The 72,089-nt window shown below is 44.3% G+C and overlaps 1 protein-coding gene across 1 annotated transcript; it reads right to left on the bottom strand.

Moving 5' to 3' along the window:
- Positions 1 to 18,429: 18,429 nt before the first annotated feature.
- Positions 18,430 to 71,598, bottom strand: NMT2 (N-myristoyltransferase 2). Its single transcript, XM_088478668.1, has 12 exons — positions 71,397 to 71,598; positions 50,297 to 50,432; positions 42,186 to 42,330; positions 34,143 to 34,261; positions 33,012 to 33,103; positions 29,634 to 29,750; positions 29,334 to 29,504; positions 27,411 to 27,519; positions 26,617 to 26,787; positions 23,643 to 23,810; positions 20,541 to 20,678; positions 18,430 to 18,927 (listed from the first exon to the last, which is right to left on the bottom strand). Exons 1-12 carry the CDS (start codon positions 71,504 to 71,506, stop codon positions 18,907 to 18,909), a joined length of 1,497 nt encoding a protein of 498 aa, XP_088334794.1. The 5' UTR covers positions 71,507 to 71,598; the 3' UTR covers positions 18,430 to 18,906.
- Between the last annotated feature and the right edge of the window lie 491 nt (positions 71,599 to 72,089).

Here is a 72,089-nt window from a genome sequence, read left to right as displayed (position 1 = left end):
ATACCACAGTGTTTCCTCTTTCGGGGCAATTAGTTGACCATCTAGAGGAAGCGTGGAAACAGCCAGGCAAACGATATCAGCCTCAAAGGCGTTTAGCAGTGGCGTATCCGTTTGTGGACAATTATTTTGCCAAGTGGGAGTCCCCTCCACAGCTGGATTCTCATGTGCCACGCCTCGTCCGTAGTGCCACATTACCCATGCCATCCATGTCCTCCCTTAAGGATCCTACGGACCGCAAGGTGGAGATCTGCCTGAAGTCCGTCTATTCCCTTGCAGGGAGGGGGGCAGCGCGGCCAGCTATGGCCATTTGCTGGGTTGCCAGAGCTATGGAGCGCTGGGCTGATACGTTGGAGGCGTCCTTCGATTCTGACTGTTCGGCTGAGCAGACGGAGTTGATCGGCAATCTCCGGGATTCGGCCACTTATATCAACGAAGCGGCCTTGGATATTAGTACCCTGGCGTCTCGAATTTCTTCGGCAGCTGTGGCTGCTCGTCGCACATTGTGGTTGCGATCTTGGAAGGCGGACGCGGATTACAAAAAGGGTTTGGAAGCGCTGCCTTTTAACGGAGAAGTTCTCTTTGGTCCGGACCTGGACAGAATTGTAGCCACGCTGGCGGCAGCCAAATCGGCATGTCTCCCGTCTGCTGCAGTTCCTTCCGGTTTAGGTAAGTCGTCCTTTCGGCCTTATAGGGCCCAGGGTAGGCCTAAAGCACAGTCCTTTCCCCGACAGGCTGGCCCCAAGAAATCAGCCAAGCCCCGGAAGCAGGCCTGGAGTACCAGACGTCCGGCCCCTAAGCCAGATGACAAGCCTGCGGCCTGACTGTCCGGGCCTCCCTTTGGGGGATCCCAAAGTGGGAGACCGCCTGCTGCAGTTCGCCCAGTGTTGGTCGGTCACCACGACGGACACTTGGGTTCTCGAGGTGGTCTCACACGGGTATGCCTTCTCCTTCCGGCACAGACCCCCGGCTCGATTCTTCACCACGGGTCTTCCATCAGACCGGAACAAAGCAATGGAGCTGCGGAAGGTCTTGCACACTATGCTCCAGGCTGGAGTTATAGTGCCTGTTCCATTCTCCCAGAGGGGCCAGGGTTTCTATTCCAATCTCTTTTTGGTGCAGAAACCCAATGGGTCGTTTCGTCCGATTCTCAACCTCAAGGCTCTCAACAAGTCTTTGCGGGTGCCGAAGTTTCCATTATTCTGGCACTGGAACCTGGGGACTACATGGTGTCATTGGACATACAGGACGCTTACCTGCATGTCCCTATTGTTTTGCGCCACCAGCAGTTCCTCAGGTTTGCAATCCGCAGCGACCACTTTCAGTTCCGGGCGTTACCTTTTGGTCTGGCGACAGCACCACGTGTTTTCACCAAGGTGATGGTGGTCATGGCGGCTTCCCTGCGGCTGCAGGGAGTCCGCATGTTGCCATACTTGGACGAGCTTCTCTTAGTGGCAGGATCTCCGGAGCTCCTTCTGCGCCACTTGGACCTGACCATTGCGCTACTGCAACGGCACGGCTGGTTGATAAACTGGCAGAAGTCCACCCTGATCCCGTCTCAGCGGATTCTGCATCTCGGAGCCTTATTGGCTCGGGACAGCAAAGGATCTCTGCCTTACAGTCGAGGGTGCGCAGTTGTCTGCAGAGCCGCCGGGTGTCTCTGCACTCGGCAATGAGGTTACTGGGCTTCATGGTGTCGGTATTCGACATGGTGGAATATGCCCAGTTTCACTCCAGACTTCTGCAGCACCTGATCCTGTCCAAATGGAATGGACTGCCTCAGAGTCTGAAGTCCCAGACGTTGGTGCTCACTCCGGAGGTTCGCCTGTCTCTAGCCTGGTGGTTGCAGATGACCCATCTCAACAGGGGTCGTCCGTTCTGGGTGGCGAATTGGGTCCTGTTAACAACGGACGCCAGTCTTCGGGGCTGGGGAGCGGTCTCGGGTCCACACTTGTTCCAGGGCAGGTGGACTCCGGCAGAAGCAGAGCTTCCAATAAACATCTTGGAACTCCGAGCGGTTTTCAATGCTCTCCAGCAGGCACATCGAGTTCTCCAAGGTCACCCAGTGCAGGTCCAGTCGGACAACGCTACCACCGTGGCCTACATAAACCGGCAAGGAGGAACCCGAAGTCGGGCGTCTCTCGTAGAGGTGTCTCGGATCCTGGTATGGGCAGAGCGCAATCTTCCGGCCATATCAGCTGTCTTCATCCCGGGAGTGCTAAACTGGGAGGCGGACTTTCTCAGTCGCCAGGACGTTCATCCAGGGGAATGGTCCCTGCACCTGGACGTTTTTCAACTGCTGGTGGACAGGTGGGGTCTTCCAGAGATCGACCTCATGGCGTCCCGGCACAACAACAAGTTGCCGGTGTACGGGTCTCGCACAAGAGACGAAGAGGCGTCTCTGGTGGATGCTCTGTCCGCCCGGTGGACGTTACGGTTTGCTTACCTCTTTCCTCCGGTTTCCCTTCTTCCACGAGTAATCTGGAAATTCAAACAGGAAGGAGGGACGCTCCTGTTGATAGCTCCCGCATGGCCCAGACGGCACTGGTTCTCAGACCTTCAGGGTCTGTCCGTGGACAGTCCTCTGCGCTTACCGCTCCGACCGGACCTTCTGTCACACGGTCCTTGTCTTCACCCGGACCTGACTCGGCTGTCCTTGACGGCGTGGCTGTTGAGACGGCCATGTTAAGGTCCAGGGGGTTTTCCAGCTCTGTGGTGCGAACCATGCTAAGAGCTCGGAAACCATCTTCCGCGAGAATATACTATCGCGTGTGGCATACGTTCTTCCAGTGGTGTCGACCGAGAGGTTATGCACTGCGGGAGTTTCGTCTCTCGTGTACTCGCCTTCCTACAAGCTGGACTAGACCACGGGCTTCGCCTTGCTTCTTTGAAGGTGCAGGTTTCTGCCCTGTCTGTCTGGTTTCACCGTAGGATTGCTACAATCCCTGATGTACGCACCTTTTATGCAGGGCGTTCTGTGAATTTAGCCGCCTTTTGTTCCACCCGTTGCGCCTTGGGACTTGGCTGTGGTCCTGAGAGCTCTCCAAGGACCGCCTTTTGAACCACTGGGCTCAGTGGATCTTAAATGGCTAACAGCTAAGACTGTTTTCGCTTCGGCCAGACGTGTTTCTGATTTAGGGGCTCTCTCTTGTAGACCCCCTTTCTTGATTTTTCATGGGAACAGGGCAGTGCTACGCACTCGTCCTGATTTTCTTCCCAAAGTTGTTTCCCAGTTTCATGTTAACGAGGAAATAGTTGTTCTAGCTTTTAACTTACCCGGCCTTTCAGTGGGTGTGGCCACTCTGGATGTTGTGCGGGCCTTAAGGACGTATGTTGACCGCACTTCTTCGTTTAGGAAGTCGGACGCCTTGTTTGTCCTCTATGGCTTCCGTAAAAAGGGTTGGCCTGCTTCAAAGCAAACTTTGGCAGCCTGGATCCGTATGGCAATTTCTGAAGCTTATCTTCATGAAGGCTTGCCGGTTCCTCCTTCTGTGAAGGCTCATTCCACTAGGTCTGTGGGTCCTTCGTGGGCAGCTCGACGTGGTGCTTCTGCAGTCCAGATCTGCACGGCTGCTACGTGGTCCTCTGTCCATACCTTTGTGAGGTATTATGCGTTTGACACCTTTTGCCTCTCAGGATGCTTCCTTCGGGCGGCGGATTCTCCTTTCAGCACAGGAGCGTCCCCACCCTTAAAGGATACTGCTTTGGGACATCCCCAAGGTATCCTGTGGATACCCTATGGACCCTGAAGTAGAAAATATGAGATATGGTAAGAACTTACCCTTGTTATCTCTATTTCTACGAAGTCCATAGGGTTCCACAGGACTCCCGCCCTGTCGCACCTGTGCTGCAGATGGGCTTTACTCTGGTCACCGGTTTTTCCATCTCCCTCTGGTGAGAATGTGATTCTTGTGTGTGTCCAGATCTTTCTTCTCTCTCTTCCTTCTCCTCCTCCGGCCTATGGCTTGGTACCTGAGATGCCTTGGTTCGGAGGCGGGGTATAGGAGGGGGACCCTAGTGCATCCTGGGAGGCTGAAACTTAACTCTATGGTGCCCGATGCCTGACGTCATCACCTATACCCAAGGTATCCTGTGGAACCCTATGGACTTCGTAGAAATAGAGATAACAAGGGTACGTTCTTACCATATCTCATATTATTGGGACACAATGGGTCTCATTTGGAATTTTAAGCTTGTCCAGCCAAATATTGCAGACTTTTACACCAAGACAAAGCGTGCTTTGATGTAAGGGGAGCGAAGCTGGTGGTCTATGCTGCATGCAGCACACAAGTACAGGACAGCTTTATATAGTGAGCACACACAGTCTCTGCGTATAAAGTAAATGTTAGCAATAATAATAACAACCGAGAGACTTTGCGACCACACATTTTTTTTTTTTTAAAGGAATTTTATTGTGGTTCTCCTGCAACTTTTCTCGCAGTCTTCCTCCGGTGCTCTTCATCATGTAGGTGGTTTGTGTTGCCCTCCAATACACCCTGACTGCACAGAGCAGTGTAACTGCTATAACAGTCCTGGACCTCGGCAAGTAGAGATGGAGCAGTTGGAGTGTGGAAAACCCCTTTTGTAAAATATATTTGTATCAACTGCAGTGATTCCCAACCTCAGTCCTCAAGGCACACTGACAGTCCTGGTTTTAGTGATATCCATGCTTGAGCATAGGTGGTTAAATCAAAATAACTGAGGCACTAATTAACCACTTAACTGACAGATTATTTTTCAAAAAAACGCTCCAAAATTGTCGGTTTCTTTTATGATTGAATTAGGTCAAGAACATAATTTAAACTTATCCATCACTATTTTATTTGAAAAAAAAAATATATTTTTTAAAACACAGTATACCATAAAAATAGCAATTTTTATGTTACACTGTAGTGATGGCCATTGACAGCTGTACCATCGATGGTTCAACCATTGTTAGAAGCCATCAATTGTTTAGCAATTGGTCGAGATCTGTGTAGACCACAACTGACGATGTTTCCTAAACATCGATTGAGGGTTGCCATCGATGGTGCAAAACTGATGGCCACCAGCAATGGCAAACCACTTGTTTTCAGTCAGACCATCGATGGTCAGTTGCCATCCATAATCAGAGGCTCTGCTATATCTATTGATATATACACAACTATATGTATATCGAACATTATAATATATATAAACTGCTCCTGCTTACACACACGTCGTGGCTGCTGCTTCCTGTCCATAACAGTGATCACTAGTGTGATCAGATCACTGTAGTACCGGAGCCGCAGCGGGAGGGTGTCCCGCTGGCGGCCCGCATACATAGCAGCAGCGGCGGCTACCAGAGCCACGGCTGCTGTTCCTTACTGAAGGGGGTTGCCAATTGTGCCCGATCACTGTAGCCAGCGGTGATCGGGACACGCTGAAGAGGCAGCCATGCTTGCAGAGGGACCAGAAGTTCCCTCTGATGTAGGCGGCTGCTGGAAGATGAGCTTCCCACAGCTGCCTAGTGGGCATTTCTGACTGGTCGTATCAGATACGACCATGTCAGGGAAAGCCCAGCCTGGTGTGGTCGTATCTGATACGCCCGTGCCAGGCAAGTGGTTAACTCACCTGTGCTGAAGTATGGCTATCCTTAAAACCTGGACTGTTAGTGTGCTTTGAGGACCGTGGTTGGGAACCCCCGATCTACTGTATAGAATACATTGCCGAGAACTGTGTGTTGCTTTATAGAAGACCAACATGGAATTCCTACGTGTTTCAATCTGGGTAGCGCAGGGCTCCTCTGGTGGAGATAACCTCACAGGTGTAGACCATTGTTGGAAATATTATATAGGAGTATCACAATTTATTATGCATGCAGTCTGGTACGACTGCCTAGTGCAGGGGTCTTCAACCTTGGCTCTCCAGCTGCTGTGGAACTACACATCCCAAGCATGCACTGCCATAGTTTTAGCATGCTGTTATATCAAAAAGGTGGCAGTGCATGCTGGGATGTGTAGTTCCACAGCAGCTGGAGGGCCAAGATTGAAGACCCCTGGCCTAGTAGTCCTTCCATCCTGAGCATTCCCAGGTGAAAGAACATCTGACAGAACCTCTGTTTGTCTTTCATGCACATTTTGTGGCCTTCTACTGTAAATAGACTTGTATGTGCCTTGTCAGATACGATTGTTTCAATCACATAAGCGCAGTTGGCTGTGGACTGCTGTTTTGGAACAGACCAGCAGATGGTGCAGGAGAGCTGTACTAATGTCAACTTTTAAATCCTCAGTCCTTAATGATACTTTCTATCTAATATGGTAATTAGAAAATTTTATCACAGTGTGATATTTTAAACGGTGACAGGCTGTTTAGCCCCATATGAGGAACCTGGTTATACACAAAGATCTGTTTATCTTGTAATTGGTATCATTTCCATATTTCCTGAGTGTTTGGCCAAATGTTCCATATAATGTTTTATAATGACTAAAATTGGAATAAAACCACCAGCACATGCTACATCTAAATTGAATATTTTAATGAAAATTACGTTTTAGTAAATGAGAAATTTGGAGGCGCATAAAATTTACAACTGTTCCCCATATTGTGAGGATGCAAATTGTAATGACAGGAACCATTAGGCAATTATATAAGGAGCAGACTGACTTGCAGAACAGAAATCAGTATAGCTTCCAAATCACTTGAGATTCAGAAATCACTGCAAAACAGGGGTGATTCAGCTGCAGACGTATAGGGGGCGGGGGACCAGCCCACAGTGGCACTGTGATCAATCTCCCCTGCTGTTTGTAATCTCCATATGCTGAGCTTTGCCAGGATCAAAGATTGTGGATTGATTATGCTGTCTGCCAGTCTGAATGTATCGTGTGCTAAGCTGCTCGTGAGCCTGCCATACACTGTGACAGTGTATGAAGCCAGCCCCAGAACCTGTGTAATTTAAGTCCCAGTTTTATGGGATTGTGTGACAGTGTGTGGCCCTGGCAAAGTTCAAACCTCGGCAAAAACCTAATCCTGGTTAAATTACACCTCCGTGCCAAATTTGGTGGAATTAGTGACAAAACTCTGGCCGTGCATAAAGGACATAGAGAAAGACACACTTTTTCACTTGTTATATATTATATGACAATCAGAGGCATAAGGGTCATCAACTTCAACAATTCTGGTTTTGTTTAAATGTGTGTGTGTGAGGGGAGGATGTTATATCTGTACTCGGCTGGTTGAGTCTAGACTGAATCGACTGATTGGTTTGCCAGCAGTTTTGATCAGGTGCTGGCTCTTGGGGCTGTGTGGGTTCTGTTCTGGCTGTGTCTCCCACAGGTTTCCATGTCTTGCCTGGTCCCTGTTTCTAGCTGTTTGCAAGCTGCCTAAAGCTAGGCATCCACTATACAATTTTCTGATATCTGTCCAATCTGGCTGGTTGGAATGAAAACCTGGTAATGTATGGGAGCAAATGACAGTCGATCATAAGGTTTTAAACAAAGATAAAAGGACAAAAAAATTGTTAAATTTGTGTGTTTTAACCAATTTGTCTGAACAACAATTTTTTGGCTATTTTCCAGTGTTTGTGAGCAAATGGACGATTGTCATTTGCTCCCATACATTACCAGGTTTTCATTACAACCAGCCAGATTGGAGAGATAGCTGACAGAAAATTGTATAGTGGATGGCCAGCTTAAAAAGGATTCCTGGTTTCTTCATCTGCTAAGTATCCTGGATACATTCTATTACATATTATTGCTAGCAGGTGTACACCTGGCTAATATACTACTCTGGGTAGTCCATGTGTTTAGAAATGTCTAATCCTGCAGTTTGCTGTAGATCTAAAGAAATGACTGAGTTTTGCAATTACTCTCATGTTTATTGAATTATCGTTCTGGAATTATTACTATTGCTTAAGAATGTATATATTGTAATGTACTTAAAATGTAACTGCATGCCCTTTTGTTAGCTGCTTAAATAGCTAAATTGAATCCTTGTTTGGTACTAGCTTGTAGTGACGTTAACTGCAGGAGAGGATTCTGGTAATCACTTTTTAGGAGTGCTATTTGTATTACTACATCAATTAGCTTTAGCCAGACTTCTTCTGTCTAGTGTGAGAAGCTAAGCAATCTCCCCTGCTAGTGCCTGGTACTTACCTGCGGGATCCTGGCTGTCGGCATTGTGAACGCCGGAAATCCTGCTGTCGGGATCTTGACCATATACCCATGACATAGTTCTTCTATGTGAAGTCCCCTTAGATAAGGTGTTGTTATTGGTGGTGGTGCTCCAGAATATTTTATAACCACAACTGTTCCAGCCTGATGTCTTTCCCTCAGACCAACGTGTTCTCGCTCTTAGGGGTATATTTACTAAAGTAAGAGTTTTTAGAAGTGGAGATGTTGCCCATAGCAACCAATCAGATTCTACTTAACATTTATGTAGCACCTTCTAAAGGATCATTGCTACAATCTGATTGCTATGGGCAACATCTCCACTTCTAAAAACTCACTACAGTTAGTAAATTACCCCTTAGTGTGTACCCAGCTTAACATCTCTTTACAATTTAACCCATTATTTCCTTGATTGCAGTTGCCTGCCGCTGAACCTCTCAATCTCTATATCCTTACAGTAAGGTGTCCAAAACTACACCCAACATTCAATATTATAGTATAACTAGCGATTTATACAATGATAACACCTTATACATTTCTTTTTTTGCATGTGTTCTAAGGCATTAGCTTTGAAGCAGGCACCTGACAGCTAATATTCCTAATTACTTTTACACGTTGTCTTCCTGTTCTGTATAAGTAGCATAGTTATAACCGAACTTATCTGCTTTAAACTTAAATTGGCTCTTTCAGTTCACTCGTCAAGTTTGAAAAAGACAGGACCCAATACTGATCCCTGTAGTACTCACTAATACGTGCCATTTACTACATCCCTTGGTCTTCTATCAACCAATTCTCTGATCATCTACTTTCCCCATGGACCTAGGGCACTGATATACCAGAGTGTCACGTAGGACTGTATCAAACGCTTTCCAAAATTAGGACATCATGGTATATCATGTCTATGGCGCTAACAAGATCCAATTTTAAATCTGACCATCTCATAAAAGCGCCAAATCAAATTATCTTGTACACCTTTTATTATTGTTGTTGTATACTGACATACTATGCCCCAATTACCTACACAGCAGAGGCAGCTCATTTGTGGGTTAGACCAAACACTGTTTTGCCTCAAAGCGAAGGATAGTTATGGTAAAACTACCCTTGTTTACTCTCTTTCTTCAAAGGCCACAGGGGAGACAATGGGGTGTAGGTGGTACTTGGAGGACCTGACATCAACAGCAAAGCTTTTTTTCTATCCCAGGATGCTCCGGTCCTTCCCACTATAGCCCGCCTGAAGGCAACTCAGTTTTGTTAACAAGCTCAAGGAAGTAGTAGGATAGGAGAGAAGGAAGAAGAATCACACTCACACAGAGAAGGAAACAAGTGACCAAGAAAAGAAACCCATAGAAGCCAGGTGCGTCAGGGGGGTGTCCTGTGGACCCTATGGACTTCGAAGAGAAAGTTAACAAGGGTAAGGTTTACCATAACACTCCTCTTCTTCTTCAGGGTCCATAGGGTTCCACAGCGAGACAATGGGGATGTCCCAAAGCAGTTGTTCAAGGGCGGGAATGCTCCTGAGCTGAGAGGAAAACCCGGCGCCCGAAGGAAGCATCTGGAGAGGCAAATGTATCAAAGGCATAAAACCTAAGAAAGGTGTGGACAGAAGACTATGTGGTCGCCTTGCATAGTTGTTCGGCAGACGCGTCACTGTGGGCTGTCCACGAGGGACCCACAGAGCAAGTAGAATGAGCAGATGCTGTAGCCGGCACAGGAAGGTCAGTCTGCTGCAAGCCTGTGAGGTAGTCATGCGAAGTCATCTGGTCAGAGTCTGTTTGTTAGCTGGCCAACCCTTCTTGTGGAATCCATATAGGATAAAGAGGGAATCCGATTTCCTGATGGCAATAGTATGGTCCACGTAGATCTTCAGAGCACGGACCACATCCAAAGAGGCCTCTCCTGCCCGAAAGGTCTGGTGATTGAAAGGCCGGAACCACGATTTCCTCATTAAGGTGGAAATGAGAGACCACCTTGGGAAGGAAGCCAGGGCGTGTTCGAAGAACAGCCCGGGCCAGCTGAAATATCAGAAATGGGGAGCAACAGGAGAGCGCCCCTAAATCAGATACCCTACGGGCAGATACTATAGCCAGAAGAAAGACTCTTCGCAGTGAGCCAATTGACGTCTACTGAATCCAGGGGTTCAAGTGGAGGTTCCTGAAGTGCGAGGAGAACCACTGACAAATCCGAAGGAGCCACAGGAGGGACAAAGGCAGTTTGTATATGGAGAACACCCTGCAGGAAGGTGTGAACATCCGGCAGAGGAGCAATTCTGCGCTGGAACCAGATGGACAGAGCAGAGAAGTGCACTTTCAGAGAGGCTAGGTGGAGTCCGAGGTCCAATCCAGCTTGAAGAAGGCAAGGATTAAAAAAACCCTAAAAACCTGAGTTTTAGGTTTTCAATTTCTAGTAGCACATCACTGAAAATGTGTATGCCACGCCCGGTAATAAATCTTGGCAGAGGCCGGTTAACGCGCTCTGAGCATGGTCTGGACCACAGAGATAGAAAACCCTTTAGACCTTAGGAAGGATGTCTCAAGAGCCAAGCCTTTAAAAGACAGACGGGCCAGGTCCGGATGTAGATAGAGACCCCGAGACAACCGGTCTGGTCGTAGAGGAAGTTGGAGAAGAGCGTCTATGGAGAGACTTTGAATGCCGGAGTACCAATGGCGTCTGGGCCAAGCCGGAGCTACCAACAGAGAGGAGAGAGGTACGCCAAATGGAAGGTCCACCTCACAGATAATGCATCCACTAAAAACTGCGTTGGGGTCCATTGTCCTGGCCCCGTACACTGGAAGCTTGTGCTTGTGTCGTGAGGCCATGAAGTCCACGTCCGGTAGACTGAAAGACTTCTGGATGTAGAGACCACTCCCCTGCATGCACATCATGACAGCTGAGGAAAATCGCTTCCCACTTGAGAATCCCTGGGATGAACTCTGCAGAGATAGCGTTTGGCCCATGTGAGAATGCGGGACACTTCTGCCATCGCTGACTGACTTCGAGTGCCTCCTTGGTGATTGAGGTAGGCCACTGCCGTGGCGTTGTCGGACTGTACTTGTCCTAGCCTGCCCTGAAGAATATCCTGAGAGAGAGGGCTTTGTAGATGGCTCAGATTTCCAGGAAGTTGATTGGTAAGATTGCCCACGGCTGGAGTCCAGCAGCCTTGGAAGGAGTCCTGGCTGGTTACTGTGCCCCACCCATGGAGGCTTGCGTCCGTGGTGAGGAGTGGCCAGTCCAGGATCCAAAAGGGGCGACCCTTGTTTAAGTGGGACGTCTGTAGCCACCAGGATATTGACAGGCGAACCTCCGGAGAGAGGCCCATCGGCTGGGATCTGAGCAGATGGGGTAGCCCATTTCACCTGGAGAGGATCAGGTGTTGTAGGGGCCTGGAGTGGAACTGAGCGAACTCCACCATGTCGATGGTGGACACCATGGATCCCAAGGTCTGCATTGCAGAATGAATTGACACTCGGTGCTGTAATGAAGAGATTTTGTCTGCTGTCAGGGAGATTCTCTGAGCCTGAGAGTCCAGGAATGTTGCCAGATGTATCATTCTTTGAGAAGGAGTCAGGGAAGACTCTTTCCAGTTGATCAGCCAACAGTGCATTTGTAGAAAGGCAATGGTTACTTGTAGATGGCAGTGAAGAAGCTCTGGGGAGCTTGCGAAGACCAAGAGATCGTCCAAGTACAGGAGCAGTCTGATTCCCTGACAATGAAGATAGGCCGCCATAATCTTGGTAAATACCTGAGGAGCTGTAGAAAGCCCAAAAGGCAGTGCTTGAAATAGGTAATTTTGCTGTAGGACAGCAAACCGGAGATACTGCTGATAAGAGGGCCCTTATAGGTACATGTAGGTAATAGTCCTGAATGTCCAGAGATTCCATAAAGACCCCAGGCTCTGTAGTCAGGACAATAGAGCGTAGGGTTTCCATACAAAACCTGGGAATCCTGATAAACTTGTTCAAAGACCTGAGGTTAAGGATAGGCCGATGAGACACATTGGGCTTCTGAACCAAGAAAAGGCTAGAATAATAAACAGTCCCTCGCTGTGATGAGGGGACCGGAATTATTAGCCCCGAAAGCAGCAAGGACTGAATGGCCTTCTGGAGGAGCAGGCTTTTGCTTGGGTCCAATGGAGGTCCTGTGCAAAAGAACATTTTCATCACTGCCAAAAGCTCCCCAATAAGCTCCCCTCCCGGCTACTATTAACCATATCCCACATTATATGGTAGGCTTACACAAACCCCTTAATTCCTCCCTCATACCACCCATGTTCCACAACAACTCGCACCTTTCACAGTCTAGTGGCAGGAGCATTGTCTGACTGCATGAAGACCCTACGTATCATTCCTGATTCGGTGACCACACTCCTTTACTGAAGGGTTAACTTTATTTCCAAACATGCACCACTGCTCCCCTATCTGCCTAATATAGCGGGGTTCAGAGTGCAGCTAAATGGTGCAAACTGGGGGGATCCAGGGCAACGACCATCACAGAAGAGGCTTAGGGGTGGTGAACTGTAATTTAATTTTAATGTTATGTTACCTCCACCTTACCCAAAAAAGTAGAAAATCCATTTAAATCTCAATCGCTAAAATCACCTACTTTCTACCCATCAATTATTTTAATATATTTTGATAGTTCTCGCTCAAAGCCTTTTTGTATACAGTAACTGTCATACTATGGGGAATATTTATCAATTAGTTTTATCATACGCAACGAGTGATAAAACTTGTTGCATATGATAAATGGTGCTCCAGCCGATCAGCTCCCAATTGTCATTTTTCAAACAGAGGATAGTTAGGTAATCACAAAATAACCTTGGCGCCTGATGGGGACCTGGGGTGAATAAACTCAGAAGGTACAGCTACCAATTTGCAGAATTGGAGATTGCCTGTCTCCAATACAAAAAGAGAGCTAAACAGGGGAATACTGCAAAGGCACTTATACCATCATAAAAAACACCAAATTAGTGCAAAATGTATAAAATTTAATGTAATATTAATACATATAAACAAAAACAAAACTAGTTGCTCCCGGGAGTAAATAAATAATAACACATAACAATCAATAATAAAAGCAATTGTATGAGAGCTTGATAATTGGTAGTAGCTAATAGCAAGAAAACTTGTATTGAAACCTCAGTAATGCTGATGGCAAAACTAGATGGTAAATGAGTCTCAAATAGAAACAAAGTCAACTTTACTCCCAAAAAGGATTACCATCTCAGTGCATTTGCACTCTATTTAAACAGCTGTGGAACTCATAGTATATCTCTTCTGTTACCATTAACACTGGAGACTTTGTTTCTGTTTGAGACTATCATTTACCATCTAGTTTTGCCATCAGCATTACTGAGGTTTCAATACAAGTTTTCTTGCTATTAGCTATTACTAATTATCAAGCTCTCATACAATTGCTTTTATTATTGATCGTTATGTGCTATTATTTATTTACTCCTGGGAGCAACTAGTTTTGTTTTTGTTTATATGTATTAATATTACATTCAATTTTATACATTTTGCACTAATTTGGTGTTTTTAATGATGGTATAAGCGCCTTTGCAGTATTCCTGTTTAGAGGATAGTGAGGAGCTGATTGGCTGGAGCACGATTTATCATACAGTGGGTATAATAAACTTGTAGATAAATGAGCCCCTATATATTCAATGGGTTATGTGAAATTAGATAAATCTCTGGGCCATGAAACCTCTACTTCCCATCTCATCTGACAACATATTATAGTTTGAGCAAGTCTCTCCCAACCCCACAAGGCTGTCATCATGTGAAACATATTAAACATTAAGAGGGGTATTCAATATGAAACGTTAACTTCACTGTCGAAGTTAATATTTCATATCGGAGTTTTTACCTGCGTTAAAGTATCGGGCGCGCGCCCGCTTATCCCATATTCAATATAAAATTAACGAATACAGGAGCCTCCGAAGTTGGATTTGCGTAAAGTTACGAATTTTTCCTTTAAAAAAATTGTAAGACCCCCCTAAAGTTGTAAAAACATGGGGGATCACTATGGGTACCCCCGTTTTAGCCTTTAAATGAAAATAGCCGCAGCAGGTGTTTTTTCCCCGACATTGAAGAAGTGATGCAGAAGAGCACTTAGGTGTTTTTTTTTCGTTTTTTTAAGTGGTCCCATCAAATTTGGGGTACATGAAAATGGGTACTAGCATATTTTGATGTCCCTAAAGTAAGTTTTTAAAAATTCTGCATTTGTGCACCTGCCGCTATAAATCTATTCTAGAAAACACCTGCCGCATACTTGCAGAATAGCCCTGAACCTATTTCCCTATTTTTATACAATTTTTTCCAAATTTTTTTTTTTTTCACTCAAATTTTTAAATACATTTTTTGGGGTGTCCCTAATTTTTTTTTAAAACTTTTTTTGACACTTCTTTTTTAAATGTCATTCCCAGGGGTGCAGGCTATTTTTTTTTAAGCCTGCACCCCTAAACCCCAATTCTGCACTTTTTTTTGACACCTATTCAATAGTGAAAAGTTATCCCCGTTTTTTATCATAGACTTTTCAAAACTGCGATAAGTCTTTGAAATTGAATACGGTGTAAAACTAAAACCTGCGATAATGACGTCATAAGTGCGATATTAACGCAAAAACGATGTTATCGCTCCCATATTGAATATCCCTGTAAAACTTGAATTAACTCTCAAAGTTAATTTCATAACCCCCCCCCCCCCCCAAAAAAAAAAAAAACTAAATAAAAATAATCATCATACTTTGATGGCTTTCCTCTAAATCACAAGGTTCTCAAACTCGGTCATCAGGACCCCAAACAGTGCATGTTTTCCAGGTCTCCTCACAGAATCACAAGTGAAATAATTAGCTCCACCTGTGGATCTTTTAAAATGTGTCAGTGAGTAATGACTACACCTGTGCACCTTCTGGGTGACCTGGAAAACATGACCTGTGTGGGGTCCTGAGGACCGAGTTTGAGTACCACTGCTCTAAATTGTACATGAATAAATATTTTAGACGATAAAGACTGAGAAAAAAAAAAAAAAAAAGACCTCATACAATGTGCAGTAACAGTTTTTCCTTTTATTAAATAGCCTGGAGCCTCATCATTGAGGACACAACAGTACGTTTCCCAGGGAAGATGCAATGACGTAAAGGGGTTTTCCATCATAAACGTTTTATTTTCTAACGTAATGTGTGTGCGGGAAGTTATATTCACATCCTGAAATATTCGGTGCTGCAGGGAACATTCCCATAATGTGATCGGTTACATTATTATTTTGTTATTCAATTGCTGCTCATTTAAAATCTAGAAACACATGGAGGAACAGGAGATTAAATTATAAAGCGGAATATGGAGCAGAGCAGCAATGATAAGTGGGGCCAAATTCTTATTTTTATTTTTTTATTAAACCCCTCTTCCCCCCCACTAAAAAAAAATTAATTAAACACTACAATAAGTGGAGCATTATAAAATAACACTTTTAGGCTGGAGAACCTCTGACACTTTCTTGGCCCATTAACACTGATACACTAGTTTGGTTTTTACTGTAAACAGCAGAGTCCCCATTTGGCAAATAATATTGGAGAGGTTCTCAAAAAATATGTATGATCATATAAGCTTCACAACATGACATACATGTTGCTAGGACTCATGAGAATGAAAGGAGGATACAAATGTATTTACATTCATTTTTCCATATAAAAATCTAAAGCTTTTTACAGCAATGCATGATCTAAATGATGGATAAAAGTTTAAGCAGTAATTCAGCACACTATGGGGAGATGTATCAAACCATGGAGAGAGAAAGTACCAATCAATCAGCTCCTGTCATTTTTCAAACAGCCTGTAAAATGATAGAAGCCAATTGGTTGGTACTTTCTCTCCATGGTTTGATAATTATCACCCCTATGTATCACAATATATTTGCTACAGTGGAATTAACTATACTGTGTAATAAATTTGGTATTAATACCATGAATACTTCAGATGGCGGCATAAAAAAAGCAAATGCACCAAATCTCTCTATGTAGACAGAGATAAAAAGGAAAACAAGTGTGTGGGGAAGGGGGTGGGGGGTGATCAAACTTTCAAGAGGGGACAAATGGAGGTGTTGCCCATACGAACTAGATTTTAATTATAATTTTAAAGAATGTACTAGATAATAGAGCTACAATCGGAATGGTTGATATGGCCAACACCTCAACTTCTTCTCTTTAGAATGTTTGATAAATAACCTCCACAATCTCAGCTTCCTGTGATCATGTGATTGTGCAATGATCATGTGACCATCAAAATGTCAGGAGTGTGCTATGGATTAATCTATGCTGGCCGATGCACACAGTTCTAGTATGCTGTTACTTTGATTGCATTGCTAATTGCCAGCAGCAATCCACAATACTGGGCTGTAAGATCACACGTTTGCCTGGTCAGTCTTACTGAGGAACCACTATAAATACATTTATAACTGGTGGGGTTCAGATAAAATATCATTCCATGCAGTAAATTGCTGGTACTCCCATCCCTGCTGCAACACTCCACTTTTACACTTTGGAATCAAAATCATTAAATGAAGCCAGCCATCAGTAACATTTCCTATTATTCCGATCCGCATTGTAGCTGTGCTGGTTTCAGACAACACCAACTGTTGACCAGCAAATACATGATTGATCACTGGATAGATTTAAAACAGCTGCTATCCCCCCTAAAAATCATGTGTCCCATAGTCCACTCTGGTTTACCTGTTAATCTGAGTTGTGATCCAAGATGACATTTATCGATTGCTCAACGTTGTGCGATTACCATGGAAACCAAAGTGACAACACTTGATGCAGTGAGCAGATATTTTCACACCACCCCTCTTCTGCAGCAGACAGGCCACAACCTTTCCCTCCCAGTCATGTGACCACAAAGCAGCTTGTGACTGACTGGCTCTTGCTCAGGTTACACTCTTCTGTTTCACAGCAGGAACAATGTCCCCAATAGATGAATTTTGCAAACACCGATTTCAAAACGAACCTACTGAACAAATAGTCCTTAGCTTAATGTTAAAAAGATATAAAATTTGCTACATTAAAAAAAAAAAAAAAAATCTATGTGGGATTGCGGCTTTAAAAAAATAAAATACTTGTCCTATAAAGACAGAGGAGGCAACCAGTCTCAACCAAATCAATATTTGTGGGACTGCAACCTATTAATTCAATAGACGTCACTGCCTCATGAGTGTTAGCCATGGTCAATAAATATCGGTCACACAGCACCTCAGTGATGTCATGGCAAATTGATAAGGTTGCAGTCTCATGCCTATTGCTGTTCTGGTCTGCTTCCACCATGTGTGGGGAAACTGGTGCTTATCATTATCGGGACAGGAGTTTCCCTGTGGACTAGTAAGGTATAAGGATGACTAGGCAGTTCTCACTTTTTGCCTCAATGAAGCCTTTGGTTCCTGTTCCTAGCAAACTGGCTTAATTCACAAAATGGCTGCCTCCATAGTATAAAAATGAAAGGTATCCTTTAACGTAATCATGTGAGAAATGATGGGCTTCTCAGTCCCTTAAACAACCGAGGCAGGTATTTATAGAGCGTAATAATCTCGCTTTTTAGAATTACTGATAGTTTATTAAAAGTTCTGAGCATCTTTTATCACCCCTGCCTGAGTAATGAGCCGCTAACAAGGTACCTGGCTGTGGCTCCCTACTAACTCCACTCACTGCCTCATGTATTTTCTAGGAGTTAAGCCGGCCACACACTAGACCAACTTACATCCAACCAGCCAACTTGTTGATTGGTTGGAATAAAAATCTGGTAAGGAATGGGAGTAAATGATCATCAGCAATTTGCTCCTAAATGCCAGAAAACAGATGATAATGGTCGTCAGACAAGTTTGTTAAATGTTTGATCTAAACTATTTGTTCAAACAACAGTTTTTGTCCATTTTCCAGCATTTAGGAGCAAATTGCTGATTGTCATTTGCTTCCATACCTTACCAGATTTTCATTCCAACCGATCAACTAGTTGGCTGGTTGGACAGATAATCTTTAGATGTGTGGCCAGCTTTAGAGTTCCTCCGAATTGCTCAGGCAAAACTGCAACTGCACCTCTCGGCATACCTGTATATTTTCTATAACCCTAGCACAGAATTCTCCCAGGCGTTCTCCATTTTCTGGTCACATATATCCAATTTTCAGGTTGCTGGCTATGAATAGACAGGTATCTATGAATAGACTATGACGATTCCTGATCTCATAGGACAAACAAGTGTTACAGCAAAAACAGGGAAGAGTCTAACGGTCCCTTACGGGAACCTGCGGAAATTGTCCAGAATTACGTTGCAAAGTAATTTATTTTTGGCCCTCCGAAAACCACGTAGTTGACACCTCTTTTCAATGGTACTTTATCAAATCTGAAAAGTTTATTTTACATGCATTCTGCAGTTCACGCTGTATAAAAAATGGTTGTGACGTAAAGACCAAATGATCGATTGTGTCCTTGAAAAGTTCAACGTTTCCAAATGAAAAGGAATGTGTGCTTTAGTTTTGGTCTTTTGTTCTGTATTTTTTATTTTGTTTTATTCTTGTTGGTTTGCTTGTTTTACTCCCATAAATAATGCACGTGCATCGTGGGGAAACGACGACAGCGCAGTGTGATAACGGTGTTGCGGTAAATCTCTCAGGCTGCTCACGTATCGCTGAGGTCACATCTCCAGGTCCCTCCTCGTCTTCTGTCAGTTTGTGCTTGTCTTTCCTGAAGAGCAGCTCACGTTGCGTGTGTCTAATGACTGGCAGTCTAATGCGGAGGAGTTTACTGTAACACAAGACCCACCTGGAAAGTAAAATAAGTTAATATAAAGTTTAATAACAAAACACAACACAACTGACAGCACGGGTATTGGGTCATAACCATAGTGGGATCTCTAACTGTTCAGAAATGCCAGTTTGAGTAGTCAAGTCGTTAATTAAAGACTTATTTAATGCATGCACTTTTCAATTGTTAATTGAGCCACATAAGGCTCCGCTATCACAGAAATAACCCTAGGCGCCTAATGAGAACCTGTGTGGAGTATATAATTTGATACTCCAGCTGCCACCTAGCAAAAAAATGGGGATTGCCGATCTCCAATACACCAGAAAGTTAAACCAAAAAGATATTTGCAGTGGTGCTTATAGCATCATAAATTGCACATAAACAGCATATATAACAAATACAAATGTATTAAAATAACAAACAGACTGACTCCCGGGAGTAAATATTGAATGAGCTTCACATAATCAATACAAATTCCTAAAACATGACAATTGTATTCTTGCCGATTGTCATGGTTTCAGAATACCGATGGCCTGACAATGTAAAGCTGGGTCACAGTTTGCACAGTCTGCGTGCTGCCGTTTGGGAATGGGCCAGGCATTCCATACGCAGAGCTTAATGTTAAACCAAAAATATATTTGTAGTGGTGCTTAGAGCATCGTAAATTGCACATAAACAGCATAAATAACAAATGACATGAGTGCGCCTCATGTACAAACACCATCAACCACTTAACCTTTTTGTAAACAAAATACAAATTTGTCAGTAAACATATCTTTTAATGTGTATTTAAATAGTTTAGTGAAAATAAAAAAATTACTATGGGGGACTCTTACGCCCCACCCCCTCCTGTAACATATCCCCATTGTAACATCAAACCCAGGGTCATTACCCCCCACCCCCAAATGGTAATAGATCCCCAGAAGCATAACCTACCAACCACTAGTGTCCACAGGCACTACCCCCTGTGTTTCGTATAGTATAGTACCACCCCCATCCACCCAGAGTCAATACACCTTCATGGGACATTACCCACCCCTCCACACCACCGAGTGCCAATAGATCCCCCAAATCAGCATTACCCCATTAAGCAAAGAGAATGACCATCAGTCCCCTTGCTGCAGCCGGTATCTGCACTTCAGAGATAATCAGAAAGCTGTGCGAGTGGCGAGTGCCACTCGCACAGCATTCTGGGGCGCAAAATCGGCAGTGACTTCCTCTTTAAATTCTGGGGGACAGAGGACAGCATGGCATGGTGGCATGAGATGCAACTGTGTCGGAGAAAGCCCAGCTGGCTACGGGCACCAGTTATATGGTTAAACAACATTACGTGTTGGAAGATTCAACTCCTGAAATGATCTGTGCTGCTGTGGACATTCTGATGATTTCATTGACTATAGCTTGTTCAAAACTAGGGACATCCTACCAGGTTTGGTAGCGAAACAGTGCTAAGTCCCTATTTCAACAAGAACATTAGGCTGGAATAATATAGAAGTAGTTTTGCCCCAATCTTCAGAGGGTACATTGTTTACTCTATTATATATTATGCCAGTTTAGAAAGAATTCTGAACCAGCAAATACCTGGGGAACCTAAGATAAAAAGGACACTGGGGTCAGTGAGGTCGGCTCACCTTTTCAGAATCCATGGCAGGGCATCTCCAGTTGAACAAGTAATATTGCAAGTTGCCATCTCCTATGCCAAACTTCAGTTTTTCCAAGAACGTTTTGTTCTCCATCAGATCGAGAGCATTGAACACGTCAAAGCCTTTCTACCGAGATACAGAAGTCAGACAGAATAATGTGAGCACACCGGGATCTCTTCACAAGAGCTTCAGCAGAGGCATAGCGCCAAGAATCCTGCACCTATCTACAATCAGACATGGCAGTCATCCGGAAACTAACATCGGTACTATAGGTGACCATAATTACATGTGTGTCATACATTTTAAACAGCAAAAAAATGTATTAAGTATTCTACAAGCTCAATAACATACCTACAATTACCTAAATCATATACTTAAAATTACACCTAGCTAAATGGGACAGGCATGCTCACTGCTATCCAGGCATCACATCGGGCCAGTAGCTCTTTTTAATGGAAACATTTTTGCCTCATGTTCACAAATATAGACTTGTATTTTCTAAATCATTTTCAAAGTGATCAGTTGAGGGTCAACTAAGTAATCTCACATTTTTTATTTTTGCAGTGAAGTTACCCCCTCTTATAATGGAGAATATGGGAGTAATACCCCTTTTACAACAAAGTCCTTGGTCTGACCCGGGATATGGAACACGTTTTCAACCCGGATCAGACCCTTTTTACACTGCGACGTCAACCTGGGGTATGCCCGGGTCAGCACCGTTCACACCAGAGCCGGGTCTGCAGTGACCCGGCTCTTCCAGGGTTTAAGTGGACGCTTGGAGATGATGTTGGCCAATCAGGTAGCATGCGGCACAACCCGGATCACGCCGTTTACACTGTAGGGTGACACGGGAATGACCCGTGGTCAACCCTGAATTTTCATGTCGGTGTAAAAGGAGTATTATTTTAGCATTCAAATTATTAACATTAAATTTACAACCCTGGATTGCTGCATTTATGACTTTGATGTTTATTACATTACATATGAAAACACCTCTGCACATCTCTGATTTCCAGACCAGATGCTGTATGGTCAGTCCATTACACCACCCTGCTGTCTGTATTCCTAATATCACAGATTCCAGTACATAAACTGTTTTAACATGGGCACACTGTATTGTATTTAACCACAAGACATCATGTAAAAAAAAAAAAGGTACAATATACAGTCAGGTGCATCAATATTGGGACATTGACAGAATTTTCATATTTTGGCCTCTATTCACCACCACAATGGCTTTGAAATGAAACAAACAAGATGTGCTTTAACTGCAGACTTTCAGATTTAATTTGAGGGTAATTACATCCAAATCAGGTGAACGGTGTAGTAATTACAACGGTTTCTATATGTGCCTCCCACTTTTTAAGGGGCCAAAAGTAATGGGACAAACTAAACAATCCTAAATCTAACTTTCACTTTTTAATACTTTGTTGCAAATCCTTTGCAGGCAATTACAGCCTGAAGCCTGGAACGCATAGACATCACCAGACGCTGGGTTTCATCCCTGGTGATGCTCTACCAGGCCTCTACTGCAAATGTCTTCAGTTCCTGCTTGTTCTTGGGGCATTTTCCCTTCAGTTTTGTCTTCATCAAGTGAAATGCATGCTCAATCGGATTCAGGTCAGGGGATTGACTTGGCCATTGCATAACATTCCACTTTTTAGCCTTAAAAAACTCTTTGGTTGCTTTTGCAGTATGCTTCGGGTCATTGTCCATCTGCACTGTGAAGCGCCGTCCAATGAGTTCTGAAGCATTTGACTGAATATGAGCATATAATATTGCCCGAAACACTTCAGAATTCATTCTGCTGCTTTTGTCAGCAGTCACATCATCAATAAATACAAGGGAACCAGTTCCATTGGCAGCCATACATGCCCACGCCATGACACTACCACCACCATGCTTCACTGATGAGGTGGTATGTTTTGGATCATGAGCAGTTCATTTCCTTCTCTTCTCATCACTCTGGTACAAGTTGATCTTTGTCTCATCTGTCAATAGGATGTTGTTCCAGAACTGTAATGGCTTTTTTAGATGTTGTTTGGCAAACTCTAATATGGTCTTCCTGTTTTTGTGGCTCACCAATGGTTTACATCTTGTGGTGAACCCTCTATATTCACTCTTATGAAGTCTTCTCTTGATTGTTGACTTTGACACATATACACCTACCTCCTGGAGAGTGTTCTTGATTTGGCCAACTGTTGTGAAGGGGTTTTTCTTCACCAGGGAAATAATTCTTCTGTCATCCACCACAGTTGTATTCGGTGGTCTTCTGGGTCTTTTGGTGTTGCTGAGCTCTCCGGTGCGTTCTTTCTTTTTAAGAATATTCCAAACAGTTGATTTGGCCACACCTAATGTTTTTGCTATCTCTCTGATTGGTTTATTTTGATTTTTCAGCCTAATGATGGCTTGCTTCACTGATAGTGACAGCTCTTTGGATCTCATATTGAGAGTTGACAGCAACTGATTCCAAATACAAATGTCACACCTAGAATCAACTCCAGACCTTTTACCTGCTTAATTGATAATGAAATAACAAGGGAATAGCCCACACTTGTCCATGAAATAGCATTTGAGTTGATAGTCCCATTACTTTTGGCCCCTTAAAAAGTGGGAGGCACATATAGAAACCATTGTAATTCCTACACCGTTCACCTGATTTGGATGTAATTACCCTCAAATTAAATCTGAAAGTCTGCAGTTAAAGCACATCTTGTGTGTTTCATTTCAAAGCCATTGTGGTGGTGAATAGAGGCCAAAATATGAAAATTCTGTCAATGTCCCAATATTGATGCACCTGACTGTATGTGCATAATGAACTATACAATGCACTGGTAATATTTATTTTTGTGTTTCGAAGTTAAATTTATATCCTATAGACTTGAAGCTTGCGAGTCGCGCCTTCTTACCTCTCTGTCTGTCACTACCCAGTCTCCTGTTATTACTGTTAGTTCCCAATTGTAAAGCGCAACGGAATATCCTGGCGCTATATGATTAAAACGTTAATATATTTCGCCTTACACTGAACTTTACAAACAAAATTGGTCATCGTTATTAGCAAGAAGGGACGAAGGAGAGAAAACCACCTACTAATTTGGCGATAATTAGTGCATCGTTCATTAGGTCCAGCAGCGGAGTCTCTGTGTGGATGTTGTAGAATGAATAAGCCGCTTTGAGAGTTTTATGCGCTGGATGGTGCATAACAGTGGAGGGTAATGTGTAAAAACTGAGGAAGTCTGTTAATACACCATTTGAACTCTAGGGAGAAAACAGACATACAGTCTTTATAGATATAGAACAGGACACGTGTTACAGATGCAGTCCAGACTTTCACATAAAATACCAACCAAAACCAAAATGAAAGAAGGGCACGAAAACTCATTAAACTGTTATAGTGTATACAGTGCATCCGGAAAGTATTCACAGCGCTTCACTTTTTCCACATTTTGTTATGTTACAGCCTTATTCCACAATGGAATACATTCATTTTTGTCCTAAAAATTCTACACACAATACCCCATAATGACAACGTGTAAAAAGTTTTTTTTGAGATTTTTGCAAATGTAATCACATGTACATTAGTATTCACAGTCTTTGCTCAATACTTTGTTGATGCACCATTGGCAGCAATTACGGCCTCAAGTCTTTATGAATATGATGCCACAAGTTTGGCACACCTATCTTTGGGCAGTTTCACCCATTCATCTTTGCAGCACCTCTCAAGCTCCATCAGGTTGACTGAGAAGCGTCGGTGAACAGCCATTTTCAGATCTCTCCAGGGATGTTCAATCGGATTCAAGTCTGGGCTCTGGCTGGGCCACTTAAGGACATTCACAGAGTTGTCCTGAAGCCACTCCTTTGATATCTTGGCTGTGTGCTTAAGGTCGTTGTCCTGCTGAAAGATGAACCGTCGCCCCAGTCTGAGGTCAAGGGCGCTCTGGAGCAGGTTTTCATCCAGGATATGTCTGTACATTGCTGCATTCATCTTTCCCTCTATCCTGACTAGTCTCCCAGTTCCTGCCGCTGAAAAACATCCCCACAGCATGATGCTGCCATCACCATGCTTCATTGTAGGGATGGTATTGTCCTGGTGATGAGCGGTGCCTGGTTTCCTCCAAACATAACGCCTGGCATTCACGCCAAAGAGTTCAATCTTTGTCTCATCAGATCAGAGAATTTTGTTTCTCATGGTCTGAGTCCCCTTCAGATGCATTTTGGCAAACTCCAGGTGGGCTGCCATGTGCTTTTTACTAAGGAGTGGCTTCCATATGGCCACTCTACCATACAGGCCTGATTGGTGGATTGTTGCAGAGATGGTTGTCCTTCTGGAAGGTTCTCCTCTCTCCGCAGAGGAATGCTGTAGCTCTGACAGAGTGACCATCGGGTTCTTGGTCACCTCCCTGACTAGGGCCCTTCTCCCCCGATCGCTCAGTTTAGACGGCCGGCCAACTCTAGGAAGAGTCCTGGTGGTTCCGAACTTCTTCCATTTACGGATGATGGAGGCCACTGTGCTCATTGGGACTTTCAAAGCAGTAGATATTTTTCTGTACCCTTCCCCCAGATTTGTGCCTCGAGACAATCCTGTCTCGAGGTCTACAGACAATTCCTTGGATTTCATGCTTGGTTTTTGCTCTGACATGCACTGTCAAGTGTGGGACCTTATATAGACAGGTGTATGCCTTTCAAAATCATGTCCAATCAATTGAATTTACCACAGGTGGACTCCAATTAAGCTCTAGGAACATCTCAAGGATGATCAGTGGAAACAGGATGCGCCTGAGCTCAATTTTGAGCTTCATGGCAAAGGCTGTGAGTACTTATGTACATGTGATTTCTTAGTTGTTTTTTTTTTAATTAAATTTGCAAAAATCTCAAAAAAAAAACTTTTTACACGTTGTCATTATGGGGTATTGCGTGTAGAATTTTGAGGACAAAAATGAATTTTTTCCACTTTGGAATAAGGCTGTAACCTAACATAATGTGGAAAAAGTGAAGCGCTGAGAATACTTTCCGTATGCACTGTATACCAGAAGTATGTACACATAATTATGCAGCCAGGGATCATTGTTTTTAAAATAGCAGCAATCTTTGAAGCATTGTGGGAAGATTACACCAATTCCGATCAGTTCACTGTTCATTGAGAGGAGATCTAAGCAGGAAAAAAACAGAGAAGATCAAAGAAGTAATGGTGCGATCTATATATATTTTCTCATCATCTCATTTGCCCGTGTGGACAACAAAGGCGGTTTTGGCCTAGAGGTCACATGCATCCCTGAGCCACACCATTCCTCCTGAGAGTTTCTCATGTTTTGTTGGGATGTCAGATTTAGGAACCACTGGTGGGAAAAGACCAGCTCACCTACAGTGAGATCACACCATGGGACTTCACTAAGCTTTAAAGCAGGAATCCCCATGCCATCTACCAATCAGCTTTGTGGCTGCAGGACAATAGCGGCCAGGCTCCAGTGGTGTGCCCATACTAAGCTTTGGTAGTGCCACAACAGCTGGAGAGCTGCCAAACCATTCTCTTATTTGTAACAACAACTGAAGTGGCGTCACTTAGCCAATCTAACAATAAGAAAGGGATTAGCACTCATATAGCCAACTCTAAAACTTTTCTTACTCAGTTTGCAGGGCATGTCATTATGCTGCACACAGTGGCTAGTTGTATCACCATTAAATAACCTACAACATAGGTAGCCTGAGCCACACTGATCAAATAGCACAAACGTGATCAGCAAGTGAGACCCGGCTGCTGTACAAAGCTTTGGTAGAGAGACAGGGTGTTCTGCACACACACAGTGATTGCAAATCAGTACCACAGACTAAAAAACATTACGCAGATTATTTATCATTACAGGAAGATATCATGTGCTTGTAAATATACAAAAATAGGTGGTTTTTTTTTTTTTATAATGTTATGATAGTATCAATATCTACACATCCTGACCAATGTACTGCCTGCATTTTGCTGCACAGACACAGCGGCCTTATCATTGCAGATACCCCTAGTCTACCGGGCCCCCTATCGCTGGGCAACATGCAGCAGAGAGCTCGGACTTACCTCTACAACAAACGTGTCAATAATACTATCCTGAGGGAAAAACCAATGTAGAACCTCCTCTTCATCCATGAACGGAGCGAGGGTAAACTGACTCAAATAGTCATTTAGTAAATGCTGGACCATTGGAACGTCTTTCCTCTCCATTGGTCTCAACCCGGCAGTCTTTGTGGCCTTATCAGAAGGGTGAAAGTAACACAACATAGTACAAGAACTCCATTAAGATCTCTAGACGGCAATATAATTGCAGCAGTGTGTAGTGAAGGATAGCCTGCGGCTCCGTTAGCAAATTGCCTTTGTTGGCCATCAGCAAGCTATTGCAATAAATCGTCATATTTACACAGTTCCTGTACATACTCCGCATCAAACCTTGTGCAGCACTGGGACCCGGCATTGCAGGCTACAACTTTATTATAAAAGGCTAAAGGGTAACTGTATTGTAAGACCTAGAGAAATATTACACCTTCGGACGACTTCAGTTAACAGGTTTCTGCATATCCTCCTGCAACTTTTACTAAACGCATGGTTTTTAACCCTCTAGCTCTTGTCTGTGTTCGTCAGCAATGCCTTTGAATCAGCAGTCCATCAAGTTACATAAGAACTAGGGACATCACTGTGGAATGAACATCAGAGGAGCCCATAAACATGTCTATCCCCAGTTTTCAGGAAAAACATTCTAGTAGACAGAAAACTTTATATTTTGAAAAAAAAAAAAAACAAACAAACGCGGCGCTGCCTACACTTTGCAGCGCCTTAAATAAAATCTGTTAATAATAATAACGTTGCAGGTTACTTACATCTGGCAGTCGGTATAGCTTCATTGTCCTCTGTAACGTCATATTTCTACTCAGGTGAGAAAACTTCACCTCTACCAGTTTTCTAGGATTCAAAGATCGATGCCAGTACCTGAGGAGAGAGAACAGGTTTAGCTGCTGCCGCCTAGCGCACAAATCTCCAGCAGCCATGAGGTTAAACTTTGGGGAAAAAGAGATCGGCACAGAAAGCAGACTCTGCGAGTTGTTGGCGGGGTCTCCGTCTGAATCGCAGGGAGGCTCGTGCATACAAAGTACCCTCCTTGTTTAAAAACTACTTTAAAAAAACACATTCACAGCCAAACCTGGACTCCCTTCTATAGCACAAGGCATCTTCGTACCCAGCCAAGGCCTGTTTATTTGTGAAGCAAACAAAGAGTTATACAGGAAGAAAAGGCTGGAGAACGGCACTTTATAAGGAATAGAAAGCCCAAAAGGCGGTAGCTGGATAGTGGGGTAAACATCTATTCTATGGTCCCAATTATTTCTTGGCAAGCCATATAATGCTAACTGACCAAAATGTGTCTGAGTGAGATTGTCTGAGGCTAAATATACTAAGACTGCACTTGTATATGATCTAGGAGCAATTTCGCAGACAGGAATTAGCTGGTATTTAAAAAAAAGTGCTAGATGTCTGCTGGAGGCCATTGTAGGCTGAACGGTGAGGTTACAGCCTAAATAATGATGGCCAGCTCAGAAGGCACAGGTACAGAGGAGGAATATTCTGCACACAGGTGGTGGTCTTACAGGTCCCCCCTCTCAGAATGGGAAAAGTAAATAATTCTTATGCTGGGTACACATGGTACAATATATCGTCCGTGCAGCCGATGAACCATATATATCGTCAAGTGCATTGGCTCGTGTGTGCACCCGATATATCTGAACAATGCAGTTCACAGATCAATCGTGATGGTCATGCAGCACCACAGATGCAATATATATCATGCACATCTGCTGGTGTGTAAGGTCGACCAACTGACCAGTCATGCTGGCCGCCGGGACCGCCATCAATGACCTCAAAACTGGGCTGGAAAGTTTAAATGCCCGTCCAGTGGTGCTGTCTGGCCAGACACATCAAGTGGCCGATTGGTAAGTGTATAGCTTTGTGTATAACTTACCAAATCGGTTGCTGGGCCGGTCAACTGGCCGGCCAGGTGCGTACCCCCACATTAACCAGTCAACTTAAAATCTCTATATTTTCCACATGTATTATAAATAGCACTTGCCCATCAAATCTATTAAAAAAAAAAAAAACACATTATAGGACCGTGCTGCCCAATGCACAGTAGGTGCAGTGGAGGAGAGCTGGCTGGCACTGGGCACACTCACCACGTATAATCAACCATAGACAACCCTATGTCTACTTCATACTCGTGGGTCAACATTAAAAACCTCAAGCCTGCCTTACATCCCTGGGCCCAACATAATAGCTTCATAAAGCGAATTACAGGGATGTACCCACATTAACACCAACATTCCCACTAGTTTCGTGCTCACTACCACAACGGTGTATAGTAAACTAATGCCCAGCAATCTCCATGCCAACACAAAAGCCCCTGTGCAGATTAAGAGCCCCACACCCAATTATTTATGTATTAACAGCAGTTATTTATATAGCGCACAAATATTCCTCAGCGCTTTACAGAGAATACATGCGTACAATAAAAATAACCATCGACCAACTGCATGTAACATCGATACTGCGCCCACCTCTGGACTAGGCCATACTGTATATCCGGATTTAAAGCCCCAAACCCCTCGAGTTCTATGCCCACCGTTCCTAGCCATGTATTTCCGCCTCATGTTCACCACTTAGAGCGCTGAAAGTGACAGACAGACCACACTTCATGCCAGGAGAGAGTCACTGAGAAGATACCAGCCAGCATGGGCATACTGTACATACTGTACCTGCAAGTAGACACAGGCTTTGGTAGAACAACACCTGCTGTGTAAACAGCCTGGAATATCCCCTCCAGGTTCACCCTCCGAGTGATCTCACGGATGAGGACTGGGGCCACGCGTTTCGATCGCAGCTTTTTGTGCACACACAGGAAATTGATTTCTACCATTTTCTTTACGCTGGAAGAAGCACAAAAATACCAGAAAGACTATTTAGAATTGTAGCCCTGTTTGTCTGTCCGCCAAGTGAACACTATTTTAGGATAATAGTTACTACAGAATATCAATGATGCCATATGTTTTACGTACTTGTCATAAATACGGATAGTTGCAGGAACAGCACTTATAAAGCCAACTAGCTTCTTGTTGGAAGACACCCGTACACCACAGTGCCACTGAGATAACCAGCCAGGAGGGCGCAGCGCCCTGTAATGGATAAATGTCAGCAGAAGATTGGTGGTTAAAGGGATTCATATAATAATGTTTTTTATTAGAGCCAAGATTATCTTGAGTCTTATCCGTCTAATGTTCTTTATTTTTAATCTTTTTAATTTATGACAACAACAAAATGTAACCTTTAAGCTGGGTACACACCGGTCCTAACAGTTATATCTGCAGATGATTGTTGTTCATACCCACTGAACAACCATCGTCTGTCATCTGGCCGCGGGTCCCGGTGGCAGGGGGGGTCGCGTCGAAAACCCCCACTACCCGCGGCCTCCACTGCAAGTGTACGGGCAGACGTCTGACTGCCCGTAGACACAGCATGATGCCCCAATATATCTGCAGATATTGGGCATCAGCTGTGCAGCACAGCAGACTCGATATGTCGCTAGTACACACTTGCCGACGGGCACAAGATATATTGGCCGATCAATTGATCGGCCAATATATCTGGCAGTATGTACCCAGCAATAGAAACTAAGTACATTCAGGCAAAACAAAACAAAACACATCAACAATACGAAACAGGATAAGCTACTCAGGGCTCACATGAACAGACAAAGCGAAAAACAGAAAAAGTAAAGAAGAGTCAAACCGGAGGTAACAGCCCACTAGCAGACCAGTCTATCATTATTTTATTATATAAAAATGTAATCATTGTCGGATAATTCCCCTACAGAATAAATACTGTATTTTTATTTATTGGTTCCTCACATAGCTTTAATGAAGTGGAAGTACACCTATCCTCAGACATATGTTCTCGGTTTTATTGAGAAGAGTCTTCTGTGTGATTACAAGGTGAGCTTATTATTTCTATGACTTTGAGAACTTCAGACAAAAGTTATGAACAATTTATAGAGTCTGCAAAATTTACAAAAACAGTGACAAAAATAAAAAAAAAATCGTATCTATAAGTGCGGAATACATTTCCCAGACATTATATATCCGGTTGTTAAAATCTGCTGCTTTTGCTGGACCATGAATTAATGCTTACATTGGCGCACGTGTGATATGGTTTCCTGAGGACACTGTTTTCTTATTACAACACAATGATCTGATAAATCTTGTAGTTAATAGGTTGTTTCAGTCAGAGAAATTCCTTGGATTAAAGCCTTCATCCTCAAATCTTGGGCAAAGTGAAATAAAATATACCAACGATAATTTTAGGCCTAAACCATACAGGCGATTATCAGTATCTGCGATTCAATGTCCTGAGTAGAATTACTTAGGAAACAAAGAGCTACTTTATCATATTTACTGCAATTAGCGGCCTGAGGATTAATCAGGTCTGAAATCTCATATAATAAAGTTACTTTTAAATAAATACATAAATATATATGCAGAAATGAGCAATTAATTTCATCTTCTAAAAGATTCATCTTTTAAAACTCACATGATTTAATTACGGCATTGTGCAATCAAAGATGAAGGTTGCCACATACAAATCACCTTTGTAGATCACCCCATAGTAAAGTGGGCGTCACTTGCGTAGTTCAGCCCTTACAGAGACACAAGTGTACGGGATCTTGCAGAAGAGAGGGTTTTAGACATTGCAATACAATATGACAAATGCATTAACTTGGCTGTGTATTCCTGTTTTTTTCTTTTTATACAGTTGGGGTGTTCTTTTTGCAGTTGGCAGTATTTGACCGTTTGTTAACGGACCTCACTGCCGCATATTTTTCATTGGCTTGTGGGTTTTATTGCGTTTGCATAAAGTGGAGAGAGATAAAGAACCAACCAATCAGCTTTTAACTGTCACTTTACAGACTGTGGGGCAGATGTATGAAGCTCTGGGAAGTGATAAAGTGGAGAGTGATAAACGACCAATCAATCAGCTCCCAACTGTCATTTTGCAAACACAGGGCCGTATTCAATTAGTTTCGCACCCGCGATACTTTTCCGCCTGCCGGACTTTTCACCTACATCACGTGTTTTGAATGCGAAAAAGTCAAAGACGAGCTCCCGCTATTCGCTGTATTCAATTAGAAAGGACGCGAAAACGGCACCCGGTGAAACTCAAACAGGCAAAAAGTCTGTCAAAAGTGGGGAACTGAGTCTGACACCCCCCCAAAAGGTGCACTAACATTGGGGATCACTATAGATGCCCCCCATTAGCCCCAATGAAGGTATTTGGTTGTGTCAATTGGTGCCGATTAGCGCATTTACACAAGTGGTGAAGGATAGCATTAAGCAGTATTTTTTTTGTGAAAATAACTACTCCCAGCAAATTTTGGGTACTTGAAAATGGGTGCTACCATATTTTATAGTTGCTAAAGTGCAGTTTTAAATTACGTAAAAAAATCCACCTGGCGCAAGCACCTGCAATAAAAAAAAAAAAAAAAAAAAAAAAAAAAACACCTGCCCCATACTTGGGGACCCCCCAGAAGTATATTTCGCTGGTTTAAAAAAAGTTTGTCCCCCAACTTTGCACTTTTTCGCCCCAAAATTAAAGTACTTTTTTTTGGGTGTTCTAAAGAGTTTTTTTTGACACAGTTTATATTTGGGGGACTGTCCCAAGGGTGCAGGGTGGTTTCCCAAATCCACAATTCTACACTTTTTTCCGCCTGCTATTCATAGGCAAAACTTTTCCGCGAAAAGTCTTTGGAATTGAATACGGCGGAAACTTTCCACCTGGCGAAATGACATCATCCGCAATACTTTTCTGAGAATTCGGACTTTTCGCCTCTAATTCAATACAGCCCACAGCCTGTAACATGACAGTTGGGAGCTGAGTGGCTGGTCGTTTATCTCTCTGCACTTTATCACTTTCCAAAGCGTCATACATCTGACCCTGTGTTTGAAAAATGACAGTTAGGAGCTGATTGGTTGGTACTTTATCTTTCTCCAAGCTTTGATAAATAATCCCCTATAAAACATATGGTATATTATTGTTGTACACATGTTTATAGGTTTTGGGGGTACTTTTCAACATTTTGTTTTCTCTACATCTTGACAATATTAGGCTTTGTTTATGTATAGAAATGTAAACCGCAAAATTAGAAACTAGAGGGAAAAAGAAAAACAAGGTGTGTAAGGAAATGACACCTCCTAAGAGGTTCCTCATGTTAGCTATATGTGTGTACAGTATGAATACATGAGCCAGAGGAAGTCTTGCCTTTGTATCTTTTGTTTTATTTTATGACTTTAGAAAGGGCAATACGGACTTACCGATTTTAAAATAATTCTGTGTATACTTGAAACTCACATACTGGACTGAGAGACAGGAGCTGCGATACTCACCACTGTAAGAACTCGGGGGAATAGTCAAATCGGAACATGTTGTCGTCATCTTCCACATAATTCTCATTCAGCAAAGTGTATAGTTCTTTTAGCTGGTTATAAAGAAATAGAAATGGAGAGAGATCAGATGACTGTAAGAACTCGTGCCACAGAACTTAGGGGTCTATTTACTAAGCCTTGGATGGAGATAAAGTACCAGCCAACCAGCTCCTGACATCTTTCAAACACAGCCTGTGACATGGCAGTTAGGAGCTGATTGGCTGGTACTTTATCGCCATGCAAGGCTTGGTAAATACACCCCTTAGTCATATGAGGAACCAGCTGTAAAAATGACAAGTTTCTGTTGCATACACACAGTGGAGGGGGGTGCCCCAATATCATGAGGCTGAAGCCTATCCGTTCAACATCAATGATATGAAACAGCAAGGTTCTGATATGTGCACTGGGAACTGCAGCCATTTCTTTTTTTTTTTTATATCTATACCATGCCTGGTTGCAATGAAATCCTGGACTGTTAGGGTGCTTTTAGGACCAACTGAGTTGAGAAAACTTTGCCTTAAAAGAGAACATGACTTGCAAATAATTGTTATACATTCATTTTCGCTCTGATGTGAGCATCATACAATTGTATCGGCTTCTCTGTAGCATTACGGGTTAATTAATTAAATTGAATAAAAAAATTTCAAGCAGCGCTGCCACCTGGGCAAAAAGTTGAGCATTATAGGAATCCCCCCTCCCAGAGTCACAGGGGCTGCTCCATGCAGTCAGTATCCCGGAGCTTTGTGGGCCATTTCACCCTCATTGGCCAAAAACCAGGACTGTGCTTTGGAGGGGAGCATGGGTGGGAGGACCAATGAGAAGCCACAATGGCAGTCACTGAATTTTCTTATTGGTCCTCCCGCACACACCCACTTTCTGTAGACTTTAAGGATGTATTAGTGGTCGGACACCAGCATGGTCAGCGCTGGTTTAGGAGGGAAAAGTAAAACTTAATGGACAGAAGTTAGATGGATCCTGCAGCAAGACAAGTAAATGTGATGGAAGCAGATAAGTCACAATGATGTATGTGCATTATTCCCCCAGGAATAACGGACAGCTATACAGTAAAATACAGAAGCCGGGCTGACTTACCACCTCCGCATCGCTCAGGTCTAGCGTGTCCCACATGAAACCCTGAGGCAGAGAGTATGGCTCTTGACGAATGTTGTCCTTGTCGGGTTCGATGGGACCGTGACAGGTTATAATTTCGTCTAAAATAAAAAGTGATGAGATAAATTGACATGTTTACAATGCACTGTGATATTAGGGAGACATTCTGATAATGAAGAAGCTTCTGCCCACTTATTTTCCAATGCCGTATCTTCCTCTCTCCATCCCAAGGGATATTTCTAAGTTCCTCTTTTGTGTCTCTCAGAGAATGAATAAAAGCCAGACAACGTATAATATAGAAGAGTGCTGATCTTGCATCAAGGGCCACACAATGTAGTAAAGCACACTATAAAACACACATACAAAGTACTATTCTAGCAGCATGGTCTAGATGGAGACTACCTGGAAGGGGAAAATGATGGAAAATTCAGAAGCCGGAGCTAGAATCCTAGGTGACGATCATTCTGCACCGGTCCGTTCCTCCGCATCGTAGAACATAAATGGAGCAGGTTTCTATGTTTGCTGGTGGCCCGGACAAGCAACAAGATTGTTGATCACGTGACAGAAATCAGAGTTATAAAGTCGTATTTATAAAGCAGAACGTTGGGTGGCTTGGTACGCTCTTATTGAAAACAACCAATGTATCTAAAATAAACTGGACCAAAATGAGATGATATCCTTAACAGTCAACAATGAAGATGTAAAAGTTACCATGACATGACTGGTATGGAGACACTAAAATGGAGATATCTGATGACTTATTGACCTCTCTTGTGCTTTATAGTTCAGTGATAATACAAGATCAGAGTGAATAACTAGCTGGCAGTTCAGCCCACAGAATGGCCATCACCACTGTGGGGTCAATCCTATTGGGTGCGAATTGCCAGTTTGTTTCTTGGGAATTCCAGAGAATTCTCCAATCCAATAAAAAATGCCTATTCGCACTACTCGCAGCGGAGGGGTGCGAACTCACTGCCAAATGAGATTTGCGGGAAATGCATGAAAATGTGGGGAAACCATCCCGGACCCCCCAAAACAGATAATTTCGTTAGCAGGACCGTATAGAAGGCTGTTTGTGGGCCTTAGGAAGGCAATTTAGGTTTTTAAATGGCGTCAAATGGTTGATTTGTGGGGTGGGGGGGTTAAATACAAGAAAATTATAAAAAAAAACTTTTTTCGGTTAATCTCAAACGAAATAAACGAAAAGTACAAAAAAAAAAAAGGTAGAAAAAAAGGGTGATTTTGGGGTACTGTGAGGGCACCTTGAAAACTATATAATAAAAAAAAATTATTATAAAAATTATTTTTCAACGTCAAAATTATTGTAATTACATTTGGGGTGCCTAAACGAAGGAAAACAGTTGATTTTGGAGTATTTTGCGGACATCTTTTTTCACACACCCCCTCCAGAAAAAAGACACGTAGTTACTGGACTAATTAAGCGAATTGGAAACTTCCAAATGCCTAATTAGTCATTAGGGGGGGGGGGGGTGTCCAAGGGGTTCAGCAGAGTGCCGCAACATTTTAACCTTAAATTAAAGATTTTCCTTTCCATCTCTCACCCTCAGGGAGGTGCGAGTGGAAAGTTGCGAATTCAGTCTGACTGATTCAGTGCGAGTTGCTAAGTGGATAGTAAAATGAATTCGCTAAGCGAATTCAAAGTGATAATAGCAACTCGAACCTCGCAATTCGCACCTAATAGGATTGACCCCTGTGTGTAGGCAATGAATAGTTCCATAATGGTCCGCACAGTCATGTAACTGGCTGCGTGTGGAAAACAAATGAATAGACCTTTTACAACCCTGCAACATATTTATCTTAACTATCCTTCATTCTGACCACGCTCCTGAAACTTTATAAGCCCACTGGCATTTTTTGGTATAATGGTTGCTTAAAAGACAAGAAGATTATATTATACAGCAGGGATGGGGAACCGTATAAGGCCTGTGGAATCATTTGATATGGCCCTCGGAGCTTTTTTTCTGTTAGTCTCATCTGGCTAGCAGGGTGCCTAGAATAGCATTAATTTTTTTTGCGTAGAGGTAAATCTATGCAGCAGTGCCGCCTGGAACGTCCTTAGGACACTTCAGACGGTCACACTGCTGCCCTTACAGCTCCCCGAAGCATCCTCAGGATGCTCAGGGTATTGCTGTAATCATCGGCGATTGTGGCCCCCCCCATGTGATGTCACACGGAGAGGCGTGGCCTGCACTGGGCCCGCAAATAATGTTATATATATCAAAACGGCCCTCGGCAGAAAAAAGGTTCCCCACCCAGTGGCAAACACAGGATTTCCAGAGGGGGGTTTCCAAATGCTTAATATTAATTAATATTAGAGCGAGTGTGGCCTGTCCATGAAGAGGGCAGAATATGTACTTAACCAGCTTTAATAAGCGTCATACAAAGTGTGTTAATTCCAGCATATACAGGACCAGTGATCACAGTAAGACAGATGCGGCAGTAGGGCCATCCTGCCTGAGCTGAATGTATTTATTTTAGATGTGGGCTCCATTCCAGACTATTGGAGCAAGTTCGGGAGCCTGGAGGAAGAGCAGAAGAACCTAGCACTGCCCTGGGCATATATGTACATATTGGCTCTATAGCAGTGTATCTCTAACAGTGCATGTTTTCCAGATCTCCTAGTTGGTGCACAGGTTATTTATTTCTGGCTGATACATGTTAAAAGATCCACAGGTGGTGCTACTTATTTCATTTGTGATACTGAGAAGAACATGCAGCGCTAGTAACAATCTATTATATTACTATTTCTATTATGGTCATGGTGTGGGCTGGGGAGGGGGGTTTCTAGGCAGATGGAAACCTCCCTTGCATTTGCCTATGCCACTCCTGTTGCACAGGTTACAGATGCATTTAAACATTGAAGATGTTAAATGAAAGTCCTGTACTGAGGATCTGGTAGGCCCTGCACTGCTGACCATGATGAATGATCAGTGTTCAATGTGACTTTAAAAAGTTACCCAGTCTATAAGTGTGGTTCAAAAAGGTCAACAGTGTAAAGGTCGACAGGTTCTGAATGTCGACAGTAAAAAGGTCGACATGTTCATTAGGTCGACCATCATTCTGTCGACATATAATTAGGTACAGTGTTAAATGGTCGACAGTCAACATGTCAACAATTTAAAAAATATATATATTTTAGCCTAACCCTATAGCTGTCGGATCGGACTACATATCGTCCACATCGTCGGGTCACGATCATAGTCAGCGACAATCGCCCGTCGGACCTGCATGCAGGGGCGATATTGTCAGCGGGTGCCACGCTACCAAATGCAGCATGGTCCCCGCTCTCGCTGAAAGCATAGGCAAGTGTGCACTTACCGATGCCGGGACCCGCCGCTCACAACATCGGCTGGGTACACCTTGTTAAATGTGTACCCACACTTAAGCCTAACCGCAAAAAAACCCAACGTGTCAACATTTTAGTTTTAGCATGTTAAACTACGACACTTTGACTGTGACGACCATTTTAACCATGTCGACAGAATGATTTTTTTACTTTCGACATTCGAAACGTACCGACCTTTCGAATGTCAACCTTTTTATTGTTGACCAATCGACTGGTATCCCTGGTTTTCTAAGTGATTTGTATAAAATTATATTTTGCAGGCTGAAATCTAAGCAAAATTAATGTGTTTGATGTGATCATGAACCACTGAATAAAGGGAGTGTCAGCTTGGACATAATATTCAGCAACACGGTTATAATAATAAAGTACACACATCATAATATCAGCAATAAAAGCGAAAGAAACTAAAATTTCTCAGTAAACTGTAAAATACTTCCGAAAACAGGAATTTATTAAAAAGAGGTAACATTTAAGACCTTAAGCTCTACCTCTATGCAACTTTTCAAAGTACATAAGGCTACTTTTGCGAAGGACTTTTCTTCGACTGCTCAACTAACCAACAAATAGTTATAAGAACCGAACATGAAATGTCCAGTCTTATGAACATTAATTACTTGGCTTTCAGTATGCTAAGTCGCCCACTCTACGTAAGTAGGAGCAACGGGATGTCCTGGAATAGGACGGATCATCAGGAAAAACTGGAGAAGACTTTCTTAGGATACTCAACTAAAAACTTATCTGCGGCTGTATCTAATGCTCTACACAAATCTTCCTGGAAGATAAACTTGAATGAAACGAAAAACATATAAACCAGATTTTTGGGGCAGGGAATCTCTAGGTGTATGCATTATAACAAGGGAGCATTTTCTGTACACAGTTCAAATTCAACTAACCGTACACATAAACATCACATATTCTGGCTGTTAGGTATCAGCAACCAATCCACCAGATATAAAACTATATACGAAGTAGTAGTATACAGACCTAAAACAAAAAACATATATATTGTATTTCCACAAGACGATGGGGGGAATTCAATTAGCTACGGTAATTTACCGTTGATTCCCCAGGGTTATCTAAATAGTCCCGAAATCATTCCGGCTGGCAGCTATTATCGGGGCTTTTTTTATGGATCCTCAGCAGGCTCCGAAAAAACGAAATCCACGATAAATAGCCCATTTTCGCAATCACGGCAATGAAAACACATAGGGCCTGATTCAGAGCCGGACGCTCTTTGAGAGTGTTCGCTCTGAATCAGGGCATCACTTTTTTTTTTTTTAAACGGCCTCCTGGCCGCTCCCACAGCTTATGCGAGCGGCCAGGTGATGGTCGCGATGCCATCGCGACCATCAGGCTTGCGACGAGACCCTTGTGGTAGGGTCTCGTGGCCGCAAGCCCCAGTGGACTTCATGCTCTATTAGAGAAGGAAGTCGACCTACTGACATCATGAGTGATGTCAGTAGGGCCACCCACAAACGGCAAGCAGTTTGTGTAGCCACCCCCCTCCCCGCCTACAAGACGTGGCGAGCTGTCGATCAACATCGACAGCCGCCCCTTTTGTAGTGAGTCCCGGAGCGAGAGAATTTCTCTCTCGCTCCGGGGCTCGCGCACGCCGGAGCTGGCTCTGGCGTGTGCATGCGCAGTAAGGGACCATCGACCCGCTTGCGAGTGCTGTGCGCTCGCGAGTGGGTCTGAATCAGGCCCATAGATCCATCAACTTATCACGGATTCTGTCTGTTTTCGTGTGATGAGAGATAATTTTTCACACACACACACACAAAAAAAAGGGCTGTAATTGAATTGCGTGGAAAAAAATAATAATAATAAAAAAAAGAAAAAACACATAACAGTCCAATTTTTCATGCGCAAAACATTGGAGCTAATTTAATTCCCCCCTATGCATGTTATAGCATCTCAATGTGAAGTATTGTAAGAAATCTCCATTTTATCTTCTGTCTGACCTCCCCAGTGACCTTGAACGCCCTTAACGTTACCAAACAGATGATTAGCATGCAACGTGCTCTTACAGGAGAGTCCAAAGGGAGAGGTGAAAAATAGAGGATAAAATGATTTCCTCCATTTGAAAAAACCTAGAAAGGATCTAATTTTAGCCCTAATGCTGTCGAGAAAACGCTTTTATGCATCATATACACAGAAAATGAAAGGGGAACTCTGAGCTCTGAATTATTACATTAGCCAACAATGGATTCTGATGGTGTACATTTTTATACAAATGAAAAAGCCACCAACACACAGGCTGAGTCTCCCATATCCAAATACGGAATATTTTTAGCATGACTGACATATTGAAACCTCTGCTTTTTGATGGTTCCATGTACACAAACTTTGTTTAAGTTACAAAATTATTGAAAATATTGTATAAAATTACATGCAGGCTGTGTGTATAAGGTGTATATAACACACAAATGCATTCTGTAATTAGATTTGGGGCCCTGGTCCCAAGCATTCTGGATATGGAGAGAGAGAGAGAGAGAGAGAGGGAGAGGGAGAGGGAGAGGGAGAGGGAGAGGGAGAGGGAGAGGGAGAGGGAGAGGGAGAGAGAGTGTGTGTGTGTGTGTGTGTGTGTGTGTGTGTGTGTGTCTCATTGATCACCTAAGATACATGAAACTGTTTCTGCACAACTAAATAAGTCCATAGTCTTCTCTGCAGAGAGTCTCCATGGTAGGGGGATCTAGCGGGTTGGGTACGGGATTCCGGCAGTCAGACTCCCAACATCGGCATACCCACAGGGTTAGGTAACCAATATTTGTCGGGCTTAATATCAAAAACACCCCTATGAACTGAAGAGAGAGCCACCTAGGAAGGAAGGCTGTAGAGGAAAAAGACGGGGCTGATATCAGGGACAACACAACCAGTGGCTCAATTTGCTTCAAAATAAAAAGCCGAAAAACTGCTACATATATGGTATTATATTCTAACCAGACTGAATAGGCTCTACAGAAATACATCGGATTGGTGCTGGACAGGAGGCACGGGGACCGGTTCTTCCTGCATAGTCGCAAATCAATGTCCTCCTCTCACTACAAAACGTACTACTTGCTGCGCCAGTGGGGGTTCAGTACGAAATGTTGACAGTAAAATAGTCGATACATTCACCATGTAGATAGTGATGACATGTCGTAATTTTGTCCTGGCAGATCCAGTGACATCTTCAATGTCCTGGCAGTCATGTGACCGCCACTTCCGTTCTGATAAGTATATCTATGCTAACACTAACCTTAATCCCTACCCGAACCCTCTCTCTGGTGCCTAACCTCCCCTCCCCCCGTAGCCTAACCCTCCCCTCCCCCCGTAGCCTAACCCAACCCTCCCCCCCAGCAGCCTAACCCTACCCTCCCCCCGCAGCCTAACCCTACCCTCCCCCCGCAGCCTAACCCTACCCTCCCCCCGCAGCCTAACCCTACCCTCCCCCCGCAGCCTAACCCTACCCTCCCTCCTCCACAGCCTAACCCTAATGCCGACATTCTGAGAAAGTCGACCAGTCGCCTGGCAACACTGTGGTGTCAACATTATGAATGTCAATCTTGCTACTGTCAACCTTTTGACTACATCCCGCGCCAGTGCCTTCAACCTCTTGCCATCAGAACGAGTTTGCCAGCTATCAACATACTGGAAGCGCCCCTCGCCATCCATGATCGGATTATATTAAAAACTAATAAAATTGCTCTGCATAACAACCTGAAATTTCACTTCTTCAAAAAGCAGAAAAATATTACACAAAAATGAAAATGTATTTAATAAAGAAAAATGACCGACAGAGTAAATCTCTCCTGAATTAGTCTGCCTCCCCCTAGCGCCTAAATTTAGGTGCGGCGCACCCCAAATCTCCCCACCCCCCTCATTACTGCTCCTGCACTCCAATACCTTCTATAACAGTAAGTGTAAGGCGCTGAATAACACATAGTACGCAAGTACAACATAAATCATCATCTCCCACCTAGATTACTGTAATTTCCTCACGGGCCTAGTGATCTCCCATCTCACCACCTTCAATTTATCCTTAACTCCACTTCCCAGCCCTCAACCATCCCTTCTCCTCCTCCCTAATCACCTTCTCCAACGCTCGCTCCCAGGATCTCTGCAGCGCAGTTCCCTACCTCTGGACTGGAGTGTCCTACTCTCACCCAGCCTCCCTGTCTTTAATAGTGTAATCAAAATGCATCTCATCTCTTCTTTGAAGCCTACCGCCACTCCTCCTAAATCTCCTGTATCTGCACACACTAACTCTGCTCCCTCTCCTCCTGTGTGTCCATCCGGTGCCCTTCTAGAATGTAAGCTCTTGTGAGCAGGGCCCTTTCTCCTTCTGTCCTCCTGTAGTACTGTATATATGTAATTTATGAACTTTTCTATAACCATCCTATATAATGACCTTCTTTAATGTTAGGGTTTGTTCAGTCCCATTTATATGACTCGGCGGGAATGTGTTTTTTTTTTTTAAAGTCACTTTCGTTTTTAACCAAAGAATATCAGGGTGAGGATAAAAAAAAAAAATGATTATATTATGACTGATATCTGAAAAAGTAAGTTTTGGGGTATGCCGGTCCTTTAAAGTTCTGAACTTATGTAAAGGTGTAAAGACAATCTCCTTGGCAAACACAAGCAGAGATTAAACAGGGAGTTCCCTAATGCCAACTTACTAAGTTTTGGAACAGGCTGTGTATCCCAAAACTGGTATTTACGTTTGCTTGCCTCGTCAAGGTTCTTCGCGGGTCCCTGGCAGGCGGAAAACAGCTCCATAGCTCTCTGAATATCCTGGAGTTTCTGCATTGGAATGGCAGGGTTCTGCAGAGACAAAAGGATTCAACATTAAGTAAGGCGGGCGATAAATCTACTTCACGATTCCCCGTTCTGCCGACACTGATCTGATAAGTCAATCAAAAAACCCCTTAATGATCGGCGATATGTCGGGCAATTGGGGAAAATGTTATAAATCCCCGACTCTCCAATTTCGACCGTTTTCGGGTCGGAATCGGGGTATCAAGTCTGTCCAACATGTTGGATTTCTTAGATCCCCCCCGTCACAGGTAGAATACGGCATTGCCCCGATAGCGGCTACATGTATGGGCCCCATTAGACATAATTTACATCTTTGAAACATAATTAAAATAAACTAAAACATTGATGGTGTCGATTTGGTGGGCTGAGCCAATATTCATGAGAATGTAGTATAGTAATTCACCAAGTACCAGTCCCCCATATTTAGTGATGACGTGCCAGGCTCGGTAAGATGTGTGTACTGGTGGGGAGCTGGGCTTTGGACCACTGCAGACTATCAATAGGCAGAATGCATTTTTTTTCACCAGTGCCATCACTAATGCCACGTTGTACTTGGGAGGCCCACAAGTACAAAAATATCTGATTTCTCTCCCCTCATGGCCATCCCCCCAAAAAAATATATATTATCAGAAAAAAATAGTATATTTTTACCTGTTTAATTCAGGTTTGAAATACCTTGTGCTTCTGTTTTTAACACACCCCAGGCACCTCATGACACTGGGCCTGATTCAGACCCACTTGTGAGCGCACAGCGCTCGCAAGCGGGTCGATGTTTCCCCAATGCGCATGCACCTCCTCCGACGGGCACAAGCGTGAGCGCCAGCGAGCGAAGGCAGCTCCGTCGCTCACTACAAGACGGGACGGCTGTCTATGTTAATTGACAGCTCGCCCCTTTTGTAGGCAGGGAGGGGGGGTGGCCGCACAAACACAAGCGTTCCCCCAGGAACGCCTGCCGTTTGTGGGCGGCCCTCTATTAGAGGAGGAAGTCCACTCGGTCTTGCGGGAGCAGAGACCCTCCCGCAGGGTCTCGACGCAAGCCCGATGGACGCGATAATCGCGACCATCACCAGGTCGCTCGCACTAGCTGTGGGTGGTCACCCACAGCCCTGCGAGCGGCCTGGAGGCCGAAACAAGCAAACAAAACGCCCTGATTCAGAGCGAGAGCCTCTGAATCAGGCCCTCTGTTATTAACCATCCCCATGCTGAGATCTCAGTTATAGACCCCCCTTTTCCACAACACACAAAAACAAAATGACCTTGAAGCAGTCGGCAGACCCACTTCTGCTCACACCCTGTAACACTGACAGACTTGTACGTTCTCATAATACCCAAATCATCTACTCAGCGTGTACAGGGGAGGACGAAGAGCTGTTCCACCGCAGACCCACACCGGCATCCCGATGTCTAACACAAGTACAATAAACACAAAGGTAGTACACTGACTCCCTCTCATTTCTGAAGGGGGCCTGGAGCCACGGCACTATCCACTTCTGTGCCTTCCAGCCCACCAAAAACAATAGACCATGTGGGAACCTGATTGTTCACGGGTCACCGGTGGTTGCTCCCCTGCTTTACAAATACCATACTTACACTCAGGTGTAATATGCCCAAATATCAATGTGTTATAGGAAGTGGGTTCTGTGGGGGCTTATGACCATCTGCAGTTTATTTAATAAACCCAACCTACATCAGAGCTGGAGGAGGCGCAGACAGGTACAGAAGGGGCCGATAACATGACAGAGGGGGCACAGAGGTATCTGACGCACCTCCACATTTGCAATTAATATAACCAGTGGCTGAATATAAAACTATGGTTCATACACTTTCCTCCATTCTAGGCACAAGTAACACAAACAAAATAAAATAGTCTGTGATTCCAAGAAATAAACTATTGAAAACTCTTCTGTGGAATCCTGTAATGCAGTCCATGTATAATATACTGATCCTAGATGTCACATCTTCCCACAATAAGCTCTCTCTTCCCAGTGATGTGCAGTCAGGCAGTCATAACTGGATGTGGTCATTTACACACATATGGGAACTAATTCTGGGTTGCACAGAATGTGGTTACAATTCCAACATAGTGCCATGCAAACATATTCTGCTAGTCAGAAGCAACAATGCGTCTGCACCACCCTCAGCCCTCCGCTCGTGGCGGCAGAATATGCACCCCCCCAGCCCTCCGCTCATGGTGGCAGCATATGCACCCCCCAGCCCTCCGCTCATTGCGGCAGCATATGCACCCCCCCAGCCCTCCGCTCATTGCGGCAGCATATGCACCCCCCCAGCCCTCCGCTCATTGCGGCAGCATATGCACCCCCCAGCCCTCCGCTCGTGGCGGCAGAATATGCACCCCCCCAGCCCTCCGCTCATGGCGGCAGAATATGCACCCCCCAGCCCTCCGCTCATGGCGGCAGCATATGCACCCCCCCCTCAGTCCTCCGTTTGTGGCGGCAAAATATGCACCCCCCCAGGACACCGCTCGTGGCGGCAGCATATGCACCCCCCAGCCCGCGGCTTGTGGCAGCAGCCGTAATCACTATCATCAGCGTTTGCACCAGCCCTTGGTGCAGGAAATATGACTCTACATACGCACAGCTAAGAATAGGATGTAACTCTCTGTACAGAATGGGTTCGAAATACCAATGCTTAGCCGCCAGTTAAAATTCCAACAGTGGATGCCCGACAGGATGAAGATCCCGACTGGGGCAGGTAAGTACCCTAACCCTCCCTTAGGGGTGCCTAACTCTAACCTCCCCCCTAGTGCCTGTCTATCCTCCCACGAGGGTGCCTAACCCTAACCCCTCTTACCGCTCCCTAAACCTAACCCTCCCGGGGGGGGTGCCTTGCCCTAATCTCTCCGTGGGGGTGCCTAACTCTAACCCTCCACCCTAGGGGTGCCTAACCTTAATCCCCCCCCCTCCCAAACCTAACCCCGCTAGACTCCCTAATCCTAACCCTCCCTCCCCGCGGCTAACGCTAAGGGCACCCCAGACTTACCTTCGTTTAGGCTGGCGTCCTCAGCGTTCCGTAGTCGGGATTAAAATAGGCATCAGTATTTTGACGACTATCTTAAATCCCTTGCCGAGATTCCAATGTCGGGATTGAGACCAGCGGCATATACCCTTTGTACATGGCCCACAGCAAATTTATTATACGTGCCAAAGCTCCTTCTCCACCCATGAATACTCATCCAGCCGCAAGTAAGAAGCGACCAAGACGCATCGGGGCTTATGTGCATTTTGCTAAAAATCGCCTGATCCATCTGCAATTGGAATTGTGTGCAACTCAGAATCAGGGGCATAGTTGTGAAACTTGTTAATGATTACATGAAGAATACTGACAGTACACTTTCATATTATTCATCTCTATTTACTTGTACAGTATTTAAAGGTTTGTGGATACATTTTAATTGTTGTATGTGTATAACACTGCCAGGTAATGACATTGTACAGACCCAATTGGCAAGCAGTTACATTGCTAAATAAGACACTGTCAGTCATGCTGCGCGTAGCCTAGCTACCAAGCAGACAGCAGAGCACATGGGGTTAAATACAAGGAGGAAACCAGACAGCAGAGCACACGGGGTTAATACAAGGAGAAGAGCAGACAGCAGAGCACACGGGGTTAATACAAGGAAAAGAGCAAAAAGCAGAGCACATGGTGTTAATACAAGGTGGAAACCAGACAGCAGAGCACATGGGGTTAATACAAGGTGGAAACCAGACAGCAGAGCACATGGGGTTAATACAAGGAGAAGAGCAGACAGCAGAGCAAAACAATATGAGGGGTAGCAGCAGTAGAAAGCACAGCAGAGGAATAGCAGAAAGCATAGAGAATAAGACAGAGGTTGGAGAGGAACGGAAGGGGTTACACACAGACAGCAGAGGTGTTACTGCACTTCAATGATCAGACCAGACCCCACAGCACAGAGGGAGGAGGGGCAGGAGAATTACAGCAGAAGAGTTAACAGAGGGATGAGGAGGAGGACATCAGATAGTAGAAGTATCTTCAGGGTGTTACAGGGAGGCATTGGGGAGTAGGAAGCTAGCTAACGTGCTATGCCAGAGGCCTGACGCTCTGATACAGGCAGGAGGTGAAGGCCTTGCCAGGGGTGGGGATGTGAGGCCTGACGCTCTTGTACAGGCAGGAGGTGAAGGCCTTGCCAGGGGTAGGGATGTGAGGTCTGATGCTGTTATACAGGCAGGAGGTGAAGGCCTTGCCAGGGGTGGGGATGTGATGCCTGACGCTCTGATACAGGCAGGAGGTGGAGGCCTTGCCAGGGGTGTGAATGTGAGTGGGTGCTCAGGGCACAGAGGATGATGCTGGTGGGTAGGTCACTTGCTGATGGACAGACTGCGAGGCAAGGTGTGCGCACTGTGATCGGGCGAGTTGATGTTAGCGAATGGTTCTCTACCATGGGTGTGGTGTAATAGATAGACAATGTCTAGATTGACAGTCTAGGTCGACATTAAATGGTAGACAGGCAAAAGGTCAACACAGACAAAATGCAGATTGGCAAATGGTCAACAGTGCAGAAGGTTGACTGGGTTAAAAGGTTGACAGGTTCAAAGGGTCAACAAACAAAAAACATGGTTGACATTTTGTTTTATTTTGTTTATAATTTAACCCTCCAGTGGTTCCCAAATGGGGTGCCTCAGGACACTTGCAGGGGTGCCTCAGGACACTTGCAGGGATGCCTCAGGACACTTGCAGGGATGCCTCAGGACACTTGCAGGGATGCCTCAGGACACTTGCAGGGATGCCTCAGGACACTTGCAGGGATGCCTCAGGATGGTGGTCCAGTAGCAAATAAAATGATATTTAGTCAGTGTGGTAGGCAAAACCAGTGCTGGTGGCTGCCAATCAAAATATATGTGGACAAAACGAAGTGCAGCCCTGTCACCCACCACATAAATGACCCTAAGGGTGACATATTAGCACAATATACTTCATTTCATTTTATTGCTGAATTTCTCAATAACAAACTTTTGGATTAGTGGTGCCGTGGAAAAAAATGCTGATACTCTAGGGCGCCGTGATTCGAAAAAGTTTGGGAACCACTGCCCTAATCCTAACCCCTTAGTGCCTAACCCTCCCCCTAGTGTCTAAACCTAGCCCTCCCCCTAGTGCCTAACTCTAACCATCCCCTCCGATAGCCTAAACCTCTATCAAGTGCCTAACGCTAACCTCTAACCTTAAAGATGTTCCAAAAACACGTGTCAACCATTTTTTTTGTGTCGACATTATTAACATGTCGACCATTTGTCCCTGTTGAGCGTTTGACCATGTAGACCAATTGCCTGTCGACCATATGATGTAGACCTATTTTCTGTCGATCTTCCATCCGGATACTCTCTTCAACAGACCGGTTCCAAATCCACAACTAAAGGTCGGGACACACTACATGATGTCTAGTGTGTACCGACCTCGTTAGTGACGGCACCCGGCAGGCGGTGGCTTCGGCAAGTGCGCAAACACTGACAACGGCGGGGGCCATGCTGCATTCGGCAGCATGGCCCTTGCTAACAATGTCGCCCATCAGACTTGCATGCAGTCAATAGCACGATGTTGCTGATGACGCGCGGGAGCGTGCATCGTCACATCATCAGCGACACTAGACGATGTACCTGATATCTCGTCCGATCCAGCTGGATCGGACAAGATATTGTCTAGTGTGTACCCGGCATACGTCCAGTATGAAGAACTGCTGTAGTAGGATTGTAACGTACCCCGGTAAAAAGCATACGCTCTCCGATATATAGAAGGGGCATTTGTTATACAGCCCTTGTATTAGGGAATCGCAGGCCGCACCCTGAGATGTGGTTTATATAGTCCAGGGTGGTAAACTAAACCAGGCTTCTTCAGTGTGTCCATGCCTCTGAATTGTAGGTTCTCTTACCATCCCGGATTTTATATATACGGTACGCTATTAAAATGACCTAAATAGGTTGTATATCTTTCCTGATTATTTACAAGTCCTACGAGTGACGCCTGTATGCTGATTTATATATATATATATATATATATAGATATAGATATAGATATATATAGATAGAAAGAGGTTTTCACACCATTGAGAACATAAAAGTTAGCCACCTTTTAAGTGGAATTACAGATATTTTACTGAAGCAATTATTTTTTTCCATATATAGCTGTACAATTGCCCTGATGGGGTAAAACACCTAATTATCGATTGGGTCTATTTAGAACAATATAGGATACCTGCATAATACAAAGCAGTATTCTCTTTACAAAGGAACTGTTTGCTTTTCTCGTCCCCAGTGACCCTGTGTAAAGCAGCTGCTAGGAACAGCCGAAAATAAATAATTCAGAGCAAAGGTACATAACACTTTTCTGTCTTTCACTAAACACATTCTGCGCCACGGACGGCAGCCATGTAAATGAGGACCAGAAGACCTACAGTACAAGCGACAGTGTATAAGCGGCTACAGTGCCAATCATAGGACTTAAATGAGAGATCTATACACCTATGTATAGAAATTAGATTTGAAGACAATATTAGATCTCAACATATTCAAAGTAGACTCCCTGTACTTAACGTAACATTCATCCGAAAAAAAACAGCAGCACATTGTGCATTTACTGCACTAACTATTAGTTTTCCATTTCCGCAGGCAGCTCTAATAATACAATGGTGTGTGATATATTCACTGTATAGCTCTCTCTACAAGTGAGAGATGGTTCCAGCTGCTTATCTCTCCCTCCACATTGTCAGGCCAGTTGCATGGAGCTCGGAGTGTAAAACAATTAGTATAACTGCACCTTGTTTACATGACATTATAACTGTGCTGCAGCTGTCACTGGGAAACAATACTTTGATAAAGAAGAAGTAAAAATCAGTAGTCTACAAACTGACAACACCCTTCTTTGCCTAAACAGTGCTGTATAAATATTGGAGCTGGTCCAGTGCCTCTCTGCTCAGCGTATGCAAGCACGTGTCAATCGCATCTACACTTATTACAACCCATAACCGGGGCTTTGACGGGCGGTCTCACCTAGGAAAAGTTCAGCGAGGGAGTGTGGACGGAGCGGAGGGCTAGGCGGAGTTGAAGGTAAGGGTTCGGGTCTGTGGCACCTACTATAGGGTAGATGTAGATGCACACACATGATTAGGACTAGTACCTAACTAAACGTACACATGGAAAGTGATTGTATCCCTGGATTCAGGCAGAGTTTGAAAGCAGCAAACAAATTTCTCTTTCCAGCAAGATGACAGTCTTTTCCATGTTATTAAATGTTAGCGCAAACCACCCCTTAACCGGGATGTAGTTGGCATCCCGACGTGAGGGTTAGGATTAGGCTGCGGGGGGGGAGGGAGGTTTAGGGTTAGAACACGTACCTACGGATGTTGGTATTGCAAACCAGTCGGGATTCTGGTGTCGGAATTTTGACTGCCAGTCATGTGTGTGCCGACATCCTGTACCCATCCCCTCTCAACCTATGCATTAACTGGGATGGATTTTACACCTTAGTTGCACTTTGAAGGAAAAAAAATAATAAATCTAATTTGTAGGCGCTTATCAACCTGTGTAATAAAAACTCTTAAGTGACAAGTAATAGAGTACCCTGGTGTCCCCTCACTCTCACGATTAACTGAATACATAATCTATGCTGAGGAGCATTTTAGAATACAAATTAAATGAATAGGGTTGTACTAAAGTGGAATATCATTGGGGTTTGTAGAGACATCTACAAACCTGGAAATGTGCAGCCCTTTAACTGGGTTGTTCCCAAGGTCAGGAAGAAGGGCGTGAAATGTGACGTGCACTGGGCAGTCTGTTGGGAGCACTTTACTAATGAAGAAGCCATGCTCATTGGCTTTTTTTTTTGGCAGCTTATAAACGTGCTGTACCGACTTATGGCTAATACACTTGGTCCGCCTGGTAGGCAGAGAAAATGAGCTGTGCCTCAGGCTTCCCTAGTGCTCGGATGGTCCCACCCAACTTACTTTTGAAGGGTGCTGTGTTCGGATTTCTTGAGAATCAGATGCAGAGTCCGACTTGGCGCCGCCAGAATTTGGCTTTTCTTTTTTCCGCTTCTGTTTCTTCTTTTTCTTTTTAGCTCCAAGATCCCCGCATGGGCTTCTGATAGAGAGGGGACAGAAAAGGTCTCATTAATATAAGCAAATCGCAGTATAAAGTCACAGTACAGCGTGGTCACTGAAAAGGTAAAATCTCTCATTCTAATCTATTTATTTTACTAATAGAGGCTCCACCGGGGGCCGCCAGCCAGTGTCGCATCTGCCCTCCCCCATTTTCCAACCTGACGGTTCACTGAGAGAATATGGAAAGCCAATGTGGAGACTAAAGGAATCGGATGCTGGGGACTGTATTGTGCAGTGCCTAGGCCTAAAATCAGGATGCAACCATACTTCCTGGTGTACAGGACCTGCTCACTCAATCCATTCCAGCCTCTGAGGGTCAAAATGAAAAAAGATATTAGCTGCATCAATCACTAGCTAACCTGCAGTAAAAAAAGTACACGTTATAGCTTGGTATGGGCCGGCAGGATCGGTATGAAATCCCGACGCCGGAAGACCGGCAACAGAAAATCCCGACAGGTAAGTTTTTTCACTATTACCAACCCACTTAACCCCCTAACCCTCCCTTAGGGGTGCCTAAACCTAACCCCCCCCCCCCTTCCCCGCAGCCTAAACCTAAGTCTCCCGGGGGGGGCCTAACCCTAAATCCCCCCAGGAGACCCTAACCTAACCCTCCTCCCCCCGTGGCTGTCCGCGCCCGCCACCCGGCTTACCTTCGTTCGCTATGCTGGGCGTCGGGCTCCCGGCGTAGGGATGATAGGCGTCGGGATTTCGATGCCCATCATTAGTTCCCTGTCAGGATTGCACAGTCGGGAAGCCGGCGGTCGGCATTTCGACCTTCGGCTTCCTGACTGCATCCCAGGCCGGCACCCCTATGCTGCATTTCAGGTACCTTATAGAATACAAGTCCTTTTGAATTCAGTATACTTTGAGGACAAATGCAGAACAGAATTTGCTGGCACTATATCAGTAAATGTTACTAAATGCAGTGTGCCTCTGAACTTTATACAGAAGCCAATCAATGCCTAGCATGTGCAGAGTGGTATGCACAAGTCAGACCTGTCGCTTCAACAATGCCGTATGCTGAATGGTGCCTAGCACAGGCGACTTCATAGGCTAGACATACTATAATGTTATCCTTCTGTGCACACTTAAGCCTTGCGTCCATTACCTCTTAGCCTGCTCTCAGTTATATTTCAGATCCGTTTCAGACCTGGCCCCATCCCAAACAACATAAAAACACCACTTTCTACTAAACCACACACTACCAAACAATAGTGACAGTATGATCACACCTCACTAAAATTGACAGAAGAATTGTAGAAGGAGAAGGGAATTACATGGCAGGGAAGGCAAACAATGGCATCTCTACTGAATGGCAAGCTCTGTGAGCAGGATTAGTAGCACCACAGTAGAAACTAGATCAAATCCTAAACAAAACATGCATTCAGCTCTTAATACTTATAAAGGAAGAATAAATATAGCATTATTCATACAAATAGAACCTAAAGTGTTTTGCCACATAGTGGTTACTTGAACTGTCAAATGCAGTAAGGACCATGCTAAGATGGCCATACACTACAGATTTGTTATCAGATAAGACAAAAGGAACGATTGTCTGAGTGATTCAAAGGTCTTCAAGTGAACTCCATACTTTGAGCAATTTTTCATCCTATATGAGCGATAAAATCCCTGTCTAGGGGTCGTTACTGAAAAATCTGGTCTCTCCATACACTGACAGATTATCGAATCTGGGCAGCATAAGCAGAGAGGAAGAAAAGCAGCAAGAGCCACTTTGTGCAAACATAAAATAATGGTCATTTCCTCTACATTATTACATTGTTGTTTTTTTATTATAGCAAACTATTGTCTATGTATTTTGTGACATTTTTCCCTGGCACACTACAGGTGCCAGGAGGAATCTGCATGTCAGGTGCGCATGTGTTTTTGGTGTGGAACTGATCCCTCTAGGACAGAGGTTACCAAACGCAGGGCCATATTCAATTCCAGGCGAAAAGTCCCGTACTTTTCGACCACTTGGCTGGTTTTCAATGCGGAAAAGTATCGCGCGCATGCCCGCTTTCCGCCGTATTCAATTAGAAATCGGCAAAACTGTAATATGCGAAAAGTACTGTCAGATTTGGGGAAATGAGCCCGACACCCCCCAAAAGATGGTCTGACATTGGGGATCACTATAGATACCCCCGAATTGCCCTGCTGAAGGTATTTGGGGTACTTATATGCTCTCAATAACTTCTATTTGGCGTCTTTGCAGAAGTGGTGAAGAGTAGCATTTACAAGGTTTTTTTTGTTCAAAATAAGTAGTCCCAGCAAAATTGGGGTACATGAAAATGGGGGCTAGCATATTATTAAGTTACTAAAGTGAACTTTTAAAAATCATAAAAAATCCACCTGCCGCAAGCACCTGAAAACTTTAAAACACCTGGGGCATACTTGGGGACCCCCTGGAGTCTATTTCGCTAGTTTTTAAGTTTGTCCCCCAGCTTAAAACTTTTTCACCCCCCCCCCCCCCCCAAAATAAATAAAATTTTGGGGGTGATCTTAATACTTTATTAAACTTTTTTTTAAGCAGATTACCTTTGGGGAACTGTCCCAAGGGTGCAGGGTGGTTTCCGCAGCTTTGCACCCCAAAACCCCAATTCTGCTCTTTTTTTCGACACCTATTCATAGGCGAATCTTTTTTCGCAGGTCCCATTGCATTGTGTTTCCTAAACCTGGCGAAAACAATTTGGAATTGAATACGGAGGAAACTTTTCGCATGGCGAAATGACATCACTCGCGATACTTTTCCGCAGAAACTGACTTATGGCGACTAATTGAATATGGTCCACAGTCCTTAAGGCAACCCAACAGTTCAGGTGTTAAGATATCCATGGTTGAGCACATATGGTTAAATAAAATTGACAGCGGTACTAATTAAGTCACCTGTAGTCAAGCATGGATATCCTTAAAACCTAGACTGTTAGTTTGCAATGCGGACAAAGTTTGGGAACCTGTGCTCTATGGAATTCAAACCTGGTACCAACTAGCCTAGGTCTGATTGGAATCATCGCAGGTACATTTTCACCTGCCCTGGCTGGTAAAGTCCTAGTCCCCCATTGTTTATCCAGCATTATGCTGAAAGCACTGGTGCTGGTTACGATGTAGGGGAGACCTCCTGTCCCATTGTTTTTTAATTATTATTTTCTTTTCATCCTGGAGAAATCAAACAAAAATGAAATAAAAGGCTGGGGACATGAGCAGGCAGGAAATGACCTTGCACCGTCTCCTCTACCCAGGATACATTGTGTTCATTTAATTCACGCTCCAATATGTCCGTGAATTTTGCAAAATGAATGTCATTTAGAATCGTGCCGGGTACAGCAGTATAGCTATAGGGACATTGTGCAGGATAAGAGAAGGAAAAGAAAGAGAGTCACAATAGGAGCTGCTGGACACAGGAGGTGATATTACAGTGGTGATATTCCTTGTCCCGTACGGTGCTGATTAATGAGATACAGGAGAGTAGTCCTGATGACTTCTGGAATCTAAGGATGTCTGACCCTCTTTCCAGGCTTTAAGGATTGCCATTAAAGCTTTAGCATCGATCGACATTCCAGTTCTGCGAACCGCCAGGCAGCGGGCTAATCAGGGGACCGGGGTGGGGCATTGCTGGGTATTGATGCGCCAGGCAGCGTATGCTGGTATTGATGCGCCAGGCAGCGTACACTACAAGTACAAGCATCTGGTGCCCAAAACATTCTGCCAAGGCTTGCTGACAATTGGAAAACTACAAACGTTGGCACCCGTAGTGTGCCGGGGAAAAATAGGGAAAAAAAAAAATACACAGACAAGTTTTTTTATTTAATAAACACTCTCCAACACAACCATCCTTTGCAATATTTCAATTATATTTACTTTGATTCTGCGATCGTGAAGAATCTTCTTGTGTTCTAAGGACCAAAACACAGGTAACTTCACTCAGCGGAGCTGCCTAATGAATGAACCGGAAGTGTCCTGACTTATATACTCTTATATCATCAGGGGTTCCCAAGGTGATATGGAATTTAGCTTTGGTCGGTTTCAGTCTTCATTACATGAGCGACTGCTAATTTTGGAGTAACCAGCACTAGACTGATATCACTAATGCTGGTTACAATGTAGGGGTATACCAGTTTTTATTTTTAGGTCTTTATTTTCACACAGAGGTGCAGCTCACTTCCTTCCTCTTCCTGTGCGCTCAATTAAGTCCAGCTATTTAGTTAAATTACTTTTGAGATATCACTCAGTAGACAATGACAATCTGTGAATGTATGGGGGGGGGGGGGGGGAGGAGACAAGATTTTTCATGAAAGATCCCGACCGGGGCAGGTAAATACCCTAAACCTCCCCTCTTCCCCCCCTAAACCCTCCCTTAGTGGTGCCTAACCCTAAGACCTCCTGGGGGGTGCCTAAACCTAACCCCCCCTCCCCTGCACCCCAAACCCAACCCTCCGGGGGGGAGGGGTGCCTAACCTCCCCCCGGAGGTGCCCATCCCTAATCCCGTCCCCCCCATGCCTAACCCTAACCCTCCACAGGGGGGTACCTAAACCTAACCCCTCCCCAATCTCCGCAGCTACATGCTACGATTCCCCGCATGCCTTCGTTCAGGGTGCCGGCCGTCGGGATTTCGCCGTCTGGCTAAAGATAGCCGTCAGGATTTAGACATCTATATTTAGTACCAGATCGGGCTTCCAGCGTCGGGGATTCCGTCAGCCGACATTCCGGACACCGGTAATTTAACTACATTCGCCACCCCCCCCCCCCCCAACAGCTCAGAGTTGACTTAGCAAATAATAATGTTTTTTTGTAAATCAGAGCATCAGAATTCCTGCAAGACACTGGCAGCTTGTGGACAGCACACACAGGACTCGGTCATAGCAACGCACAGTGCCAAAGGCATGTATGAAATGTAATTTATATCATTTCATTACATCAATATGTCAACTCGAGTTCACAGCACAGAAGACAAACAAGGAGATTGTCCGTTAACAGCCATAATTATAGGGAGTTTGAGCTCTGGGAGCAGGAGGAAATAAATGGTCACGTGATCTAGAACTGTAAATAATACAGCAATAAATGGGTCATGTGTCTACCCCTCTGCTGTCAATGCAGCAGCTACTCTGTCATTGGTTATCACTGTATGTTCAGCCCTGCACAAGCCAACAGCACAAACACACTCTTACTTCACTGAATTGCTAACACTAGGAAAGTTTATCTCATAATAAAAAAACAAAACACAAAACAGAATAACCTTAAAGAAACAGTAACCCGAATTGTGCCCAAAGGCTGCCTGCACCAGATACCCTATGATGTCTCCCTTCACTTCAAATTAGAGACACAAGAAAAACTTATCGTTAATGTAGAAAGTTGTGACAGCGTCTCTTATTACATACTACCGTAGCTCATGCTGTAAAAACAATTAGACATAAATAAAATACCACATTAAACAGGTCTCCTTTATTATGCTATACACTCAGTCTCATATAGTGTAAAAACATGTATAAGACAGATATAAAAATGCTGCATAAAAACATATCTTTGCCTCCTCCCAAGTGAGGCTAAAAATGATTTTGAGGGTGATATATGTATATTATAGACAAGGATTATAGTGCCGATGGTCATTATACCAGAGAATGGCATTTTTTGTGCATCTAATAATCATTTTTATAATAGTTTTTACACTTTGGGAGGGGAGGGGGGGGGGGATTCAATTTGGAGCGAAAAGACCATTCTGGACTTTTCGCTCCAACATCGCAAATTTTCCAGGGATAAAGTATCGGGCGCGTGCCCGCTTTATCCCCGTATTCAATTAGAAACCAAAGAAAACGGGAAACGTGGAAACGAATCGCCAAAAACGGGAATTACCAGGAAATATTCCAACAAGGATCCCCCTAAAGATGTGTAGACATGGGGGGACTCACTATGGGTACCCCCATTTTTACCTGCTGAAGGAAGTTGGGGTTTCTAATACACGCGGCAGGTGCATATTTGCGGCTAGGTAGAAGTGGTGAAAAATAGCACTTAGTTTTTTTTTGTAAAAACAACTACTCCTTTCAAATTTGGGGTACATGAAAATGGGGGTAAGCATATTTTTAAGTCCCCTAAAATTAATTAAAAATTATGCAAAAATGCACTTGCCGATACTCCGGCAATGATTAAAAACACCTGTCGCATTTAAGGGAACCCCTCTGGAATCTATTTTTATATATTTGAACTGAGTTCCCTAATTTATTATTATTTTTTTTAAGACACCAAAATTCAACATGGGGGGGGGGGGGGGGGGGGGGGTCGGCTGGGGGGTGTACCGATTTTTTTTTTTTTTACACAGATCTTCTTTATTGGTCATTCCCAGGGGTGCAGGGTATTTTTTTTTTTAAAAGCCTGCACCCCTAAACCCCAATTCTGCACTTTTTTTTCGCCATGTAAAACAAAAGTTATCCCCGTTTTTTTTTACAAAAGACTTTTCACACCGGCGAAAAGTCTTTGTAATTGAATACGGGGATAATTGAAACATGCAAAAATGACGTTGATTCCGACTTTTCGCAGCCAAATTGAATACGGCCCTATGAGATTATTTTTCTTTCTTTTGGGGAATGCCATTTCTACCTGACAGCAGGCGGGAATCCCTCCTATGGACAAATCAGAAGAAGAAAATCCACATTTAAGTTTATTATTATATGCCTGACGTCATCCCACTTCTTGTAAGCGTATCATCGTATGAGGAGTCCCGATGGTGATGGGGTCCCCCCACCTTCGGTTCTGGAAGAGGTTTTAGCGACGTCTGGACACCGCCATATTTTGCTGCATAAACACCGGGACCTTGTCTCTTTATACTTATATATTGTGGACATACTACACTATGGGGGAGATGTTTCAAAGCATGGAGAGATAAAAGTACCACCCAATCAGCACCTAAATGTAATTTTTCAAACATAGCCTGCAAAATGACAGTTAGGAGCTCATTGTTTGGTACTTTCTCGCTCTCCAGACCTAGGCCCCCATTTATTAACAAGTTTTAGTCGTTAAAACTCGTTTTCAGTGATAATTAACAGTTTTCTGTATTCATTATTGCCGATAGCGCTGTTTTTAAGCAGCGCTATCAGCACTTCGCCCCCTCATGGCAGGTGGCTGGTGAGTGTATTTATCAACGAGCGCTATGAGTAAAATAGCACTCGTTTACCTTATTCTCCTTCGTCGTCTTTTTGCTGCTGATAAGCACCTTCCTGGCACCCAGAAGTAATCCCAGCATGCTTTGCAGGTGACGGGTTTCTATGGAAACATCCCGTTAAGGATGTGCTCACTGTGGGGCCGATGGTGTATTTTTATTTTTTTTTATTGTGCCCATCCCACAGCACTCACTAGTTGCTACAAGTGCTGCCGCGCTGCGTTGTGAGCGCTGACAGTCATGGGATACGGCAGCAGAGCCAGTGCGCAGCCTCAGCAGAGCAGACAATGCTGAGAGCTGTCGCCTGTGCTGTCAGTCAGCACTCAGCAGCCCCGCCCCTCGGGCCTCATTTGTCAACGAGTTTTATCACTCACTGCGTATGATACTAGTGCTCCAGCCAATCAGCTCCCAACTGTCATCTGCTTGGAGCACCATTTATCATACGCACCGATTTTTAACACGTTGTATTTATTTTCAAAGGCAGGGAAGGCGGCTATGTGGGCGTGTGTCAGAACCGTCTGCTCACATTCTCAAACACCCAGTCCGTCTCGTCCTCGGAGCTCTGTCCCGACAGAAAGCAGCTGTCCGAGGCATCCGAAGGCATCGCCTGCGCATGATTCCTCCTTTCTCTGCTGTACAGACCATGCTACAAACGGCGCATACATTATTAAAGCTCAATGTCCAAACAAATTTATATATTAAAAAAAATCTATTTATTGTCTTTTTGTTACTAGTAAAGGGACCCGGCATGTGACTGTTCACCTCAGTCCGCACACTGCCCCCTGCTCTGTACCTCTCCGCTGGATATACTTACTCTTCCCAGTGTAGTCCTCCGGCTAACGTCTGTCTCATCACACCCAGACTTTTATTATTATATTAGTATATTGGACTGGATCTCCGCAATCTCTATTAAATCTATGGGCGGAATTCAATTGATTCCTGCCCCCATCGCGCCCGACGGAGCTATTAAATTCTTGCTCCTGTCGGGCACGATCAGCTGCCAGCGCTACATTTCAGCTCGCAGCCCTTGGGGGAGGTGAGAGCTAAAATGTGCGAAAAGTGACATGTTTGGGCGCCCAAACATCACTTTTCGCGATCGCGCCCAGCACTTTGGTCGGGTTTAGCTGCTTTACGCGGCTAAACCCGACCACTTTGGGCGCGATCAGCATGAAAATCTGGAACAATTGCATAGTGGCCTGCGATCTCCTGTCACTTTAGACGGGAGATGCGGGCCGCGAAAACAATTGAATTCCGCCCTTAGTGGCAATATATGAAAAGTGTGTGCTTTTTCACATTGTGCAGACCTGTAGCGGTGCCTAACTTGGGCAACGTACAGTTTAGACTGATCCAAAGTCCAGTGCAAGAAATACTGGGGCGAGGTTATTACAAAATGTGTCCACTGAATTAGGTTTTTAAATCTCTGCATTACCCACAAAGACCAAACACAGTTCTGCAAATATCATTAAATATATTGATATTACTGTAGCAGAACCCCATGCCTCAGATCTGTGAATTCTTCAAATGACGAGAATTGTAGGAGACAGCAGTGCTACTTCATAGAGAGAGGTGTACTTACCCCTCTGCTGGCCAGCCTAAGGAGTATTTCCTGGGCCAGAGACACCATACAAGCCGGCTATAATTGCCTCTGTTGTAGTGTCCTACAACATTAGTAAAACTAGAGGCTCCGCTGAGAAACTAGAGTTAAAATAATCTATTAGTAATGTAAGAGAGGCTGTAAACCATTAGCTCTGCCCAAAAACAGGCCCCAGCCCTCCACACCCCGTGTTAACCCTGCATCATAACAACTGCAGTCACAAGATGTGGACTCAAGGGTGAGGACATCCAAACTTCACTTATATCATACACAGGCCTAAACCACTCTTAAATCTAAAAAAGTTTTTATTTACTATGTTAATGCAGAAGTAAATCAGAAACTACAAAGCATGCCTCAATATAAAATTCACTCAAGCAACATTATGGCAAGTAATGCACTAAGGTACATAACAGAATATATACTAATATAAAATGCACTACATGACATCAGACGCCACGCTAACTGTAGGGTCCTACTCAAAGCTGCAATTCCACAAATGTTTTTGTTAATTCTCCTATTAAAGCTGGAGACATGTACCTTGAAAGGATGCGTTGGGTAGTCATTTTTCCCAGATGTTCTCCTAAAAATCAATCTCCTTTTCAAAACCCGTCTGGAGGAGTACCCAGTATGGATATCAGTCTTTCCCTCCTCTATAAAGACAGAGGGGGGGGGGGGGGGGGGGGGGAGGGATTTACTGCACACAGAGCAGACCATGCTCGGAGCGTGTAAAAAAAAGCATCTCTGCTCATGTATCATGTAACTGTGGTTGCCAAGCTAGTCACATGACACTGAGCAGAATTCTGAATCATTATTAGCAGTCAGAATAAACACACCAAGATAAAATAGTAATTACCAAGATTCTTGAAGTCTGTCCTAGTGGTTTATGCTATTTTTTCATGGGCTTACAGCTTTGAGTTCACCATGACAAGGTCACCATTACTTGCCATAGAACTACACTTTGCTTTGACTTGCTATTTACCATATTCCTCTATCAAAATAAATAAAAATAATAGAATGTGCAAGCTTCGAGCTTTTGATTGAAGCCGCAACATGAAACAATGGGGGACGATTCTATACAGTGCGATGGTGAATAACTCCGGGAAGGAGTTCCCGGAGCTAATCAATAGCCCACGATGTGCCCTGCACTTAGTCGGGAGGTGCCAGCTACCACGCTTTAAGCCGGGTGTTTATTCGCGGTAACCGGCGTGCTCTGCCTTAAGTGCCAGCCAACGCATGCACTAAGCCGGAAACCAGCATCGCGGCCCTAGTTTAGTCGGATTTCTGCTTGGATCTCCCTTGCTACCTTTTAAATCACCTACAGCACCTATCGGCAACAATGCAGATAATACAAATCTTACTTGTGGCCCTTGGATTTCCTGGGGGTAACGTATTACATTGTAGAGTAGCAGTATCTGTTTGTGCGACAATATCCTGACACAGAAGATTCCACTCATGCTAGCATTGCACACACGCATTTCACATTTTCAGCAGAAGGAGCTAAAAACGGTTTATGAAACGCCATGTTTCGACTTTATTCTTATATTCGTATATATTTTGATGCTACTAAGCAATAAAAGTTACATAATAGTAATCTGATCAAAATATTCTCAACTAATATATGGCCATGTGTGTTTTCAGAATAATTCACAATGCATGTTAAAGGATGCTCAGTACATATGACCTAGTTTATGGAAAATTAGATAGACCTTTAAAGATTATATGTACTAAGCTCTGGAAAGTGATAAACAACCAGCCACTCAGCTCCTAACTGTCATCTTACAGGCTGTGTTCGAAAAATGACAGGAGCTGAGTGGATGGTAGTTTATCACTCTCCAGAGCTTAGTACATCTGCCTCTTATTCTTATACTGCACATACTATATATGATATTATACACTCAGTGCACCGCAGGTCCCCATAGCTGTGCGCTAGTGATCCTGTCTGCGCCCAGAGCCTACGAAGGTTTGCAAAAAAGGTAGAAAATGTCTGAAGCAGTCACTGATTAAATGTTACATCTAGGATCAATCTTCTAACAAATGTGAGCTTCACTTTTCATTAAATCACTTTTTGTAGTTTCTATAAAATGCTGCTCGGATTTAGCCACTTTCATTGTTGAAATGAGCAATCGGGAGAGTCTTTATTACATGTGGCACTTTGTACATTTCAGTAAAAGTCACCTGGAAATGCTCTCATAACCGCGGGACACAATACACATCCCACACGGGGGAGACACAGCCAGCTCTGAGCTGGTATAACATTCAAGCACTTTTGGTTCATTTTTGTACTTACATATTTTTTCTTCACTAAAAAAGAAGTTTTATTTATTTTTACATAAAATGTTAGTAATAGTAATAATGGTAATTTTTATTATTACTACTATTGTCTGCTGGATATCTTCTCTTCTATGCCTGCGCTGGTTAGTGCTTTCATGCAGCCACTATACCAGTTAATGAAAGCCTATGTAAAGCCTATTCCCCATATAAAACGACTCTACCACAACGTTACACAAAGTGCTTTTCCCTGATTCAAAAGTTGGTACTGCTAACCAGAGGGAATATAAAGCCGGCTGTCAGGATGCCTCCTGCCAAAATACCGACAGCAACATCCCGAGTAATTATCCCCCAACCCTCCCTTCTAAACCCAAGTCTCCCCCCTTCTTGCCAACCCCCCCCCCCCCCCCGTAGGGGTGCTTAACCCTAACCCCCGGAAGAAAAATAAAGCCAACCCCCGCTATCATGAGTAGGAGGCAGTGACCAGTCATGTGATTGTGATACAGGTTACTGTCATGATATGGGCAGGTGAATGGAGGCAGCAGGGGCAGTGACATGATGTGAGGCAGGGGAATAGAAGCAGCAGGAAGCCACAGAGTGAGAGTTATGCAGTGGAAGGAGCAGGGTCCCCCAGCAGCACAGAGTATATCAGGAGATGAGTGATGTATGAGTGAGGACAGGACTGCAAGGACCAGGGGAAGTGACATGACGTGAGGCCGGGGAATAGAAGCAGCAGGAAGCCACAGAGTGAGAGTTATGCAGTGGAAGGAGCAGGGTCCCCCAGCAGCACAGAGTATATCAGGAGATGAGCGATGTGTTAGTGAGGACAGGACTGTATGTAACAGGGGCAGTGTCATCATATGACGAGAAGGATGTAGTTAGGCAGGAAGCCACAGAGTGCGTGGAAGGCACAAGTCCTCCAACAGAACAGATCAGAAGATAGGAGGGATCCTATCTGACTCTGTGTGTGAACTTGTTTTTCTCTGTACCCTCTCCCAATATCTTCTTCCTGTTAGATCATCACGTTTGGCAGGAGTTTGTGTTGAAGACAGCCATATATTTGAAATTAAAGATCACTGCCCCACATCTAGAAATTTGCATTTGTTTATTGACAATTATGACTATTTAGGTAGGTTAGCGCTTAGCTTAGCAAGACAAGATGTCAGTGGCCGCAGAGGCACAAAATATGGCTCCGTCTAATGGGAGAAGCAGTGCGGATCAGACGCACCTAGCTAAATGCTGGATAAAGACGGAAAAGTACCCACACACGACTTCATACTGAGGTGTAAGACAGTTAGATTCTACAAAGGAGAGAGGGTTTTGAATTTGGGGGAAGACAGGTGACCATCATACTGTAAGTGTTAGCAAAATAACAAAAGGAGAGGGGGATTTCACACTATAAAACAGCGCACTGAGGTCGGGAGTTCGATTCCCACTGCTGCCCTAAGTGTGCACATATTGTATTATACTCTCCACTTGTGTGGGTTTCCTCCAACACTCCAAAATAAATATATCTATCTATCTCTAATTAATTTTTATATATATATATATATATATATATATATATATATATATATATATATATATTCTAGTAGGTTATTTGGCTCCCAACAAAATTTAACCCAAGTTACAAGCGTGTACACCTGCGGTAAGGAATATAGATTGTAAGCTTCTCTGGGGTAGGGACTGATGTGAATGGCCAAATATTCTCTGTAAAGAGCTGCGCAAGGTGCGTGCGCTATATAAATAACTGGTAATAAATAAATAATACAAGCATCTGGGGTAAAGGCACGTATCCACTTGACGATTAAACAGAGCGAGTGAATGATTACGACACCGTAATCATTCAATCGCTCATTAACCGGGCATGAAAATGTCTAAAACCAGCCAGTGATGCGCGCTCCCACTGGTCGTTTCCGACATCAATCATCGCCTGAACATGCCGGTCAATCTGCTGATAACGACAGATTGGGCATGTTCGGGGATGAGCGAGCGTGCCTGCCATGAGCGACATATCGTTCAGTGTGGGCAGCTACAGGATGAGGAACAACTGAACGATTACGATGTCGTAATCGTTCAAACGTTCCTCAATCGGCAAGTGGATACGCACCTTAAGTGTAGGCTAGCCAACTCTCTGCTTCATAGCAGATCTACGCTAATGTACAATTGCAGGGCCTGCTCACACCTATCCATTTATGAGTGCTTTGTAAGTTAATAAACGCATAAGTGCATTTAAAATAGGGAATTAAGAACCAAAAGGTGCCGCACAAACCAAAACTTTTAATGCGAAGTATAAAGTTTCACAATGTGGTACGTCCCATTTCCCATGAGTTAACATACAATGCCAGTGCAATCATTTGTATTCTTAGCAACAAGTGCATGGCAAAGGACCCAAAAGCATACCTAAACCACATTTTAGTTTTCATAGCCCATAGGTGCGATCCAGCCCCCAAAGTGCCTGTGTATTACATGACGATACTTTCTGACCCCTACACAGCTGCTGGCAGAGGCCTCTTCAGATTGCGTTTATTTTCTGCCATAAAATACACCACTTAGACACCACTTGGCAAATTACACTAACCTATTCTGTGTACAGGTTTTTAAATTAAAAAGTCTGTTTTTTTTCTCCATCACAAAAATTAAGGAACCTTTAAAGAGGACTTATATATTAGTATAATAACTTCAGTTTGGGAATTTCGAGCATTTGCTGCTGAGGAATAAGCCATTGTCACAGGAAGCTAAGGTACACAGTGTAGACAGTCATGATGTGGCTGCAACCAATTATTAGGGTAACGCAGTGCTACAGGAACAAGTCACATGACTGAGGCATGATGCACAAAGTACCTCGCTCACCTCATTGCTGGAACAGCTAAAAAGGTGCCGGTTATTAACTCTGCCCACAAAATGACTGCCTCCAACGTGTGCAGGCGACTAGTACAGGTTTACTAGAGCACCACGCACCCTGCGTCCAATCACACTTGCAGGATGACCGAACAGGAAGTATCCATTTTGTTAACTTTTGTAACTCTTTCTATAATAAGACGGCAACAATTGTTCATGGACTAAAGAATAAAACGTTTGCTCTTAGGCGTTTAAAAAAACAAATGCAGTAATAAAGGGGCTGATGCAGGGTTGCTGGCAAATTAGGCAAATATTATTGTTGTAAACCAGGCGCATATATGCTGCCATCAGTCTAAGGGTTGAAGTCAGTGGTTAGCGCTGGGCGCCTAACTAACTGGCATCTATCACAGCAATTCAATTGTTGCTCTGATCAGACACCCATTAATATAGTAGACCACCAAAAGGTCGGGGCTTACCCGTGTAAAGCAGCTAACCCCGTTTAAAATCCTGCTTTGGGCGTCTAAAGTCCTGGTTGGGCTGGCGCTTAATCTAAGGGCTTTTTCACACATTTGTTTCTCGCCGTCTCCGGAGACGGCGAGAATAAAATGTGACTGGTGCGGATAATGGGTGTCTGAGCATCACTTGAAATGCTCAGATAGACACAAATTAGTTAGACGCCCAGGGCTAACAATTGAATTCCCCCCTAATTGTTTATTTGCACCTGCCCTGTACAAGGTACAAATGACATGATCCTGCAGGTACAAAATACACCCTCACCGTATATGGGGTCTACAATAGGTACAAGTCCCCTCCCTTTCGCCTGCTTTGCCAGGCACAGGTGGCAGAATCATGCAAGTCTGCCCCTACTTTCTGGGCATGAGCAAAGCAATTTCACACACAAAGCAGCTCCGTGACCCACTCTGTACCAGGCCCAATGTGTTATTACACTATTAAAAATGGTTGAATATGGGTGAGAGAGAGAGAGCGCATAGAGATCTGGGTGGTATCTGGAAAAAGTCCCCACGGCGTAGTTTGCACATAAACTAGACCTTGGGGCGTACATGATGCAATAATAGACCAGCGGTATTCCAGACATCATAGTCTTTCCCATAGATCAGTGGTTCCCAAACTTTTTTGAATCACGGCGCCCTAGAGTATCAACATTGTTTTCACGACACCACTAATCCAAAAGTTTGTTATTGAGAAATTCAGAAATAAATGTAGTACAGTGAAGTACATTGTGCTGACCTGTCATCCTTAGGCTCAGTTATGTGGTCTTGGACAGGTTTGCGCTGCTGTTTGTCCACATATTTACATTACATTGACCATAAATAATTTGATTTAGTGCTGGTCCACCAACCTGAGGCACCCCTGCAAGTGTCCCAAGGCACCCCAGGGTGCCACGGCACACAGTTTGGGAACCACTGCCATTGATTAAAGGAAAAAGGAAACACACGAGACAGAGGTGACTGCAAGGAAAATGCATGCATCCATGTAGACGGCACTGTGAGCGCAGCATAAGGATCAACAGATCCCTACCTTGCTGTATTTGGCATGTGGCTTACTTGCGTCCAACAAGGGCTCGTCTGTACAGTCGCTTTCAACTGCGTTTTATTGCCAGGTCAGTATAGTCTCATCTGTTACTCTACATGCAGCGTGACGGGAATAGGAGGGGGCAGAGTGACTATAGGACTTAATGAGTTACCGCTGCAGATGTGGTCAGCGCTTCCCAACTCAACCGCTTGTAAATCACGTTATAAAGAAAGACAACGTGAATAAGCCCTAACAGTAGCTGTGACTTCCTGTCATGTTCTATGGTACCGAGTAGGTTAGGGAGAGGATGTAAGAACTATTTTCACTCTGAACTTATTAGTCCGCTAAAGTATACATCTCACAAGAGGATAGTAGTGTTCATTCTAGCACCCTGCACCTGTTAAAATCCACTCAGTTCCTCCATCCACCTGGGGTGTGACTTTCTGCTCTGGTGCTTCTAGCACAATTCTCTGAGTGTGCTAGAAGCACCAAAGCAGAGTGACACCCCAGGCAGGGTAGATGAACTGCACAGGTTTTAACAGGTGCAGGGTGCTAGAATGAAGACTAGATACATTGTGCTGACCACACATGCTGTGATTGTGCAGACGAACTTGGTCACACTGGTAAATGTGATTAGAAGATGGGGCTGCCGATCTTCAAACTACATTAGCGGGGTTCAGGCACATTGCGATACATCTAGCTGCTGCCATCTCGTCCAAGCTGGTTACTACATGTATGGACAATATGGACTCGGGTCCTTGCCCGGCATGAGGAGTGGTGGGATCGGCTCATGTGCCAATAGCTTTAGAAACAAATTTAAGATTCGCTTATTTTTCCACCAGAAAGATTAAATTGCACATATCCGCTATCATTAGTTGGGATCTACGACTAAATGTGCCGCATTTCATGTCTCCCTGAATAGTTTCTGGTTCCAGTGGTGAAATAAGTGCTTCATATTTTTGTCTTATTAGAAAAAAAAAAAAAGCCCCAAAAAAGTGTAATGTTCTTCTCTTGCTGGAAATGGTACTGACGGAGTAATACGCACCGCAGACGGTGTAGAGTCTATTATAGAAAAAAAAAACAATAACAAGTAGCTGGCTTTCAGAATAGCAAAATCTGACAGAGAAAATAGTGAGTGTTATCTTGACGAGTCCTGTTATTTTCTACACGAGAGACTTTTCGACTTGTCGTCAGATAATACATCTTCCTGCCATCAAAGTATTATATCCTTTCGGGAATACCCCGACTCATCTCATTAAAAAATAAATATATATTAGAGATTTCGGTTGTACTGCGTTATGTTCGGGTCAGAAAAAAAACGTCCTCTTATTGGATATCTGGCTCTCACGCGGTTTGGACGGCATCCCCCACCGCCGCCGAAATTTATTATTTAACATATTACTTAGACTGGTTTAAAAAGACCCCTCTTTAATAAAGCCTTGTGGCAGGTGGAGTTCCACCATAACCACCTCTGCTCAAACCCAATGCTCACCATTACCAAAATCAAGCTGGTACAGCACCCCATTTGGCAGCTGATAGAGGAGAGGGCTCACACTATCATGGGGGGGGGGGGATGAATGGGGCAACAGTTTCTGTCCAATCAGATGCTGCATTCACCACACACATCCAGCCCAGCCAATATCAATGCCCCGTCATCTCCCGTTCAGCACATGGGTGGCTCTCCTCACAGCTGTCAAACAAAATATGATCATGGCTCAGCTCAAGTCTTCCTATAATTCAAAAAGGTTTACACTTACACAAAAGAAACACCTAGCAAAATCCACCCTATATACATCAATGGTTCATTTTGCAGGGGCTCTGTATGAAGCTCACTGGAGATCGCACTTTACACCACAACAGATTCATCAAGCTGCAGACCAGACATTACAGAACCACCCCAAGGACGTCACAAGTTAATCCATGACTGGCTGCTCACCAGTAACTCAATTCCTGTACAAGTGGCGAATTTAGAACCCTGCATTTGCCTCAATAATTATTTAACTCTATGGGGGGCAGGGATTCAACTGTTTTTAGGACAGCAATATTTAATGTGTGTCTGAAAGCGCAATTGAATTGTTTTGGATGTCCATTATGGTGCGTCATGCCCAAAAGCACCGGGTTTAGCCGTGTAAAGCGCATAAACCAGTCAAGTCCTGGTTAAGGTGCCCAAATCACGGACTTTTCGCACATTTCTGCCTGTCTCCTCAGGAGGCCGCGAGCAGAAGTGTGTGCACTCGCGCCTGATCGGAGCAACAATTAAATTGCTCTGTCGGGCGCCCATTAGTTAAAGCGGCGATAAAAACAAATGAATTCCCCCCTAGGTGTCTATTCTTTTTGGTAAGTTTATAGGAGTCTGGGTTTGAATTCCATAGCCCAAATATCAACGTCGAAGGCACATAAGATTTAATTCGAATAGAGGTGAATTGTGGGAGATGCCCACAATGTGCCGCCAGTAAGGGCACCCTAAATTGCGCATTTTAGTTTGCATTCCCATTAGGGTCCGTAATAAAATACGAAGTTTAGGGACTATCGGAAGTACAGCTGATATGCTCACTGCAACGCTCCTAAAATCGACCACATAGATAAGAATATGAAAATATCGGCTTAACTAACACCGCATGGTCATTTGCACCCCTTCCCCTCCCTGCAACACATAAACCCACCCCCCCAAAACTGACATTGCAACTCAATTCATTGCATGGTGCCTCAATAGTGTATACGTGAAGGAGGCAGTGCCAGGTTGCCGTAGTTGCTGTTAATGTAAAGACAACTCCATATAAAATAAACAGTATCCAACAAAGACCAGCAGAGTGATATAACAAAACAACAAATATAATCACATGTACACTAAAGTGACTCAATTTTACACAACAATAAATACTATTTTACACTAATGCTCTTTAAAAATGGGAAATTTAGTTGTTAAAATATATATATTTTTTTACGTATTTGGCGTCTTTAGGTCCCTTAGAATGATAAAAAGCAGCTGGGATGCCCTTATGGATGGTTGATCAACTCAAAGCACCGCAAATACCTAATACCGGTGTGCGAGGCTGACATCCCTGTAGGCATCAGGCTAGAATATGGAACAAATATGCAGCTTAACACGGCAGGTGAGTCACCCCTTGTCCAGCGTTAGACAGGAGATGATTCAGGGCTTCTCTCTATATAATATCATCCAGCATCATCCCCATGCTATAGACATGGAGCGCAGGGGTTAATAGGTATGCCAACATACCAACCATTACCAACTCCAGCTTCCCTCCAGTATCCCCATGTATTCATATCTTATCTACAAATTGTCAGGAAGGAGAAAATAGAGTGTGTACCACTTGCTGCTTGCATATGAATTGCGGCTATGCATACTTACAAACTTTCATTGGGTAGAGGGGCTACATTCCTAAGCTGCAACGCATTTATAGGGAGAGAAGAGGAGCTGTTCTATATCCACCTCAGTGGAACACAAAGAATCATTAGCCAGGCTCCAGGGCTAATGCTGTCATTTAGCCCAGGCACAGGGCTGGCTGTTGCTGAGGAAGCAGTGTGCAAGGCCGCTTGTCAGACAGAAAAGAGATGCTGGATGCATGCTTCAGCCCACACAGCACAGCCGAGCACTGTGACCACGACTGCGAATGACGCATCTGACAACTGCAGTGAGCCCCCCTTATACACAATACGGAGAGAAAAGGAGCAGGAGACAGGCTGCAGGGAGCAAAAGAGGTTCAATGGACAAGACGCATCCGTAGGCATAATGTCTCACTATAGTAATAAATATATCCAGTCTATTCTGATGCATATATATATATATATATATATTATTTTTTTTTTCTTCTTTCGGACAAGTTTACTGTATTGGCCTGTATGCGGCCTTCTGCAACTTTGACAACATGCATTGCGTTACCCTTTTGACATAATTTTTATACTTTTCGGCCAATTCCTCATATCATCAGGCAGATTTGTATTCCCACTGCACTTCAGATACAATTGAATCCAGAATCTCTAGAGCAAAACAAAATCCGCGGCCTGATGACACAAAAATACAGCCAAGATGCAGAATAGGAACACAAAATACAGCAATGTATGCAGTGAAAGTTGCAGGACGTATACAGTACGTGAATATGAAGGTGGATACGCTCTTTAATCAGTTTTGCTGTCTTTGGAAGACAAGTTTTGCAATTTATGTCATTAGGACAATCTAAACATTCAAGTAGAGGTTATGTTAGCAGACGGGTACATACAGGGTTGATGAGCACAATAGGCGTTACTTTATTTTGGCATATAAAGATTTGGCCTACTCTAGTTTCAGCATAACCAGTAACTTTTCCCTAATGTCTATTCTGTAGAAAACATGGTTTCTGGATGGAAAATAACAGATCATTTTATAACGATGCTATTAGCCACAGCATGAGTACAATAAGTACATGACACCTCGGTACAGAGAGGGTGTGTGGGGGCGTCACACTGAGTATGGAAGCCTAGATGTTCTTTCATCAAGGTGTGTGTGGTAAAGGGTATAGTACAAAAATAATAATTAGGCAGAAACAATTTTGAGTTAACAGTTCATATTCCACATAGCAGGTGTCGTCTACAATAAACAAAACTTATGTTCACAGATAAACAAGGACATGTGCCCACACTCTACCATTACAATCTGTATACATATGCATTTATATATAATTGGGGTTCTTTACAGGCATAAGAAATACAATGGTGACAGCAACAGCAGAACCGTGACCCCCTCATTGTGTCACCACAGTCAGGAATGAGAGCAAAGAGCAGGTTAGCTGGACAGGGAGGGTACATCCATGCTGGAGTGGGGGTGCAACAGGGAGGAGGACACATGCTGGAGGGGAAGGGGGAGGCAATAGTGATTGCCAACCCGAGGCATCAGGATGCATACCATACCCAGCGTAGGAGGCATCAGGTTGACTGGTGTGGGCAGCCACCGGGGTCAGGGCCAGCTCAGGGGAGCCACCGGGGTCAGGGCCAGCTCAGGGGAGCCACCGGGGTCAGGGCCAGCTCAGGGGAGCCACCGGGGTCAGGGCCAGCTCAGGGGAGCCACCGGGGTCAGGGCCAGCTCAGGGGAGCCACAGGGGTCAGGGCCAGCTCAGGGGAGCCACAGGGGTCAGGGCCAGCTCAGGGGAGCCACCGGGGTCAGGGCCAGCACCAGGAAACGACAAGGGCGAGTGCCAGAGGCATGGAATGACAAGGGCGAGTGCCAGCGGCGTGTAATGACAAGGGCAAGTGCTTGTACAAGGATGAGTGTCAGCAGTGGAGAATGACCAGAGTGGGTGGCAGAATTGGGGCATGCCATGATGAGTGCCAGCTCTGTGGGACATTGGGGTGAGCACCAGCAGCAGGGCACGCCAAGGTGAATGCCACCACTGTCGGACACTGGGGTGGGTGCCAGCTCTGGTACATGCCAGGGTGAGTGATACATGCAGCAGTTCCCTCCTATGCTGCCTATGGGTGACGTGTGTGGCCAGCATGTAGCACAGACACTGCACCATGACACAATGCATGCACCATTCTCTCCCAGGATCCGCTCCCACCCCGGCCTCACCCCTTAGCATGCTCAGCCTCGTCCTCGTTGTCGCCGTCTATGCCGCAGGTGTCCTGGTCATCCAGGTCCAGGCTCTGCTGGCTGGCCGCCGACTCGCTGTCCTCCGCCATCACGAGAGAGACACAGAGGAGGCTGAGCCACAGCGGGGGGACAAGCAGGCGACGGATCCCGCGCAGCGCCACCTAGCGACCAGGACGCTTCGTCTCCCTCATCAGCGGGACGGTAGTAGTGATCCTTACCGCCACGGGAGGGCGCTATCACATGGCACTGGCAGTACCCACTAAGCAGCTGAGCTGGGTGCTCTGAAAAACCTCTGCTCTCTGTTACTGAGGCTCTGCTAAATCACAGGCAATTACACTTACAGTGCATTTATAATTAAATGTTTGTCAGCTATTTTAAACAGGTAAAAAAAAAAGACTACAATTACTCATTGCATTGCAATGTGCAGCTCTCTTAGGGGGTTTATTCATTATCACTTCATTTCTACAAAAGCATTTCACCTGCTTTTGTAGAAGTTAAGTAAAGGTAACGCAGGAGAGATCACAGATACCCCCTGCTTACCTTTCTCTTGTGATGTGGCCCTCTGTCCCCATACAGTAGTATCACAGATACCGCCTGCTTACCTTTCACTTCCGATGTGGCCCGCTGTCCCCATACACTAGTATCATAGATACCTCCTGCTTACCTTTCACT

The sequence above is a fragment of the Taudactylus pleione genome, unplaced genomic scaffold (assembly GCF_031769625.1).
Source record: "Taudactylus pleione unplaced genomic scaffold, aTauple2 ptg000216l, whole genome shotgun sequence".
Classification (NCBI taxonomy): Eukaryota; Metazoa; Chordata; class Amphibia; order Anura; family Myobatrachidae; genus Taudactylus; species Taudactylus pleione.
This window is presented reverse-complemented; position numbering and strand designations above follow the sequence as displayed.

Bases quoted from the DNA above. Each gene is read 5' to 3' on its own strand.
- NMT2 (XM_088478668.1), bottom strand. From the start codon at position 71,506: ATGGCGGAGGACAGCGAGTCGGCGGCCAGCCAGCAGAGCCTGGACCTG. The intron at 50,433-71,396 runs GTGAGGCCGGGG...CCTCTCTATCAG, and splicing joins GAGGCTGAGCATGCTAAGGG to AAGCCCATGCGGGGATCTTG. The intron at 27,520-29,333 runs GTACAGTATGTA...CTCTCTCCTCAG, and splicing joins AAGCCTGTGTCTACTTGCAG to GTACTGGCATCGATCTTTGA.